The 72,089-nt window shown below is 35.4% G+C and overlaps 6 protein-coding genes and 1 pseudogene across 7 annotated transcripts in view; 3 read left to right on the forward strand and 4 right to left on the reverse strand.

Annotated features, from left to right (window-relative positions):
* LOC133701458 (uncharacterized) overlaps nt 1-2,417 on the reverse strand; it is a 9,784-nt gene extending 7,367 nt beyond the window's left edge. Inside the window, exons 1-6 of the mRNA XM_062125387.1 lie at nt 2,403-2,417; nt 2,132-2,286; nt 1,497-1,736; nt 1,092-1,238; nt 858-936; nt 396-579 (exon numbers count right to left, since the gene is read on the reverse strand). Of these exons, the coding sequence (XP_061981371.1) occupies nt 396-579; nt 858-936; nt 1,092-1,238; nt 1,497-1,736; nt 2,132-2,261 (780 nt within the window). The 5' untranslated portion in view covers nt 2,262-2,286; nt 2,403-2,417. The remainder of the gene's footprint in view (nt 1-395; nt 580-857; nt 937-1,091; nt 1,239-1,496; nt 1,737-2,131; nt 2,287-2,402) is intronic.
* A 4,684-nt stretch (nt 2,418-7,101) lies between these two features.
* On the reverse strand, nt 7,102-9,503 carry LOC133701464 (L-type lectin-domain containing receptor kinase V.9-like). The gene is given in 2 exon segments (XM_062125392.1): nt 7,102-8,367; nt 8,370-9,503. Coding segments are annotated over 2 exon segments (2,001 nt in total). The 5' UTR covers nt 9,303-9,503; the 3' UTR covers nt 7,102-7,299.
* Nucleotides 9,504-17,345: 7,842 nt separating this feature from the next.
* LOC133701449 (receptor-like protein EIX2) lies at nt 17,346-20,672 on the reverse strand. The gene has a single exon (XM_062125370.1). It carries the CDS (start codon nt 20,651-20,653, stop codon nt 17,579-17,581), a length of 3,075 nt encoding a protein of 1,024 aa, XP_061981354.1. The 5' UTR covers nt 20,654-20,672; the 3' UTR covers nt 17,346-17,578.
* A 1,430-nt stretch (nt 20,673-22,102) lies between these two features.
* Nucleotides 22,103-37,912, reverse strand: LOC133701592 (DNA-directed RNA polymerase V subunit 1-like). The gene is made up of 19 exons (XM_062125557.1): nt 37,509-37,912; nt 37,164-37,206; nt 36,391-36,499; nt 35,917-36,043; nt 35,695-35,810; nt 35,122-35,172; nt 34,245-34,412; nt 33,391-33,549; nt 31,410-33,302; nt 31,130-31,305; nt 30,755-30,827; nt 30,515-30,639; nt 29,112-29,257; nt 27,299-27,573; nt 26,141-26,314; nt 25,915-26,055; nt 24,086-25,794; nt 23,784-23,898; nt 22,103-22,532 (listed from the first exon to the last, which is right to left on the reverse strand). Exons 3-19 carry the CDS (start codon nt 36,469-36,471, stop codon nt 22,311-22,313), a joined length of 5,751 nt encoding a protein of 1,916 aa, XP_061981541.1. The 5' UTR covers nt 36,472-36,499; nt 37,164-37,206; nt 37,509-37,912; the 3' UTR covers nt 22,103-22,310.
* Nucleotides 37,913-45,036: 7,124 nt separating this feature from the next.
* LOC133701008 (ABC transporter C family member 3-like) lies at nt 45,037-55,364 on the forward strand (annotated as a pseudogene).
* A 3,080-nt stretch (nt 55,365-58,444) lies between these two features.
* Nucleotides 58,445-66,098, forward strand: LOC133701007 (ABC transporter C family member 3-like). Its single transcript, XM_062124759.1, has 10 exons — nt 58,445-60,885; nt 61,109-61,195; nt 61,285-61,935; nt 62,046-62,210; nt 64,237-64,528; nt 64,623-64,837; nt 64,911-65,216; nt 65,371-65,434; nt 65,513-65,752; nt 65,835-66,098. Exons 1-10 carry the CDS (start codon nt 58,498-58,500, stop codon nt 65,963-65,965), a joined length of 4,539 nt encoding a protein of 1,512 aa, XP_061980743.1. The 5' UTR covers nt 58,445-58,497; the 3' UTR covers nt 65,966-66,098.
* A 2,712-nt stretch (nt 66,099-68,810) lies between these two features.
* LOC133700757 (ABC transporter C family member 3-like) overlaps nt 68,811-72,089 on the forward strand; it is a 6,773-nt gene continuing 3,494 nt past the window's right edge. The window contains exons 1-3 of one of the 2 annotated variants that reach the window (XM_062124411.1): nt 68,811-71,291; nt 71,515-71,601; nt 71,692-72,089. The exon at nt 71,692-72,089 is cut by the window's right edge and continues 253 nt beyond it. In XM_062124411.1, coding sequence (XP_061980395.1) covers nt 68,889-71,291; nt 71,515-71,601; nt 71,692-72,089 — 2,888 coding nt within the window. In that variant the 5' untranslated portion in view covers nt 68,811-68,888. The remainder of the gene's footprint in view (nt 71,292-71,514; nt 71,602-71,691) is intronic. The other variant, XM_062124410.1, reaches the window with a different exon arrangement.

Consider the following 72,089-nt stretch of genomic DNA (forward strand, 5'->3'; position numbering starts at 1 on the left):
AAAAATGAACATCAAGTCCTCTTTGGGCTAAAACTTCCATCCTTATAGGTTTATGGGAAAACAGAGAGAGTCCTTTGTCACCATACAGTACTTGTTTGTTGACTGAAGTCTGTTAACTAACATGTTTTAATTATCACTAACCTTATTAATCTAGAAACAAAGAGTAGCATACCAAATAATACAACAACATGGTTAGCGAGAACTAAAAACTGAACCATAAGAGAAACCATAATATGGCACCAGAACAAGTACAGAATCACGTTCACATGACATGGCAGAACACATCCAACCTTTATATGAAGTTTACCAACCATTTCCGAACACTGTCCCTAATTATGTTCATTCGAAAACCAAACAACAGCTAACTTCAAAAACGTTGAAGAGAAAAAGAATACCTGAGCCTTGGAAAGAAGAAGCACGTCTCTGTGAATACCTGACATCCACCAATGGTCTTGATCTTCAAGGTAAGACCCATCACTCCATCTAAAGACTTGAACGGCTAAAAGATTCTTCTTGCCAGAACCACATGGATAACAGTAATCTGTAATTTCAAACTCGGCAGGTAGCCTACTATCCTGACTGAGGTGATAGAACAATAAAACATTTGTTATTGGATTTTATGTAAAAGCTTCATCAAACTGTGGAATATCCCTCATTCCTTTCTAATCTGTACAATTCATAGCATAAGTGATGTAACATGATTTGATTGAATAAATTGCCCACATAAATCGTATGTAAAACATAAAAAAGTTAATGAAACAGTTGACACTAAGAAGATAAAGTACAGGAAGCAGAGTTATGGTCACGTTGCAAATAAAGGGAAAAAAGAGAGGAATGAAGAGGTGTGCATCAGACACCTGTATCCCACAGCAACCCCATTTATCCAAGCACAGAATGCTGAATCAACAGCTTCAAAATGCAAGAAAATCCTTCGATCTGCCATACACCAATTAACAGAATGCAGACAGATAAATACATGAAATTCCAGGAATCTGATGTTATATTAATTATATATTGAAAAGGAAGCAGAAAGAAGCATTTGGAGAAACAATAATCAGCTAAAGCTGCTATTACATAACAAATTGATCTACCTTGCCACCCCCGAGGAATGTCAAAGTATGTTCGGTAGCATCCAGTAGGATTATCATCAGGAACACGAGGAGGATCTACTGGAAATGGATATAATACATTGGCATAAATAGGCCGATCGTATCCATGCAATTCCCAATTTGAAGGAACTGTTCCAGTGAGCAAAAATAAGTTAAAAGATATCAACATGGAAGGAGAATGTTCAAGTAATAGACATTTCAGATAATCCATCAGCGATAAATTAAGAAAATTATTTTATGTTGCAGTTCTTATTCATGTTTGATTAATCTACTAGGAACCTACTTCAGTGGGATCATGACAACATGGAAAGTGAAAACCACCAGAGAATAAAATCCTGAAAATTCATTTTTTTTTGTGATTTCATTTGAAAAAAGAGAGGCAATTACCAGGCAAAGTGTTCCACTCTGAGTCCTCAAATTCAGCGTCATAAAATTTCTTAGGAACACTGTCAGGGCCAGGAGCCAAGAAAAATCTCCAAAAGCCAGACAAAGATTTAACAAAAGGCAAATCCTTAACCCAAAAGGCTGCAGAATCAAGAGCCCCTTGAACAGCATCATCATTCCAAACAGCAGATTTAGATACCAAATGATCCACTTTGTTGCGTTGATACCAGTATCTAAGAGATCCTATAAACAACACAAAGCCAGATTTCCATCAAACTGATAGAATTAAACCGGATACAAGCACTTATGCAAACTCAGGTGCAAGCCATTCTACAAAAAATGAAACTCAAAATACATTTAGGGCTTCAAAAGAACATAAGATAAAGGCAATTGCTAATGCAAAGAACCAAAATTTTCGAAATTCAAATTGAAAACCAAGCAAATAATATCACAACCCAGGTCAAGTTAAACCCCATTTGATTAAATCATAGACTCAATCTCATATAAAAGGTCACAAAAAGATTCAACTGATTCATCACTCATCATATTCAAGGCAACAAGAAGAGTAATGTCTGCTGGTACTACCAAAGATTGCAAGATAAAGGGAGTCTAAAAGTCGTCATTCTCTCTCTCTTTACCTTCAACAGATTCATGGCAGTGCAAAGTGACATGAGGATCTCTCTTTCTCCACTTAATAAAAGCCTGGTCTTGCCAAACTTTATGTCCAGTTTCCACTGGAGACACCAGTTGTGCTACCAAAGAAGCCATTCTTAGAGCACACAGCAACACTACACTACAAACAGTCAACACAAATCAAACATTAATGATACCATACACAAAACATTACATTAATCGTCTAAGCTTGAGTGTAGAAGGAGAGGGAGAGGAGGGAAGCAAAGAAGAGTACACCAGGGAACTGAACTTGAACTTCAACTATGAAACTGAAACTGATAAAAATCTGCGAAACAGTTAAAATCTTGGTAAGTGTTTAGCAAACGACTTTGGACTCTCTAAGTTTTATATCGGTTTTTATTAGTCCTTCTTCTATTTATAGTTTCAATTGCACCATTGATATGTCATAATTCTAGAACAGATGACGCCACTAGAAGTCTAGACCAAGTAACGGGGTCTATTAAAAAGTGGTTGAAAATGTGTTTGACAGTAAAATTATTTTTTTTTTTAAAAATGGCTTGGATCTTATTCAAAATATTTTAATATTACTTAAAATATTTTTTTATTAAAATAATGTATTTTTATTTTTTATTATTGTTACTAAGTTAATTTGAATTAGTTTTGGCTGGATTAACGTGTAATTAAAAACATTTTCAAGTTAACTGAGTTTGGTTTTTTAATATATCTTTGAGGAGATGTTTGAAAATGTAATAATGATTATAATTTAAAATGTTTTTTATTAGAAAATATATTAAAATTATTTTTGATATTAACATATTAAAACAGTATGAAAAATATGACAAAATAATTTTAAACAAAAAAAATTATAAATTTTTTAAAAATACAGTTTTAATCGCATTCCTAAATTTTAAGTAAAACTTGATTCAAGTGAAATTTTGTGTCGTGATTTTCAATCCTATTGGATGGACTAGATTTAATAATTATAATTTTAAAAAAGTAATAAGATTTTATTTAAAATACATATTCTTTATATATTTATTAAATGATCATTTTCATATCTTTTATTCTTCACTCGTTATGGCATATCCTACTAACATAAGGGCTTCGCTTTCTTCTCCTATTTTAATACATTTTCCTCACTAAACCTGAGTTTTTTTTAATGATGAAATGCTTATGGTATAGTTATTTCCTGACCTTTCAGCGTTACAATCATGAAAAACTATATAAAAAACAAATTAAAACAAAATATAAAGTTTAATATTTAATAAAACTAATATTAAATAATAAAATTTTAATTTTTTTTAAAAAAATCCTCACAAATGTGGGGATCAAAGTAAAATAAAGGCTTGGTTTTTCACTTGAATTTTTGCTATTATTTTTTAACCGGAGTTGTTGAATATAAAAAATTATTAGTGTAGATCTTTGTAAAGTTGATCATTATTAACCAAGTTTGACTTTTCAATATTTTTTTTATATATAAATTAAAACTTGATTTGAGTTGGATTTCATACATTGACTTTTTCGTATCAATCCTATCAGATTAGATTAGATTTAATAATTATAGTTTAAACAAAATAATAAAATTTTATTTAAAATATATTTTCTTGATATATTTATTAAAATATCATTTTCTTATCTTTTCTTCTTCACTCGTAAACATGGATTAATACATTTTGGAAGGAAAAAAATGTGATACAAGAGCAAGAAATAATACTAGCTAGATAGAAAGCTATCACGGTCCCTGAAATGATATAAATAGATGGTGTAATTGAAATTTTACCTTATTAAGGACCTAACTGTAACTTTTAGTGTAGATGGAGTGCTTGGATACAGTTAGCCTCTCTTTTTTGCCCTTTTCTCTATCGTATACCAGCACGTGTCGTATTGGTTGATAGCATGAATGTGCGTGCCACGTCAGAATTACCTTTCCGGATGGGGCCCACCAGCAACAGACGGGAATTTTGCAGCCAGGGATGGGGAGTGTACAGAGGAGGGAAATAAAAGTGTTGCCAGAAATTAAAAAATAGATTTTGAATTTTCTAAAAACATTAGATACTCTTCAGTTGTGGTATATTTTTTTAATATTATTTCAATTTATTTAACTGAACCTGGGATTGTAAAATATGGAATTGTTTTTCTTATATTAGTAAATACAAAGATAGTGCTTATCTTAGCAACAAATATTATTGAAATGCATGAATTATTATTATTATTATTATTATTATTATTATTATATAGGAATACATGGGATATTCTTAGAATTGTTAGGGAAGAAATAGCTTATGTTTGGCTAGACCTTAGCCACACAATGATACTTGTATATATATTTGATGCAATAGTTTTTTAGAAAAATATATAATTTTTTTTAAAATATTTTTTTCTTTAAATTTAATAATTTTATTTTTTATTCTCATATTCATTATTCTTAATTTTTTCTAGTTTTCATATTTAGATGGAATATTTTTTTATTTTTATTTTGTCAATTAAGTATTAATAATTTTCTAATATTTCTTTGTATATAAAAAGCTGTAACAATATTTCGGCAAAAAAAGTTAGAATAAATAACAATTAAATTTTTTGGATGTCTCCTCAAAATTATGATATATATATATTTTTTTATCTTTAAGAGTTTTGACTTGCAACGAATTTCTGTTATTATTCACTTCTAACCATGTTAATTGATATTAGAACCCAATAGTTCATGATTGTTAGTTGTATGCTATTAATAAAGATTTTGGTGGTGGATGTTAGGATATTGCCATTTAGTGGCAATACCCCACCACTAAGCTTAGTAGTAGCTCCATTCATGCCACAATTGGTGGCATACTTTAAGGCTATATTGGCCCCTCCATGTTGACCATATTTGCCTATAAAAGAGAGTTGGTATAGGTGGAGCTGTCAAGCAGAAAAGCACAGAAGCTCCAAACATAGAAATCAAGGTGGAGGATTGCGAGGAGTATACCGCAACTTTCTCTTTCTATGTGATTAGTGGTAGTTATCTCTCCCATAGTGCACATGGTGGTAGAGACTTTTGGAGCCACTTTGAAGTATCTCATCTGAAGGAGGATACAACCACCGATGAAAGGTGAAGGCACCTTAGATAAGGTGTGAGGGTCGTGATAGAAGCCCCAATTCAGACCGTCGCATGACGACAAGCGGAGACACCTAAGGAGAAGGTGTGTGGGCCACGATATGAACCCAGTTCAGAACGCCTCAGAGCCAATGTAATGGCTAAATATAAAGGGACATGTGTATGGATAGCCAATGAAGTGGCTATGATGAGTATAGAGACAAATGCAAGATTGACTTTCATGGATATTGCCCCCATGCTAAAGATCAATGAGCTAGAAGACATTTGCCTTGGACAATAAGTGGGTGACTTGTGGAGCATTAAGACGCGGCTGCTATGAAGGAGCAGAGGGCATGCGCAGGTTCCGGGAACGAGTTGACTCTTGTCAAGGTGGTGAGCTCGGTAATGACATTGTAATACTCAGAGTATGAAGACAGATATGGATCAACCTTTAATAGGCTGCCCCCATGGTTAAAGGTGGAGAGCTACCTGGACTCTTACGACTAAGAGCGAGAGACTCGCGGAGAAGTAAGACGTGGTTCCTAAGGTGGAACAGAGGGCAGGCGCAACTCCTGGATGAGTAGACTCTTGGAAGAGTGGTGAGCTTGTGATCACATTGAAATACTCAATGACTGTCGCACTTGGAAATATTCGTTTGAGGGGGGGTGTTGTAAGCCTTGTAAGCCTTGGTGTAAGGCTTGAAAATCATTCCGGACCGAGCATGGTTGATATGCTCGAAGGGGAATGTTGTGTTGAAAACGCTCTCAGAATGGGAAGCTTGGAAGAGCTGCAGAATGTAAGCTTCTGCTGAAGAAAGAAGAGGACAATTGCCCACACAAATGGCAAAGGGGGTTATTGTTAGGATATTGCCATTTAGTGGCAATACCCCACCAATAAGCTTAGTAGTAGCTCCATTCATGCCACAATTGGTGGCATACTTTAAGGCTATATTGCCCCCTCCATGTTGACCATATTCGCCTATAAAAGAGACATGTTTTGTGAGAGCAAGATTGAGAGAGTGAAGAGAAGAGAAGAAGAGAGAAAAGAGGAGCTGCTGCCATATGCAGCAAAGTATGTGAGCTGGGAGTTGAGTGATCCTCCTCCTCCATGTATTTATTGTATCTTTTTCTCTATTTCTAATAAAATGGACCTCTCCCGTGGATGTAGGCGATTTGCCGAACCACGTAAAATATTGTGTCAGTGTACTTACCCTTTATATAAGCAAATATCAGTACACCACCGGTCCGCGTATGGGGCAGCTGGAATCCCCAACAGTGGAGTCCAAGATGAAGTTACTCACACAAAGATAGTAGAGATAAAAAAATTATACGTATCACGCACAAAAGGATTGTTGATTTTTTTATTGTGAAGGTTCTGTTTGAAAAACAATTTCAATTTAATGAGAAGTTCTTTCTAACATAGAAAGAATGATATAAGATATTTAAAAAAAATAAATATTTTTCTTAATTATTTGTTTTAATTTTTATTCTCCTTTACAGTATCATTTGATTTTTCTAATTTTTCTATTAGAAAGGAATAATTTTTCTATTCAGTATTGGTAGGATTTTTTTTTCTATATAAAGAATTGTAATATTATTTTAGAAAAAGAGAGTACGATAAATAAAAATTAAATATTTTAAAAATCTTTCATAGTCATAGAGTTTTAGATCTTTGAGTATTTTAATTCGGGACAAACTCTATTATCATTCCATCCTTTTACACCAATATTTAATTTTTTTTAAAAAGTTTTTGAAGAATCTTACAAAGCAATTGAGTTAATATTATTATTTTGATGATATTGAAAGTGCTTTTCTATTTATCTTTGTAAAAAGCACCTGGACACAAAAAATAAATATTAGTATTTAATGTTGGAGTAATATAAAATAATTGGAGAATTTCCTCTAATTCAATTGCGAAATAAAAATATTGTCCTCTCAGAATTATCTCTTACTAAGGGTAAAGGGAACGAGTCTAGAACTAGCTTCACTTTAACTATAAACATTTAGTTCACTAAAAAACTATATTCATTGTGTAACCTGATCTATTTAACCTGTAACTCGGACCGACTCAGACCGAGTTTAATAACACTCATAACTAGACCACTCAACGACCTGTGTACATGAGAGAATTGGTGATTGTTAGAGATGGTGTAGAGTAACACAATATGGCATGATTTTCAGACTCTCCTCTTCCTTCCTGTGCCTTGACATGAGCATTCAGATTTTCAGGGAGTAAAGCTTGACCTTTCAGGTACATCAGAACTTGAGACATTTTTGGTCTGCCCTCTGCTACACTATGTGAGCAAAGCAGTCCAAGTTTCAAAACTAGTTCAACTTCCTCAGCTTTGCATTCTTCATTGAGTTTAGGATCCGTTGCACTCAAGATCTTCCCTTCCATCCAAAAGCTGTAAACCCAATCCACCAGAATCATCTCCTTCGCTGATGTTTTTGGCTCCACCGGTCTTCTACCACAAGCAACCTCCAAGCAGAATGCCCCAAATGCATAAACATCTGTGCTTGGAGTTGGTTTGCCACTTCTAGCAAGCTCAGGTGCAATGTAGCCTAATGTGCCAGCAACATGAGTGGATTGAATATCCTGCTCGTGTTTGTTGCATCTTGCAAGTCCGAAATCACCAAGTTTAGCATTTAATTCAGCATCTAACAACACATTGCTAGCCTTGATATCTCTGTGAATGATAACTTCTGCCCATTCTTCATGCAAATATGTGAGTGCTAGTGCTACATCTTTGATTATTTTAAACCTTTGATTCCATTTAAGAATGAACTCAGTCTTGTTATAGAGGAACTTGTCAAGACTGCCATTAGGCATGTAATCATAGACCAGAATGAGCTCCTCTTTGCCTCGACAATAGCCGAGAACTCGAACCAAGTTGGGGTGTCGCAGCTGACCAATGGTGCCAATCTCTGCAACAAATTCTTTCATTCCTTGTTTGGAATTGTGAGAGATTCTCTTTACTCCAACCTGGACATTTGACCCAGGCAACACACCTCTATATACTTTTCCAAAACCTCCTTTTCCGAGAAGCTCCCTTTCGCTAAAACCTTTGGTGGCCTCAAACAAGTCCTTGTACGAGAATCTATGAGATCCATACTGCACCTCCCAATCTTCTAGTATCTCAGTGAATTGAGCCTTTTTTCTCCTCCAAAGGATATGATGCTGATGGGGATTGTAACTATGATCAACAGGACTACTCCGGTTGCGGACAAACCGACAACCAATTCCCTTTCTTTCCTCTGGGGCTGTTCTTTACCACTATAAGATGGAAGCTGTGAAAGATCAAGTTCTGGGGCTTTCCCATCAAGCCGAAAGCTCCAACCCAAAACATAATGAGATTGTACTAGTTGGCCGGTTGAGGAAGAAAACCCCACATACATTTGCTCTAAAATGATCGGTGAAATATCTATGTTCAAAGACAAAAGGGGGAGGTTTGGCTTACCTGTATGGATTGGAGCTAAAGTCACATTAAGTTGAGTTTCTGGGGCATCATATTCCACCCAAGCCTGCATTGGTTCTCCACTAGAAAGAACAAGATTCTTGAATTCCCCATTTTCATTATCGAAATAACCTGCAGGGGCAGATTTGACTGATTCTAAGCTGTTGACGTCGATGCCAACATGGTTACCATTGATGTCATTGAACTCTTCATTTTGGAACGTGTCTAGCTCAATGGCCACTACATGATTAGACGGGTCTCCATTATTTGTGGAGTTAAATAAGCCCAAATTTTGAGCTGATGAAGCTCCAGTTAGGTTCTTCGAAGGTGCGATCATAAAGGCCATCCCATGACCAGGGAGACGCCCTTGATCAACGACGAAGGCAAATACGAAAGTGGTAGAAAAGGAGACTGAGGTACCGTTCGATGAATTCTTGAAGCTCAGTGGCTGAGAAAAGAAAGCACGGCCAATACCAAATGATGAGGAGTTAGTGAGCCTGAAGAGACCCTTTTGAGAGAGCTCAGCTACACCACCTAGATCGAAATTTCCATTGAAGACAAAACCATTTTCAATCGAAGCTGCAACTTCGATCATGAGCAAAAATATTCCCACATGGCATTTGTAGAACATGGTTTCAAGGATTCGATTCATCTGAAACTGCAACCAGGTTTTGCTTCGTTTATTTTCTGTTTCCACCAACAAGTTCTCTTGTCTCACGTCTCGTTGTGCGACAGTTCAGCGAGACTAGAGATTGGATGCACAGCCGCCGCCTTGGACTTGCATTAATGAAAAGATGAGTGTCTTCCTGGATGGTGGAGTACATGCCACAGAAATAAATAAAAATTCCTTTTCCTTCCAAGAAAAAGGACAGAGTCGCGGTATTAAGTAACCTGCATCATCATGCGAGCTTCCTCACCTAACTCTCTAGACCAGGTCAACCAGGGGCCAGGATACCGCATGCCACAAAAGACCGGCAATAATTTGAAAAACAGCGTTGTATGTAGTGCATTCACATGGATGATTTCTGTAGAGGAATTGCAGTGGAATAACAAAAAAGGAGTGCAAAGTTGTCCCATCATCTTCCGCGCATAATGGAAGCACTTTGAGCCCAGATCAAGGGTTCCAATGGACTCCTATGGCAATCTGGCACCCTCAAACAATGGACCCGAATTGAGATCCACAAGAAGGGCTAAAAACGTATATGGACCATAAGATGAGACAGTAGAAAAATAATTGGGGAAAAGGATATTTCATTTTATTGGTATATTTATGGTAAATTTTGGTGTTACCAAAGAAAATCAAAGCCAAAACTTTTTCACATGCATCGAGAATATACATGTAACTAGATTTAATCATACTTTAATTACTTAATTATGAAATACAGTCATAGTTTAGAAATCTTAATTAAGTTGTTTTGAAAAATATAACATAATAATAAAGTTTTATGAATAAAAAGAAAGAATTTATTTTCAAAACGCATTGCAAGACCTAGAAAATGCGAGGTGGTTTAGTGATAGACAACATTGTTGGCTCGCATTAAGCTTCAAGACATATCAAATTATTTGAATGTAAAAATAAAATATCTAGATGTTACTAATGTTTTTTTAGTAGAAAATAAATTTTAAATGGTGTGAGATTGACTCGACGCGACCTTATTAACTTAAAAAGTAAAAAAAAAATCTAAATTATCAGTAAAATTATAGTTGACTCAAACAAAATGCAAGATGATATTTTTTTTAAAATATTGGTATGGTAACATACTAGATCGACCCAGATTAACCTACCAAATCCACAATCCAGGTCATGAAGATATAATAACCTCATATAAAGTAAATGAAACAAATTATGAAGTCTAATTTTCAATCAACCAATGTTCATATATGATAACCTCATGGAAAGTAAATTAAAATAAATTATGAAGTCAAATTCTCAATCAATCCAATGTTAAAGGATGAAATTAGAAAAAAATCAATTAAAAAAATGACACAAAAGGCGACTCGAGTCAACTTGGGTTAACTCTCCAAACCCATAACCTGAGTTATGAGATTAAGATAACCTTATAGAAAGTAAACCAAAAAAATAATATGGATCAACCCGACTTAATCTTTCAAACTCACGAATCAGTTCATAAGACTGAGATAACCCAATTGAAAGAAAATTTAAACAAATTATAAAGCTCAATCCTCAATTAATCCATTGTTAAAATATGAAATTATAAAAAAAATCTATCTAAATAAAAAACTCAGTAAAACGATCTGAGTATACCCAAGTTAACCAACAAAACTTGTGCCTCGGGTCTTGAGACCGAGATAACCTCATAGAAAATAAACCAAAATAAATCATGAGATGTAATTCCTAATAAACTCAATATTGAACAATAAAACTAGAAAAAATACCTATTAAGAAAAAGGAAAAAAAACTCGAGTCAACCGGGTTAATTCGACAAACCCGTGAAACGGGTCATGAAACTAAGATAACTGCATAAAAGCAAATCACAACAAATCATAAAAATCAATCTTCAATAAACCAAATGTAAAATGATAAAATTAGGAAAAGAAAACATTAAAAAAACAAATGAAAAAAAACCTTATTATAAAGCCCAATTCTCAATTAACTCATTATTGAAGGATGAAATTAGTGAAAAAAAACAATCTAAATAAAAAAAACTATAAAACAACTCGAGTCTACCCAAGTTAACTCGCAAAACTCGTGATCCAAGTCATGAGATCGAAATAACTTCATAGAAAGTAAGCCCAAATAAATCATGAAGTCTAATTTCTAATAAGCCTAATGTTAAATGATGAAATTGGAATAAATACCTATTAAAAAAAAGAAAAAAATTGAGTCAAACATGTTAATTCGCCAAACCTGCGACATGAATAATAAAAAACAAATCATAATAAATTATGAAATACAATATCTAATAAACCAAATATGAAATGATGAAATTAAAAAAAAATATAAATTAAAAAAACCTAGAGCAAAAAAGAATATTATCACAATAAATAGTATTTTGTGAGGTTGCTCACAATAAAAACACCAACTCTTTTAATTTTTTTATTAATTAATAAGTTACATGATAACCTCAAGAAATTGGTATGACATTTATGGATCTATACTCTCTCTCTCTTTTTTTTTTAATTTTTTATGGTTAAATCCTGAGATCAATATCTAAAAAAAATTATTAATTTTTTTAAAATATAATTTAAAGGATGCGTCTTTAAAATCACATGAAAATAAGATTTTGTATCGATTAGTGCGTAAAAAATGTTTTAATTTTCTAGGTTTAAATCTTGAGATCAACACCTAGAAAAATTTATTCAATTTCTCTAATTATGTCTTTAAAGGCGCTTAAAAATAAGATTTAGTATCAATTAATGTTTAAATAGGCAAAAGATTATATCTTGTAAAAAAGGAAAAAGGAAAAAGGAAAAGGAAAGGTGCATCATGCTGAACTCCTAGCTTTATGAAAAATGGCCACATTAGAAATGATCCACGACAGTGTCCTGGCCATCTTAGCCTCGCCAGCTGAGCAGCAAAAAAATGGGTAAAGAACTGACGATGCTGCCATTCTGCTATACCGTGGTATTTAGCTTCTAAGCCAAGACAACGCCGCCTTTAGAGATGGGCCAAGTCCAGTCTCATGCAATTCTACTGTCGCCGCAGTCAGTCGTCACATTTGCAACGTTTATCACCCATTATATGTCACCACCTATGCAAGCCCCCTTCAGACCAGACAATGTGTCATTTCTGAGTTACATAGGTCACCTTGTATGTAAGATTTCGCTCTCTTTTTCCTTTCTGTAGACATCTCAGTCAAGGAATTGGCCGCTATTTTTTAACAGAGGAGTTTTGGATTCTATACTTTGACTCGCTCCTTCCTCTGAATAGAGTATTGGATGGCTATATAAACTGAAGAAATCACGTTGCTCTTGCACACATACACACCACCCACATCTTCAGCTACCTTAACCACTTACTCCCAAGCCATTCTCAGGCAAGCTTTATTTCCTGTCTTTCCCACCCTTTTCTTTTCTTTTCATTTTGCAGAGCATAGCTTGTGCTTTTCTTGATTTGTTCAGGATTCTCTCGCCCTTGAATTTTCATGTATCATGATGTATTTGATTGATAATGTGAACTGAGCTTTGCAACTTATTCATGCAACCAAAACCATATGCTTACACCCTCTTTAATTCTGTTGATCTAGTGTCAAATGTTTTTCCTTCGTGTTCCAGGGACGAGATTAGCCCCTTAACCTTGTTGATTTAACATGCTAATATTGCATATTGCAAATTGATTCAAGGGCTAGCTAACAGTACTACATATCTATTTGACTTTCGGTAATTAGTTACCAGTCTCCTTAATCTTCTTGATTAATTTATTGTGGAGCAGATCATAATTATTTAAATGAGCTCCTTTCAAAAGAGGGAAAGGACTGCCTTGGGTGGGCAGCAAGAGATGCCTCTGGAATTCTGTCACCTTACCATTTTAAGCGAAGATAACGAATATCCACCCATGATAACTGGAACTAACTCATTTCTTGAACTTGTACTCTGAACGGCTGGTGTAAAGAATTAATTTTAAGGAAATTTATGCAGGGCAATCGGTGCTGATGACATTTCAGTGAACATTACATACTGTGGAATATGTTATGGTGACGTAATTTATACCAGGAACAAACAGAAAGACTCAAAATATCCTGTAGTTCCAGGGTATGCATTTCACTATAAATTTTAGTTCTCACCTACCGGTTTAAGATTTTATGTTGATATTGTTCTTTGACAAAATATTAAAGGTTTAATAACCAAACAGTCACTCTGTTTTTTTCAGCATTGTTTATTTCTTCATGGGTTTTTGCATCTTACAGGCATGAGATTGCTGGAATCGTGCAAGAAGTAGGCCCCAATGTCCAGCGGTTCTAAATTGGTGACCCTGTTGGAGTGGAAACATATATTAATTCACGCAGAAATTGTGATGAATGTAATGAAGGACTAGAAGTGCGGTGCCCAAATGGAATGGTTCCCACATTAAGTTGTGGATGTAGATGGTACATGTTAGGTTTGTTGTTATTAATGTGCAGCAACTATTAATTAATGGACTGCACCGTCTATTGACAATAAAGCATTTGCAGCCTATTGCCTGATGAGAAGGCATCTAAAGATCATCATAGTGGTCAATAGAGATGAAGAAGAAGAATAAGTCGCACATGTTTACTCAATTACATGTGCTGAATTGTTAAGTGGGGAATTTTTAATTGCTTTGAGGGAAGATAAAATTAATATTAGGATACTCTGGACACCTGATCATGTGGACGATTAGAGGTGTAGAGTGGAAATTGATGAAGGCTAATCTTGATGAATCTAAGCACTGGTAGTCTCGCTAGATGTTGAAAAATCATATATAAAATCAGGATATTCCAGATCACTTATAAAGAAAAGCCACAACAAAGCTAGCAAATAGTCGTATATATGGAAAGACAGTACGATGGATAGATATGGCCTAAGAAGTTTTGGCTAGGAGATTGAGTTTTAAGCGGGACCGGTGTGACCCCTCCAATCTTTCCTGAAAACTTGCTTAGTTGCAGGATTATTCATACGGTACTATTTTGTATATATAACAGTTTGTAATGAAACAGTTGAAGATTAACAAGATGATGGGATAAAGAAACGGTTGGGTTCCGTATGTTCAAGGATCTGATGGAGTGGTGATTTCTCTAAAGAAGGTAGATTCGGTGACTGTGATTTCTCGAGAGTAGAATTGACAAAGACCTTGATAATTGAAGAGAAACACAACAAGGGGATAAAGATTGGCACCCTATTTTGACTTAGATAGGTATTGTGACAGGATAAACTGCTGTCAAACATAAAAGCAAAGAATAGGGAGAAATCTAGAGAACAGAAATTGCACGAGGGCATACGAAGATTGTGTAGGAGTACCCGTAGGATCCAACGAGGTACTGTAATGAAACAACAGGTGCAAGGAGAAGAAGAGTTCCCAGATGAAGCTCAAAACAGAGATTGTGTAGAGGTTGTACAACATGAAGTCTCTTGTGCTCTTGATGAAGACAACAGGCGAGGACCTTTCCAATGCATGGATGGATGGAAAGATGAGCTGTTGTAGAGGCACCTGATTAAGGGGGTGCGGCTACCTATAAAAGGCGAAGCCACCAAAAAAAGAGTTGGTGTAGATGGAGTTGTCAAGCGCGGTGGAGAAAGATATAGATGCTCTAAACATAGAAATTGAGATGAAGAATTGCAAAGAGTGCACCACAACATTCTCTTTCTATATGACTAGTGACAGTAATCTCTCTCATGGTCTATGTCATAACCCAATTCTAGGTTATTCCTTAAAAATCACTTTTTTTTAAATAATAATAAAAAATAAAATAAAAAAATAAAATAAAGGCTGGCAACGTGGAGAAAGCAGGCTGGGGAATTAAGCAGCAATTTTAGAGGAAATTTTAAAGCCTAATTGTACCCCATTATGCCCAAAAAATGGAGGAAAAAAACAAATTTAAGGTCAAATTAAATGATTATTGGATGAATTTGCATAAAAATTAAGTCCAAGGACATAATTAAATTTTTAATAGGCCAATTTGATTTAATCATGGGCCAAATTGAATTTTAATTATGTTTAAGAATTAATTTGGGTTCAATTGAAGGATTTAATTAAGTGCAAGGACTTAATTATACTTAAATGAGTCAAATATATTTTATTTGGGGCTTAATGGGTGAACAATTAAGTTTGGGAGCCTAATTTGGGTTTAATTGAGAAGATTAAAATTTTAAGAGATCAAATTTAATTGTTACCAAGTTAATTGATTTAAATCAGGGGCTAAATTGCAAGAAAATTGAAGTTTTGTTGTCAACTAGGGGTTAAATTGATAAAATTCACATCCAAGGACCAATTTGCAAAAAGCGCCAAACTATAGGGGCTTAATTGATGAAATTCGGGGGTGAAATTGAAGAAAATAAAAGTTTAATGATCAATTAGGGATTAAATTGCATAAATCCGAGACTAAACACCAAATCGCAATAGGCGCGTAACTTCAGGGTTCCAATTGAAGTTCATCAGGGGCTTAATCGCATTAAATCAAAAGTTTAAGGTCAATTAGGGACATGATTGCACAAAAGTGTAAGCAGGAGGACTAAATTGAAGATCGGCAAAAGATCCCTAATTTAGCCGAAAATGGTGCCGTTTTGAATTTTTTTAAAAAGAGAGGACCAGACGACACATCGTCTGGTCACTGTTCATTGTCTTCCCCGATTTTGCCTGAAAATGACAGGTCAAGGAACTACTTTTAAGGTGCATTTAATGCCTCATACTTTTAAGGTGCATGCACAGGTTCCGAGAACAAGTTGACTCTTATCAAGGTAGTGAGCTCGGTGATGACATTGTAATACTCAGAGTATAAAGACAAATATGGATCAACCTTTAATAGGCTACCCCCTTGGTTAAAGGTTGAGAGCTACTTGGACTCTTAGGACTAAGAGCGAGAGACTCACGAAGAAGTAAGACGTGGTTTCTAGGGTGGAACAGAGGGCAAACGCAACTCTTAGATGAGTAGACTCTTGAAAGAGCAGTGAGCTCGTGATCACATTAAAATACTCAGATAATTATTGTCGCATTTAAAAATAGATTTTTCATTTGAGGGGGTTTTGTAAGCTTTGGTGTAAGGCTTGAAAAATCATTTCGGACCGAGCATGGTTGATACACTCGAAGGGAATGTTGTGTGTTCCAGAGACAAGTATTAACACTCTTCAGATGTGATGTGGGAGACCATCTGGTTGTAGTGATCATTTGGTGTGAGCAAAGATGTGCTTTGGTGACTTCGGTGATTGAAAGGTTTGGCAAGTACCTGTAAACTTGGCCAAAGACGCTTTCAGAATGGTAGGATTAGAAGAGCTGCAAGATGCTAGCTTGTTGCAACAACCATTAATGAAGCATCTGCAGCCTATTGCCATTGTCAAATGCTACAATGGTGGGTTGTTGGTGGCAGCTGGATATTGTCAAAAGAAGTTATACCAACCATTGACAAATGTTAGATGGCCACCATTATTGACAAGTGCAGGAGAAGCTGCCATTGAAGCTTATAAATAGAGGCATTAGTTAGAGAACAAAATGAGTGGTAGAGAGCAAGAACAAAAAAGAGAAGAAGAGAGAAAAGGAGAAGGGTTGCCAATGGCAGCAGCCCTGCTGCCTCGAGCAGCAGTTGCAAGTGCAGCATTGAGAGATGTGAGTTGAGTTGAGTGGATGTTATCCTCCTCCATATATTGTGTTGTAACTTTTCTTTATCTCTAATAATATAGACTACTCCCATAAATGTAGATAATTTGCTGAACCACGTTAAATATTATGTACTAGTGTGCTAAGCTTCCAATGAGCAATTATCATGAACACCACTGGTTTGAGAGAAAATCCCCTACAGTACAATCACAAAAGAAAGATACTCTAGTTTCATTATTGTTCATGAAAGGTTATGAGCTTGTAAAAAATACTATTACTTTTTTTTCTCTGTCAACCTTACGATGCTTCAGATTACATATACTCTAAATAATTAATCCAACCCTATTTCTTCAAATTAATTTTTTTTTATCATAATTTGCTTATTTTCAAGAAATGATGTTCAACTACACAATTTACTGAATTTTCAAGCTAGCTAGAATAATCAAATCAACCATCAACAAATACTAATAGCAAAATAAAAACATCATTTTTTAATCTATTCTTTTACGTGGAAAACCCTCTAATTAATATAGAGGTAAAAAAACCACGTTCGACTTAAACTTTTATGATGTAAAATAAAAGCTTACAAAATTACAAAAGATTTATGATCTAGATAATACATGAAATAGTAAAACACACACATACTTAGTCTACACTACAAACACTTGTTGATACATACATATATACGTATATGATATTTATTACATGAAACGCCACCAAATTTGGTCTCTCAATCTGTCCAAGAAATGATAATATACGTATCTCCACCGTCTATTAAACATTAAAGGACCGACTACACCCCAGAACCCCACAATGAAACCCAGTACCATGCTCACATAGAACCACCTACCCTTGAGTCCATTGTCATCCTCTTCCCTTTCATGCTCAACATGAAAGTTGTTATCCACGCTGCAATTCTTGGAGAGTGGAGGTCCACAGAGCTCGTTGCCACTGAAACTAGATGGACCAAAGCTTTGTAATTGAGTCCCTGAAGGAATTCTTCCCCGTAGTCTATTGTCGGATAAGTTCAAATGGCTTAGAAACGTCAGATCTGACATGCTTCGAGGGATTTCGCCAGAAAGTTGGTTTACAGAAAAATCCATGGATTCCAAATATCGAAGGGAACCTATGCCTTCAGGAATTCTTCCTGTCAAGGAATTTTGGGATAGATTCAAAGATTGTAATTCACTGAGACGTGTAACTTCCTCAGGAATCTCCCCACATAAAGCATTGCTGGAAAGGTCGATGCTCCTTACGAATTTAAGAATAGTACTGTACTCGACAACTTTTCCTTTCATCACAAGAAGCACATTGTCAAAGGTAGACGATCCACTGTCCAAATAAATCTTTCCAAGAGAATCGTTTCTTGTAGCCATGGCACTGAGTTTATTGAAACAAGTTGGTATACTCCACGAGAGGCGATTATGAGCAAGGTCCAGGATTTGTAAAGAAGCTAGATTGCATAGCTCTCTCGGTATGCGGCCATGAAACTTGTTTGCTCGCATGTTGAGGACAACCATGCTTGAGAACCTCTTTCCAATCCATGCTGGCATGCTTCCGACTAATTCATTTTCAGCAACATCAAGTGTGATCAACTTCGTACAATTTTTCAACGAAATTGGTAGTTTACCTGATAGGCTGCTGTTGCGAATGTGCAATGACTCAAGCAAGCTCAAAGCTCCAATGGAATCAGGAATGTTGCCACTGAGTTTGTTGTTGCTCAATTTTATCGCCACCAAATATTGCCAGCTCGACCAACAATCTGGTATCACTCCAGATAAAAGATTCTCTCCGAGGTTAAGAACTTGCATATTCTTCAACTCATCTATCTTATGGCATAAGAAGTTGAGCATGGAACCTGAAAATGAATTGTTGGAGAGATCTAATGCACCCACATTAGAGAATATACTTGGTAATGGACCCTTGAATTGATTCGAGCTCAAGTCGACTAAAGGGTAGGAAGCAGTAAAATCAAGCTTGAGTTTACTGGGAATCACCCCTTGGATTTGATTGTGGGAGAGATTTAAATACTCCATTCGAAATGACATGGTCCAGAACCAAATAGGAATAGTACTCGAAATACTCGAGTTAGAGATATCCAAATATGACAAATGCTCAAGTGGACGAACCCACTTGGGGAATCGAGGCCCAACATTCCAAGATCTCAAATCAATGAACACAAGTTGAGGAGGAATCCAATCAGGACTTACTATCAAATTCAGCTGGTTTCCGGCAGCAGAAAAGTTTCTCAAATTTTTGAGGTTTGCAAAGTGAACTTCAGAAACTTCACCCTGAAATAAATTGTGAGAAATATCCATCTCTTCCAACTTCGTAAGCTCCCCAAAAGATTTTGGAAGAGTTCCATTCAACTTATTATCAGAGAGGTCAAGAATTCTTAAGGACACTAATTCTCCTAAAGCCATTGGAATTGGACCTGAAATAGAATTAGACCTTAGACCAAGGTAAGCTAGATTCCTAAATTTCCCAAGATGGTTGGTCAACTGACCAAATAATAGACAACCAGCCAAGTCTAACGACTCAACCTCTTCCGAAACACATCCTAACAGAACTTCAAGGACCTCAGCCATATCTTGGTTCAGTTTAACGTTTGACAAGGACAGTGCCCTCAAATTGCAAAGTTTTTTGAATGATCCCGGAATTCCTCCTTCGAATTTGAGCTCATGATTTAATGACAAGTCAAGGCTAATCAAGGAGGTCATGTTTCCGATGGAACTTGATAGAACACCTTGCAAGTTGTTGGATCGAAGATTGATGAGCTTAAGATGTTCGAAACCATACAACCATTCGGGTATAGAAGAACTGAAGTGATTGATAGATAAATCAAGTGCCTTAAGCAATGTCAAGTTTTGAAGACCATTCGGGATTGGACCTTGAAAATTATTATTTGCCAGGTTAAGAGAAAGAAGAGTTTTAAGATGAGAAACCCATCTAGGAAAGTTTAGCATGGAAATTGCAGATTCATCAACATAGTTGGATGACAAATCAAGAATAGAAAGGGATGAAAAGTTAACGTAGAGAATTGGAGGAGCAGGAGGAAGTTGGCAATATGACAAGTGTAATTCTACCAAAGAAGGGAGTGTGTTTATCACCTCTAACCAATTAAAAACGTTACCAAGATGCACAAGACTTAAATCAAGAAATTCTAGTGAAGAAAGTTGAGAGAGCCAATTTAAATTCTCAACGTTGAACTGGGAAGAATAATCATGGAGATTAAGGTAGTGAAGATCTGAGAGATTTCCTAGTCCGTGAGGAATCGTACCTGCAAACCCAGCATCTGAAAGGTCAAGGTGTTTCAAGCTCCCTATCAAGCCAATGAATTTGGGAATTTGAACTCCTCCAAAGTCATTGTTTCGTAGGTCTAAGTACCTCAAATGCTTCAAGCTGACCAATGAAGGATTGATCCTACCACTCAAGATTAACTTCAGATAATCTTCATATTGAGGGGAAGCACCACTAGAAGCAAGATAGTCTTCGAAAGAAATACTTCTTAGACGGAGCTCAATGACATGGCCAGTTACATTGTCACAAATGACTCCACGCCAAGTGCAACAATGCCCTCCAAAACCAGCCCAAGAAGCAAGACGGTTTGAAGGGTCTTTGAGATCATGCTTGAACTTTAAAAGGGCATCTCTCTCAATCCGGCTGCAACCTTGAGTAAAGCTTCCATAGCTGAAGCAAAGACTAACACTTACTACAAGGAGCAAGGAAAGGAGAAGAATGTTAACAGGAATTGAACTCATTGAACCCCGTAGCATATACCTTGTTAAAGCTAAAGTATGGTGTGGTGTGCTTGAGAACTCTTCCAATCAGGTGAGATATATATATATACACACATTTGTGTTTTACTGTAGCTCAACGTACACATTACTTTGGATTGCGACATCAAAACTACTTTTTTGTTCTTGAGTGGAGAAAATTTATGGTTTTGAGCTTGAGTTTTGTGTCTTTTTCTCTGACCAAGTAACGTTTGAAAACAATGTGCATAACTATTAAAGATTTTTGTTTTAGACTCTTAACTCTCTTTTTTTTCTTGTATTGACGGGGAAATTTTAGATTTTCCAATCTAGAACAGTCATGTCATAGAAAAAAAAGTCTGTCTGTATCTTTCTTTCAAATTTTCTAAGGGCAAGCCATGGAGTCCATGCTCGACCACCGGTCAAAAAATGCAAAGTGGACAGTCGAAATCCAGAAAAAATCTTTCTTTCTTGTGCTCATGAACGCCAACAGAATGCATTATGGGAAAGATATTTTTTCAACAAATATTAAACTCAATCCCATCTAGTGAGCTCATTTGAAAGACCTGAATTTGAAATCTAATTTATTAGTAACTGGGTTTACTTGTTCATACTTTATTTAAATTCAAACAAGTTAAAGCATAATTTTTTTTTAAAAAAAAAACAAAACTATATTATTTTAATAAAAATAATTAATTTTATAGCTCATAATTTCACTCGATTACTTAACGACTTAAATTCTTTTTTGAGTTTATCTTTTTTTATTATTAAAAAAAAACTAGTTATTTATCTATCGTTTCTTCATGTACATGAATATATTGATTTTATTATTATAAATATTGATTAAAACTATTTTAATGATACATCAAATTAGATTTGAGAGAACAATATTAAGAAAACGTTAATAAAAGAACTGCCTTGTAATAAGAGTTTTCAAGTCATAAGATTTCTTGATACTGAAAATCACAAGAAAAGATAAATCAGAATACTTTTCTTAACATAATCAAAATATTTAGGTTATCAAATCACCCTGCGGATTAGCAACTATTTTTATTAAAACATCATTTCATTTTATTTTCCTTTCGAATTTTTTTTTCCTTGTATTAATTCAAACTAAAACTATACTAAAAATACTTATAAATCAATATAATATATTTTCACATAAAAAAAATACTATACTCTTAAAACACTCCCGTATCAACCCATACCCTCCAGGTCAAACCAGATTTAACAACCAATAATATTAGTATTTTTTAGTTTACTTTATAAAGTGTTTATGGAAATCGAACGTTTGAAAATCCTTGGTGCCTAAACTGTTTTCTTCACACAAAAAATGGTGGCATTTTCAGAAATATATGTGATCTTAAGAGTTCCACTTTCATATTTAATTCTAAGATATGATTTAACCTGACACAGTCTCTTGAATTTCTAAATTGTTTTTAGCTCGAAATATACCTTTTTTTTCTCAACTTTGTTGCAAATTTTGAAAACATTGCTATTCATATCACTATCTTACTTACAAGAACTGCCTGTAAGAGAAAAAAGGGGCAGTTCACAAGAAAGCATGCCTTTAACTACAATTTGCTTCAAGGAAAGTATACCAGAAAGACTTGCTTTATATATACAAATCAAAGGAGCTGATAACTCGATATGTTTATAAAACCCTCATAATCAGACATCACAAGGCCTGTTTCTCCTCCTCGGTTCCCTCGGGAGCTGGGGTGCGCTGCCGATTGCCTCTTCTTGCAAAATACTTTGCAATGAATTCATCAGCCAAGTCTGGATATTTTCCCTTGATAAAATTCTCCAGACATTTGCGGTATGAAAAATCTTGTTTGCAGCCATCAGTTGAGACAATGTAGAAGCACCTGCTCTCCTGGAAATTGCTGTGCCTGCTAACCTGTTAGATTTTAAAAAAAAATATCGTAATCATATAATGCACATAAAATGCAGATTATGCACAGATGTAAAAGGATGCATCTTGCTGTATGCACTGTGCATTTTCAATTTTTTTGTTAAAGCAACAAATGCAAGTGGAGAGGATTTTGCTCCGAAGAAATAAAAGAGTGAAGAGGAAGGTTGGTCCACAGAAAATGACAACCAAGTGGCTTGTGAAGAACCAGATGGTATATCATTCACAAGTGTTGGCTCAAACACCACCAAACATCTGACCATCTCTTGCCCCTCAACCGCAAATTGATGTAGAAAACTGATCCGGATTTCAATACATCCTTGCAAACTATTCAAGTCAAACTAGAATACAAGTTCAAGCAGGAAAAATCCCAACACACTGAATGACAGGTCATTTACAAACACGTACAAGAAAATTCACTTAGTTCAGCTGGTCAAATTAATCATCCATTCTAGAATATAGCCATGTCTCTTGACATCAGAGGAAATCTGATAGAGAACTGACTTCCTACCTAAAAGCCTTATCATGTGCCCTGCTAATAGAAAGCCACATTCTGTACTGGCACGTAGAATTACAGTTATTCATAAGGACAATGAAATGTTGTAATTATGAAAGCAGTTAACACCATTACAATTCATCAAATGGCAAAGAACTTGTAGTGCGGGCAAGCAAGTAATAAAATTGGATTTATTTATTTATTTTATTTTATTTTGAAAATGAAAGAGATTGGACTTTAATAGACCTTGCAACCATTTTATTCAGCAACGCTAAATAATGAGAGTGGTAGTGATGTAAGAGTGAAGACAAATAATTCATAAATAGATAAATAGAGACATGTAACCAAATCAGTAACCTCTAATCAAGTTTTCTTTGGTCCTCTGATTATGTCCTGGATGCAATCAATGTTGTGAAGGAAGAAAGCATACCCATAATTGATGCACAGAAAAATAAATTGAAAAAAGAACTAACTTGAGCTCATTCTATCAATTCAGTCGAGGAACTTTCTTTGCAAAGCTCTAACAGATTGAAGTTCTACTTGAGATAACAGATAATATGAGCCTCAAAAGATAAATCCCTTGGCATCAACTACATTGTTATTGTTTTTAGATGACAAAATAACCACATATTTATCCAAAAGACATAGGGCTACAGAATCCTAAACTTAGTGTAGCATGAGGATAGAGAACAACTGAACTCAAGCAAAATCTAACAAGGGAATAGGTCACCCAGAATACATACCGTGACATGATCAATTCCAGCACCCATCTTCACTGCTTTGTCTGGATGATAATGAAAGACATTATCAAGCACATAAGACTGATCATCGGCAGATAATGGATCCCCATCATTGTACCTTCAAAAGAAATTCCATAATAAGAAAATTTACAAAATGGTAGCATGCAGAAAATGGTATAAATGCTGCAAATCTATGAAGAATCAAAAGGGACTAGTCAATAAAAATACGCTGTGCTATGATGCGCTAGGTAATTACTAACTCTTATTTTTGGAGAATTTATGAGCAAATAGCATAGAAAACATACCCAGTTTGATGCATTATCCTTCTAATAGAAAGCATCAATGGCTCAATATCAGAGAGGATATCCTGCTCTTGAGAAGTGAATACATCTAACCGCTGCCTGGTTGTGGTAAATATTCCACTGGCATTTAAATCCTCATGCGGTTTAGAAGGGCGGTTCCTCTTATTTTTCCAATCTCCATTATTCGATCCCCAACCTCGAGAACCTTCAAAGCGGTCTTTCTTGAACTCTCTACTCTGCTGACCCCATTGCTGATCCCTTCCACCTCCATTGCCACCTCCAGAATTTGGCACCCCCCATCCATGAACTGCCTTAACTGGCTCTCTGGGTGAGCCCCAGCCTTCTGAAAGTGCTGGTGACTTTGGTTTCCCCCAACCAGAGGCCGTGCCTTCCTGATTTGAAGATGCCTTGTTATCCCAACCTGACTCTTTCCCTTGCTCCACCAGAGATTGGTTTTCATTATTGTTATTTGTTTCACTTCCGTTGCCACCTGCAGAATTTGGAACCCCCCATCCATGAACTTCCTTACCAGACTCTTTGGACAAGCCCCAGCCTTGTGAATTTTCTGATGACTTTGGTTTCCCCCAACCACTGGCCGTGTCTGCCTGATTCGAAGTCACCTTGTTACCCCAACCACCTGACTCTTTCCCTTGGCCAGCCAGAGATTGGTTTTCAGTCTTTTTATCCCTGCCACCTCCAGAACTCGACATCCCCCATCCACGATCTGACTTAACTGACTCTTTGGGCGAGCCCCAGCCTAGTGAAATTTCTGGTGACTTAGGTTTCCCCCAACCAGAGGCTGTGTCTGCCTGATTAGAAGACACCTCTTTACCCCAAAGTTTATCACCATCAGTATTTTCTGCCCCCCAAGTGGATGCTGCCTTCCAACCACATGCTGCATCTCCCGGATTTGAATTGCCCTTGCTATCCCAACCGAGGGATTCAGTGGTAGCCTCCTGGGTAGTTTTAGAAGCCCAACCAGATATTGACTGGTCCTGAGACATCTTATCGTCCCAACCATGTGTCCCTACATCTTGGTCTTCTGGACGTTTGTTTTTGCTTTTGTTTTGTCCAGATTCATCACCATCTGTTACCTTCCCCCACCAAGACTTTGATGCATTTGTCTCAGCAAACTTGTTGTCTCTGTCCTTTCTCCCCCAGGCAGCACCAGCATCCCAATCATTGGACGTGGTAGGTTCTTCTTGAACTTTTGTTGCAAAGCCATTGTGGGGTTCAGGTTTTTTTGTTGCCCAACCAGAAAAGGAATTGGACTGAGCTACATTATTCTCTGAATTCCAGGAGTTATTTGTCGTCCTGGCAGCTGCTGTGTCCCAGCCACTGGAAGCAACATCATTTGCCTCGGCTGTATTCATTCCCAAACTCCAAGGTTTTTCCTTAACAGCTCCATCATTTTTATCAACATCCCAATTTCCAGAGCTTCTAGACCGATCCTTTAAAGATGAAATCTTTTCCCAGTTCGATTCAGCAGGTTGATTGCCTAAAAAGTCTTGAAATTCAGCACTGTCTTCAAAGGTAGGCTTATCAGAACTAGAGTTATGCTCAGGTGACAGGTTCCAGTCTTCATCTTCCAGCATAAGATCATCAACTTCAGCACCTAAACAAGCAGTAACTGACTCTTCTCCACCTGCAGTACTTCTCACCATATTTAGAAAACTGTATACATCCATGCTGCCCTCTGGATTCAAGCATGCCTGAAAAAGAGAATGATATAATTGGAAAAATGGGCAGAAAATCTGAGCAGAACACAGGGACTAGTGATCTAGCTCTAAAAGCTTCTCGAAAGCAACTTTCCAATTGAAGAGAAACAGTACCTCTTTTGTGTCCCACAGGACATCAAAGTGTGAACCTGTTCCAACAGTAACATGCTTGCCCCATGCACAAGAAGCAACTATACTTGATAAAGAATCAGTGTGGCACTTCTCTGCAGCCTTTTCAAAACATTTTCTCGGTGTCTGTGTAACATATATAGAGATGGCTCATTTAATAGAGTGACACTGATTATGTGTTAGAGGATTGAAACACACTGAAAAGACTTACAAAGAGTGTGGCCTCAGTAAATGGCACTTGGATATCCAATGATCGAGACAATGTTTTATAACCTCCAGTGTAGAAGCCAATCAAGCTTCCAGCACATGTCATACTGTTCCCGAGTAAAATGAGATGCTCTTTCAGAACACCCTTTGCCACCATGGTCACTGATTTTGAGAGGCGCTGCAAAATCAACTAGTTAAGCCTTTCCATAATGCTAGCAAACACTGGAAACTATGCATAAATTAACTCAGCCTAATGGATCACATGTGAAACAGAACACTATATACTGAACAGATAAGTGTCCACCATCACACCTCAAGGTGTATTGCCATAAATGAGTATCGTAATCTCTCTTTATCCATTAATGATATGTTATCTTGGCAATCTTTTAGAAAAGAGGGAGATTTTAGAAAACAAAAGAGAGGGGGTGGTTTGCTGGGCAGGGAAAGTTCAGCACAAAAACATAATTTCATTAACGTGTGCATAAAAGTTTGCACTGCATCATTGCATGAAAAATGATTAATTAGAGCCACAGAGAAAACAGCACTATTTACAGAATAGAGTAGTCAAGAAGGTAGAATTTAAGATCAAATTAATTTCAAAGATGTAGATGCATCAGAGATACATATTGTTCAGCATTTGGGGATTGAAATAATGAGGCAATTTTCCATTATCAAGTAGCAGTTTTGTGCAAATAATATCAATGACCAGTTTAGTGATGGGAGGAGAAATTATGCAAAAGTTGCCAAGACAGCCACACCTCTCAAATATAAAGAGGACATTCAAATCCCCCTCGATTCTCGAACATATTAAATGATCAAAAACAGAACATGTGAACTAACTAGACGGCAGTTAGAAGACTCCTAAAGGAATAACTCATAAAAGATGCCAAAAAAATTTCAGGCAAAAATGGATTTTCATTTACTGATAGATTAACAAAATTAGTTATGTCCCTGTATAAAAAGGGATCGGATGGATGATTTTATACTGCATATCACAGAATCGTAAGCTAGTTGAAGATGCATCCACATAACATGTGGCGAGGATAGCATTCATAAGAGCCAAATTGAAAAATAGAGGAATGTAGAGAAGGAAAGAAGCCATGCACATCAAACGGTTAAGAATAGACTGCTTCAAAGCAGATGGGAACAATTTGCGTGTTACCTGAACTGCTGTGTCAAATGCACAGGAAACTCCCAACAATTCCTGAACTTGTTTAATCGCATAAGGAATTGAACGTGTGGTGTTGATTAAATGAAGAACTGGAAGACATGAGTCCAAGACTATTCTCCAAGCATCACCACTTTTCTTAACAACAGATTTCTCCAGAACAATATCCAAAGCCAACTCCCCCTTTTGAGTCCTGGATGGGTTTCTTATCCAAGTTGTTGTCTCTGGAGTTGCCCAAATTATATTTGCACAGGAAATTCGATGGTCACCTGCATATTGCAGAGATAGAGCAGATCTCACAGTAAATAATGAATTCTAGCCATGTTGAAATTCGACGTTACATTTATAGATCCAATATATAATTATTTATTTGTGTTCATCATAGAAAGAGAGGAAGAAGGAGATATTCTCTGACAACTAAGGAAGCGAATCATGTTTCAACGGCAACTCAAAAAAATCTAGACATGGAAAATGGTTACATATCCATGTGTTGATAAGACTCGCCATGTCTAACCTGTAAATCAACTATTTAAATATCCATGAACATTAAAACTAATAATTATGTTTAAATTCTTCACGACACTGAATGGCACCTTGAAAATTCATAAAACAAAACCACTACTGATGTGAATGAAGGTGAATCCTCTTATAACAGAAGCCAACACAAGCATGACAATGTCAAGCATTAAAGGCCTTAGCATGAATCATAGATAATCAAATAGATCAAATTAAAATTGAAACAATAATTCTGCAGAAACTTTTGCAAAAAGTTAAAAGTTATAAACACAGTCCATCAGCAAAATTCTGCTTTATATCACACTTATATAAGAAGCATTGCCTTCTAAGCATATCTCAATGAAATGGAGGACTCAAAATATCATGTTTAACATGAAGTTCATGAAACCAGTCAAATAAAATCTATAACCATGTGCAATTTGTGGTATATGAAGAAAGGACATGTTCAGAACTGAATGAATAGAAGGAAACACTTCATTGAATCATAAAGCTTCAAGAAGAGAGTAGTGTACGACCAAATAATCGATGAGTAGTATGCTTTATATTGCCAAAAGACTGTCAGGCACACGAGTGCCAGTATGCAGCAATTTCTTGCAGTATTGCAACCTTACAGTCTATTTTTAGGACAAAACAAAACTCTGAAACAAGAGCAATTGCTATAGTGGTTTGTGAGTAGGAAGACGGTGAAATGAAATTATTTCTCACTTATCATTGTCATTGTTTAGAAAGTTGGTCGGTGATTTCTTTCCTTGCAATTGAATGGATATGGCTTGCCCCGATCTCAAGCTTCCAGAGATATGGACAAGGTATATGAAAGGCATATGTGTTATAGCTTTCAGAGAAATTACTCCTTTTCAAGTGGGTTATTTGTTTGAATAAAGAAATTTATAACAATTTCTTTGGAAAATAACTACACTGCAACTTGGAGGGAAAAGAAACATAAAACGAATATCATGACATGCCAAACAACAATGATCTGATTCTATTCATCAACTTTCAACACCAAGTCAATATTGTTAAATTTTCTCTCTTTGGACAGAAGGGCAACAGGCATGCAATGGCCTAAGAACCACAAGCATTGATACTGCTGCACCATGTTCTCTTGGAGCCTCTCTGTACAGCATGCCTTATGCTAATTGTCAAACCAATATAAACTGAACAAAGACAGATAGGAGAAGAAATTAACAATTCCATACTTCTGAGCACAATTATCAAAAATATCTGATCCACACGGCCCATAGTAACATAAGCAAACATTCTTCATGACATATAAAACAAAATTATCACAAACCTTTGATGATTGTTTCCAGCAGAACTGGGCAAATCATGTCAGCAAGAATGTTTGAAGTCCTCTCCAAATGAACATCATCGGCACCTTGCCAGAAGAACATCAAGCATGGTGATTCATCTATACATTGCTGGAAAGAGCAACTTTCACTGCCAAGGAGCACAAAATCAAAGAGAGAAGTAAGTAGCCATTTCAAGCACATAACAACTTTGCTGCCAAGTAAGAAGCAGAAAATAAAAGATATAAGTAAACTGGTGTTTCGAGCCATTTAAGTAACAATGTTTCTAGTACTATTATATGCAAGATAACAATCAAGTACAACCGTGAAAAGGGAGCAGCTATAGGTAAGCATTCCAAGAAGTAGGCTAATATACATCTAGTGGCCATGTAGTAGCACCTAGCCTATCAAGTGCCAGCACGCTTTGAACTTTTTCAGTGCATCAGCACCTAAGCTACATTTTGAGTCATTAATTTTGGCAATCTGGCTCATGCAATGCTGTGATCCCAAATGGACCTGTCTCTGGATGCATGAGTTCAAATTACACTCATACCTCTAAGCTATTATCTTCTTCACCTCATTAAGCATTAACCTCTTCCACGCCTTCTTTAATGATGTAAAATACCTAAGCTACAGATTGGGTCTTTAACAGTGTATCACTCCAGAGAGACCATAAAAAACATTTTTTGGGCTGCCCAGTTATGATCAAGAGATGCAAAAGCAGCCAATTCAAGCTACACACCCTAGATAGCCGTTCCATGTCGTATAGAAACTCTGGTAACTATGAACTTCAAGTGAAATTAGATGAAGTAAACCAATCTCATGCCAAGGTGGTAAATTTATAGGTAATAGTAAATCAGAAAATAAGAAGGGATGACAAAAATAACAGAAAAGAAAACAAACTACCTCACCAATTCAATTTTATGACTTATGTCTTGAGACAAAAACAAATTCATGCAAAGCCTTCGCATTTTTCATGTGTGTTTGTGTTTGTGTGTGTGTGTGTGTGTGTGAGTCTCAAGGTAATACTTTTCATTGTATTGGGAAAACTTCAGCATCTCACTTCTAACACAGCCATAAATTTTTGATGATGAATGTAGCTGTGTCTCTCCACGTGATCTCTCCAACTGTTATAATTTTCATATTTATCATCTCCCTTCATAGGTGAACCATATATTTTATTTGACAGTTTTATCAATCAATCACCATTCATCAAGTAAATGCGAGACTGCTAAAAACCAAATCTTCACAAAAAGAAAACACAGTCCAATTAACCAAATTTTTGAAGACTCGCTCTTCTTTCAGGCAGCATGTCATCTCATTTCAGAAAATTAATTGTAAATGATGGGGACTTTCAAGACCACAATTATTGACTTCATGCAAATTTAGATTGAATTGAGAAACTAACCTGACCAACAAAATTGTCTTCTTAAAAAGATTGCCAACTTTTTTCTTCTTTCGAAATGTGTTGACAGTCTCTTGGCACTTCTCAAGAATCACCTGAGCAGTAATGTTCAAATCTTGCAACTTCCTCTGTATAAAATAAAGCTTCAAATTACTAACAAAAGAAATAAGTTTAACAAGAAAACCCAAGTACTTCATAGATAAAATATGCCACCTAAAATGCTTCAGAAACAAGAGTAGTAACCTTATCAAGATGAACATGACCAACAAGGCCTGCATCACTTCCAAAACTTTCTGGTATCTGTTGACTCTTGTATCTGCTTGTAAGAAGCCATCAGAACTCTTAATCTTATATCAAGCATATTGTTACGGATAAATATCTCACTGTTGGAGTAAAATAGAATAAATGATATAAAAAGCAAAAACAAGGGCAAAAAATATAAACAGGGGAATAAATAGAAAATTGATTGACGCACAGTTTGAGAACTGGGCATCCAAAGGATGTGGCACAATATCAATGAAGGAAAAAGAATAGAGCATATGGGACAGCACACATCCTTTCATTTGATTCTAAACAAGAAAGCAAAAAAGACATAAAAAATGCAAGGGCAGAACTCACTCAATCATAAAACACTTGGCAATATCTTTAAGACTGACTTTTTCCAAGTGATTCTTGACCAAATATGCTGCTCTTTCTTGGCAATAATTTCTACCACAGCCACAGTCATTCAGGTATAAAATCACACGTCGATCAGCTAGGTCATTCTTGAAACCAACTTTGCAAAGAAGTATTTCCTGAAAAGAAATGAAATGTTAAGAAAGATCTGTAGCATTACACTGCAGAATATGGCAAAATAAACTTCTATGAGGATGAATAATTTGCATAAGGCAATGGCTACCTTCATCATATCCCAAGAGCAATTGCTACTTGGAGTAGAATCAAGAACAGCCTTATATGCAGGATTGGACATTGCAGTGGCAGCTAAGACGCCAACAGGTTCACCAGCTGGGAATAAACTTTGGGACTCAGTTCCCACCTTCACACCATACTCGAATTGGATGATTGAGTTGCTGCTGACATTTCTTACAGTGCCATCATAGCAAATTACCACATCCCGGAGGATGGCCATTAGGTTTTTGAACAATGTTCCTGGCTCAGACAATCCTCTAGATGAGCGCACAATGACTTCTCTCGTAGAAATGGAATGAGCCATCTCCTCATATGCATCCAACCCATGAAAAAAACTGTTTTGAATCAAGCCATACTGGGCAGAAGGATAATCAAACAAATTGGCAGGATATTTGCTCAGAAAATGGGTGGCCAAATCTTCAACAAGAGTTTTCGAGTAAAGTTTTCCCCTATCAGAAACTTGCAAGCCCAAGAAGCCAATTTGCTGAACAACCTTAGTAACAGCTGCATCGCTCTTAGAGTCAATCAAATAACCCAAGGCAGAGGAAGTTAAAATGAATTCTCTAACTGGCTGTTTCATCTCCCGGATGTGATTCTCCACTTGCAACTCAACCAGCTCATTGAAGGTGGATCTTAAATTACAAAGCAAGGGAGAAATGGCCTTGAAACTTTCTGGGATCCTTTGTTTGACTGCCCGAGAGATGGAGAAATCTTCCAAACTAACACTGAAGCCTTCAGAGAACAAATTTTCCATCAGCATGGGCTGCAAGGAGTTAAAGAACTTGAGCACTGCACCAGAACCCTTCTCAAAGAACATTGAGATCAGAATTTCATTAATTACTGATGCCACAACATCCCTGTTGAAATCAACCTTCAAAAAATTACTGTTGATGATCAAGAATCTCTCTCCAGAGCAGTTGAAGCATGCTGGTAAAGCCATCTGGAGAATCTGATGTGCAGTCCAGTGTGGGAAAAAACAGTTGACCTTCAACAAAGCTGGTTGTGGCAAATAAGGTGATATAAACATTGCTAGTTGCTGAGCAGCTGATTTGCCCAAAAAGCAGGCCTTGAACATCATCTTCAATGACAAAAGTGAATCTGTTGTCAGCTGTAAATTCAGATTGCCACTATGGGAGCTAAGCAATTGTTTCTCCACTGAGAAAAGCTCCAAGACTTCAGCTTTCGCAGCAAGGGACTGAGGATAGAATAGGTGAACACAATCACCATCAAAATCAGCACTTAAAGGCCCACATATCAGAGGATTAATCTTAACTGCATGATCATCATGAACATACACTGAAAGTGCTTGCAATGAATGTTTGTGAGTTGTCGGTGGTCTATTAATAAAGACAATGTCTCCATCCATAATCCGCCTATGAACAACTTGCCCAGGTCGAAGAAAAGTATGACCCTTGGAACCTTCCCTTAGAGAGTAGGTGGAAGAACCATCCTTGTATGTCAGGCACAATTTGTTATCCACAAGCTCTTGTAGATATCTCATGTTATGCACACTGACCCTCTCCTCGAATGTAATTCTTTGAGCAATCTCATAGGGGATCCCAACTTGGTTCACTAGTGTGTACGCATCTCCAGTTATGACACTGCGAGAAGAGAATCCAGAGCCTTTTCTTATAAACAGAGTCCTCATCTTTTCAAGCCATGCTTTGGTTGTGGATTCGCTGGATTCCTTTTTTACCCCATAACGAGTATCTACATCACGGGATGTCTTCGTTGTGCCCCTAACTTGAAGATACTGATCGACCATTGATTGCAAGGAAGTAGCTTCATCTTTGTGTGCATCAAAATTTGGTGCACCTGACCGTGAGCTTCTGATCACTTCAGCTTGCTTAAGAACTTTCTTAAGCATGGATATAGAGAGATCCTGAAAACAACATGAAAGCAATAAGTCAATGATGAAAACAAACATAGCAGCAAGGTAGAGAACCCAATTTAGTATGTAAATAGCTTACTGAAGACATGACAGTAATTCCATCTGAAACAACTGGAACTGATAGACAGTTCGGAGGGACAGGTAACTGTTGTAGGATATAACCATCCTGGGGGAAATATCCTTTTCCACTTAGCTTTTTTCTAGTCTCCGCAGGAATTCTCTTCAGAATTTGCATGACCTGTTGTGTATTGCAGCCAACCCCACACAAACCAGATAGAATGATGATGGTGGAGAGACAGAGAGAAAGGGAAAGAGAAATTTATATCAAAAACCAACTTCATGTCTTCTGTAAATCTCTATGATAAGATCTCAGAATCTACTGAAACAAGTAAACAACAGAGTAAATGCTAAAAAAGTGAATGATTTGGTGCATACGAATGCTGTTTTAAAATCTGATGCAAACTACTTAACAAGAGAACATCAGAGTGTATGCTGAAAAGGTGAATGATTTGACACATACAGGTACTGTTCTAATCTGAATCCTGTATAGGTAACTCACTGAGGCAATGAGGTAACTCTTTTCCAGCCATGTGAGTAAGAAAGAAGACCAAACAAAAACTGTTTGGACAGGCAAGCATTGGCACACATGCATATATGAAGCACCAAACAAATCTGGATGCACACCACCTTGCTGTAAGCATGTACATGTATGAATACATTTCAAAAGTGATGAAAACTGAACACAGACATCAGGGGGTCAGGACTATACAACTCAGCAACAAAAAATATCTCCTCCATCAATAAAACAAACTAGATTGGAGACTAGAGACCCTGCGAGTTCAAGCCATCTGTATTCTCATAAAACAACTAATGACCCCAATTCCAAACAGCTTCATCTATCACGCTTAAAACAAGTGTGTACTAGAAACAAACCTCACAGGGGAGCAATGGTCGTGTAAAGTCATCACCATAGCGAAAACCATATCTTTCTAGGAAATTCCAGAAACCATCCCTTAGTCTGGACCTAGAAGGCAGCTTTAGTTCTAAGAAACAAGCGCCATCTGTATTCTTAACCTCTCTAATAGAAATTTGTGCACACTCCTGTGACAAAAAGAAATAGGTAAAATCAGATATAAGCAAAGATTTTTTATCATGTATTATGTAACTTGAGGATCTTGTGTGCCAAATCACAAATGAAACCGATTCCCAAAAGGTAAAAAAAAAAATAATCTCGGCACTCTATTAAACAGGGAAAAAAATAAAAATCGGTAGGGAGAAAGGAGAAACCAAAGAAAGGGGGGAGGAAATACAAGTTAAGTTCTAAAAGTTATGTTATCAGGGAATCCAGGAAAAAAGATCCAGCTACATTCACAACCTGGAACGACCATAAATCCAACTGCATCACCAAAAGGTACACAAATAATAAGAGACACAAGGATAAAAAATAACCAATGACTCCCCTTTCCTCTACAAAAATGCACCATCCCTCTTTGGGAGCAAAATTTCTCATATACCGATGCTCTCTCCTTCCATATATAAGGAACCATTATTTGTATGATTGATCTAACACGCAATCAAGGTAAACTTTGGGGACTTAAAATTGTAGGAACACATTGGGGCCCTAGCAGAAATTGAACAAAACAGTCTGCGAGAGAGGAGAGCAATTTAAAGCAAGCATGTTTATAAATAAATAATATTGATGCGGTAACTTAATGTGCAACGCCTGTTCAGAATTAGTAAGCAGAACATGCGATAGTGCATATTTCTTTCTACAAATAGAATGAAGAGTAAATGGCACTTTTATACTCACCTCACAGCATGAAAGCAACCGTTCAGCCACACCATTACTCTTGATTTGAATCTGTTAATTATAAAGTCAGTGTGGAAAATAGGAAGAAACATATTAGCAAATTGTATTAAGAATAAGGTGCACAATGACCCCATTTTAACTGATTGTAAGTCAGAAAAACAGAGGTGTGTTTCCTTAAAGTTCTCTTCATCCTTTCCTTCATGGTAAGTCAGGTTTTACACTTCTTTATACTGCAATGATTAAAGGAAAAATTATCTTGTAATCCAATAATAATAACTGATTGGGTTCTATATGCCCATGCTATTCACAACCATCATTTTTCCTTTCCCTTCTTTTTGTCGTCTTTACAACAGTATCAAGGAACAAAAGGAATGTACTTAACATATATATATCAAGTAAATATGCGACACGCAAACCTTTATCCTTGCTCCCTATTATGTTTATGCCTATTGAACTCCATCAACATGGACACCAAGAGAAAGACTACGCATCATGACTCACATGTAGATTCAATGTGTTTCATTAAAAATTTGAAAATTGATGAAACAGAAGAAATGCTCAATTTGGGAATACCTTGTTCCTTTTTAACTTTAAGCACTTCAAACATATCAAGCTCAGCATTCGCTTCAACTCACTAATATGGCTAGGATGATATATAGGAATTGGCAAGTGGATGAATCCAAAATGACCTGGAAGTGGAAAAAAGAGCAAATTCAAATTTTTTTTCAAGAAAAATCATTTTAAACAGTGAAAAATCATACACGCACACACATGTGATCAAGGAAAGATATTGACCTTCACATTTTCCTGGTTCAGAAGTGCCACAAGATTCACATTTGCCAAATTCAAGTGGCAAACCAAGGAAGGGATTAGTCAGCTGACTGGAATGGCTGATAGGGCAATCACTGATGGATGCTGTACACTGTCAACAAAATTTGCACGAGCATCAATTTATAACAATTAGAGGATTTGAAGCTAGAAATACAGTGAATGCCAGTTAGAAATAAATTGTAATCCTGGCAAACATGCTGAAAAGTGAAAACTTATTAATCAAAAGTGAATTTTACATTAATAACATCATAACTGGTGCCTTGAAATAAATTTTTAATAGACTCTAGAGGTACTCTTTTAGCAACAAAAGGTACCTCTACGTTCAAATGTTGCACATCAATCCGAAGAAACAACAAATGATTCAAGAAAACCATTACACCAATTGAAATGCTTTAAATAACATGAGCAAGCAAACAACCAAGACAGAATTCTACTTACAATTTCCTTCTGAGTTGCCAAACCAAATCTGATTCCAGTTATCTCCCCATCAAAAATGCTTGATTGAGAATTTTCATCCATATTTCTTTAACTGTTACCTCAACCTATGCTGTAAACATAATTGCCAAAAAGAAGTCAGATACCACAGAAAGACAGGAGCGCTTTAAAATACCCAAATAAACATTTCAACTTCTAGTTGACAAATGGATAAATAAATTAGAAGATTTCACTGATTAAAATAGAACCATAGGCACTATCATGCATAGCAATCTGAAAAAATAATGTATAACCAAAACCAAAACTTAAACAAGGAATAGAAATGTTGCAAGCAAAAGGGACTCGTTAAGGAGGACTCAGCTCATTGGCCCAAAAACACATGCAAATATACAAAACACAGAGATAGTTTATAAAAATCCCAGCACTGGACGTGCTCATTTCACTTTTATTGTTAAATTCACGGACTAGGAGTGAAAAGCATTAAAAAAACTACGTACAAAGAAAAGGTGTTGTATATTTGTCAATTGAAACAAACTTATATGGAAAAACATAGCACAGAGAAGTAAGGATCATAAAAAAAAGAAGCTAAAATAGAACAAAATGATAATTTCTTTTTTCTTTCTGAGTTACAACTAACTCAAAACCAAAGAGGAATAAAACATATTAATTTCGGTCCTCTCTTTGTCATTTCCTCAGCTTTCTCGGGAACCAAACACAGTGAGAGTCATGCAATAACAAATAAAAATTAGAAAAGTTAAAAATAATGGCCCAAATACCTGATAAATTCCAAAGTTTTGCCTTTACCTCGCCTCTCTGCTTCTGTCAGAGAAAAAATAAACCCCAAAAAATCAGAGCCTGAGAACACAAAATAAACCACAAATGCATTTACCATACACTTAGAGAGAGATGAAGCAGGAAATTAAATAAAAAATGAAAGAATAACCCAAAAAATCTCACGTTTTATTCTTCTGTTTAATACCCAAAAACAAAAATCATACAAGCCAAAAAACAAAAACCCAGAAAAAATTTCCAGACTTTCGTGCATATTCCCTCTCTTTCTCAGCAACCAAACACCTCAAAACAAAACACAAACAGTAAAAAAGTTCAAAACTTTCACTCACTTTCCCTCTCCTTCTCAGCTCCCAAGCCTAAAATGCATTAACATAATAAGACCCACAAGAAAATCTTGTCTCCCTCGCTCCACTTTCGACTTCAAAATTGTGACCCGGAACCTAAAATTTAAACTCTTTAAAATGTAAAGAAAACAAATAGGCCAAATGGGTTTTGTACCATGAAGGTCCTGAGAAAAAGAGAAACTTTAAAACGTACTTAAAAAGAGGAAACACGAAAATGGGTCTCTCTCTCTCTCTACCCCGCTCTCCCTGCCTTTGCTGTACTCTCTCTAAGTGTGAATTGTTTTGACTTGTTTTTGCGCTCTCCCTGCCTTTGCTGTACTCTCTCTAAGTGTGAATTGTTTTGACTTGTTTTTGTTTGGACTCTGCAGAGAGAGAAGAGAGAGTTGCATGCAGAGGAATTACTTTGACATAAATACAAATTATTGGGTTTATTTTCTTTATTATGTGAAATAAAATAAAATTTGATTTTGGATTTAGCTTTAACTATTTCAAATTTTGTTAACCTTTTGGGACTTGATAAAATCTCAAATCTCAATCATTCATTAGTGTTAAAGTTAAGGATGCTGATTAGATTTTAACATCCTTTGAGGAACCGACCAAAATTTTTTAACAGCAAAAAAAAAAAATTATATATATATAATGACATTAAACTGGATAAGAAGAATAATCTTGAAATTTTTTTATTATATTTTTTTCAGTATAAATTTTTAATTAAATCATATGAATTAATTTTATATAAATCTTATATGAATTAATTTTATATAAATCACTTTATTTTATAGGTTAAAAGATCACCATATAACCTGTAAAAACATCACCATTTATAAAAAAACATAAAGATAAAAGCTTTTTTTAAGTGATGAAAGTTTTTTTTTAAGTTTTGAAATAATGGTGTATGAGATGACACTGTTTACCGGGTTTAATAATTTTATTTTTTAAAAAAAAATTAATTAATTATATGATAAAAAATAGATATTCATTATCTCATATGTCGATTTTAAAATAAATGTTTATTCGAGACCGTGATAATTTAAAAAAAAACATAAAAAAAATACTTATAAAATTTATGTTTTAACCCATCCAACGTTGAATGATAAAATAAAAAAATATAATTTTAAAAAAATTATTATCAATGTTAATGTTAATTAGAAAGCCAAATTGCCCTTAAAATCACAACTAAGCTCTAAAATCAAGCTTTAACGTGAAATTAAAAATAAAAAAAATAGGCAAAGGTTAAGTGTTGTTTTGATTCCAAACGTATCGAAGTGGTTTAACTTTAAAAAAAAACAAGTAAAAAGATTATAATAACTTCTATCATTTAAAAAATGTGTATTATGCTATATCTATCGGTTTTTATAGTAAAATAAAGATAAAGTGTTAAGGAGTATTTGATAATAATTGTTTTTAAAATCATTACACCAAATCAATAAAAAAAACATAAAATTTTATTTTTTAAAAAAAATCAAATTTTTTAAAACTCCGGTTAAATAGGGATCAATGTTGCTTATTGGTGTTTTTTTAAAAGTAATTATAAATAATCAAATTGATAGTTTTTATTATAACTTAAATATTAATGTTCCTCTTTCTTCGAAATATCTCCTAACATATCCTTTTACATTTGAAAAACACGAGAGAGAAAATAAAGACAGTGGAGCTCAGCACTCACCCAACTCTAGTTGAAGTTTAATTATGGTTAGAAATTTGATATTCCAGAGTCCTTTTCCGTTACTTTCAGAAAAAACAACACACTAAGATTATTTATTTCAGTTAGAAGTACCCTGCCAAGTGTATGAACCACGTGGATACAGGGTGGATTAATCTAGTCAGGTAATTAAGTCGAAAATTGGCAGGTTTAAGTGTGCGCTTGCTTATTTGTTAATTAAATCAAATTAAATTAAAAAAAATTAAAGGAGCTAGCGATTTTATTTTAACCCAGTAGAGAGATCAATTGTAATAGTGTTCTGCAGTGATCTCTCTCTCTCTCTCTCTCTCTTGTTGTTTCAGTTTTTTTTTTTCTTTTTGGACACTCAGATTTATTTATGACATGGGCTTTTAACACTGCGTTTTGCATATCTACGCATGAGAATTTTGATATGTTGAGGAAATATTACATTGTTTGGTTAATGCTTGATCTTATCTAAAATTTAAATTTATTAATTTAAAATAATTAAAGTTTTAGAGACGAAATTTAAAGCATAGAAAAATATTCAATCGCTTAAGTTTTTTTACCATTAGGGATTGGATTGTATGAGCAAAGAAAATGTCTATTTTTTTTATTTACCAACTTTTTTTATATCTAATTTTTTTACATTGAATTTATTTAAGATTAGACTTAATAATTTATTTCGGTTGCTTAGATATGAGATTCTCGTAACATCAAGGAAAAATTATAGAGCTCGGTTGTAATAGTCCGGCTCAACCTATCGTATATTGTCCGTTTTAGGCTTTACCGTCCTCACAAATTTATTCTTGATAACCACATTTGACCTCAAAACACGTCTGACAAGTTAGCAACCAGCATTACTAATAAGGTCATCTGCCTAATTTTCACCCGTCGATGTAAGATATTACAATTCACTCCCTTTAATGAGCCTGACGACCCTGTCGGCACAACCAGACAGCTAGTGAGGTCGGCTTCCCAAAACGCGTCTGACAAGTCAGCAACCAGCACCACTAATAAGGCTAGCTATCTAATCCTCACCTGCCGATGTGAGCTATTACATCGATTAATGTTTAATTTGACAAAATAAAAATAAATAGAGATTGGAGAGTAAAAGATTGAGCGGCATGGGCAACCCACCTACGCTCCAGTGTATAAATTTGAGCCTGTTTGAGATTGTTGTAATGATTGCGGTTCAAAGTGTTTTTTACTTAGAAATACATTAAAATAATATTTTTTTATTTTTTAAAAATTATTTTTGAGATCAACATACTAAAATGATATATATATATATATATATATATATATTAATAAAAAAAAATTTTAAAAAACACCATTTGAATAAATTCCGAAACAAATTCAAAATAAACTGTTGTGGTTTGGTTGAGCATACAACTTCCTTATATGTTAGAATACCGCCATTGTTGGTGGCATTGAAAGTGGCTCGGTGAGGGCTTTCATGGGAGGCGGCATGTGACAATGTAGCTCAGGTGACTCTCTTTTTTTTTCCTTTCCTTTCTTTTGTCTCTTTTCTCTTTTATTTTCACTGTAATTCTCTCCAAAGCCTGTTATTTTGTTTTTAAAATTTCTGAGCAGCCAAACACGTCAAAACAAAACACAAACAGTAAAAATTTTCAAAACTTTCACTCACTTTCCCTCTCTTTCCCAGAACCTAAAATTTCTGAGCAGCCAAACACGTCAAAACAAAACACAAACTGTAATTCTCTCCAAAGCCTGTTATTTTGTTTTTGACTTGAGAATTGTGACCCAGAACCTAAAATTTAAACCCTTTAAAATGCAAACAAACACAAATAGGCCGAATGGGTTTTGTGCCGTGAAGGTCCTGGATAAAAGAGAGAGCTTTAAAACGTACCTACAAAGAGAAAACACGAAAATGGGCCTCTCTCTCTCTCTCTCTCTCTCTCTCTCTCTCTCTCTCTCTCTCTCTCTCTCTCTCTCTCTCTCTCTCTGTCTCTCTCTCTGCCCTTGCTGTACTCTCTCTAAGTGTGAATTGTTTTGACTTGTGTTTGTTTGGAGACTGCAGATCAAAGAGTGGGGGAGAGAGTCGCATACAGAGAAATTACTTCGACATAAATACAAATTATTGGGTTTGTTTTCTTTGTAAATAAAATAAATTTTGATTTTGGATTTAGCTTTATGGATTTCAAATTTTGTTAACCTTCTGGGGCTTGGGTAAATTTCAATGATGCATTTTGACTTGTAGAATTTACAGTAATTTTTTTTTCATGGCAAGAAATCCAGGCCTGTACGTGAAACTTCAACAATGTATTATAGATTCATTTACGGATATTAATTAAATTTTAATAAATATAGAATCGATCATCCATCATCTAACACGTCAAACACCAAGGCTGGAGCTTTAGGCTATTGTGTTTGTTAATTAGGAGTTTTGGTGGAGTTTGACTAAAGTATCCTTATTGTATTGTTGTTCATATCTTTATTGCTAGGAAAAATTATGTAGTATTAAGCTATATTTATAATATGAGAAATATAGATATTATGGGATGAAGAAAAAAATATTTATGAATTAATTAGAAGGGATAAGAATTTTTTTTATTTAAAAAATACTTTTTAAATTTTATAACATAGAAAGGAACGAAGAATGAAAGAGTTTGTTACCTCTCAGAATATTCAAATAACAAAAAAACACCATAAATACAAGGATATAATTAAAATATTTAATTTTTATTTATTTATATCTACACTTCCCAAGAATTATTACAACTTTTTCTATATAAAAAACTAGAAAACTCTGAAAATGTTGATTAAGAAAAAAAATAAACTAGAAAAAATAATCCATTTAAATATAAAAAAACTAGAAAAACATTACAATAAAAAATAAAAAAATAAAAAAGAAAAATATATATTTTCCTAAAAAAGCTACTACATCATTTCTCTTTTCTTTTGTAAATATTGATAATTACCCTAAGCATTATTTTTTGGTCCTAGAAGTAAGTAGAATTTTAGGATTTGATTCTTTAAATATTGGATTTAAAATTTTATAGTATATTTTTACTTAAAAATATATTAAAATATTTTTTTATATTAAAAAAATTAAAAGACACTAAAACATATTAATTTAAAACTAAAAATATTTAATAATTTTTAAAAGCACGGGTAAATTACCAAGTCAAACGATTTCTTAATGCTTGGTCTAGGTACAACATTCTCAAAGGTATAGTTCAAAATTAACCATAGTTGAAAACACTGTAATAAATGTTGCTCTTTGATTTTTTCTAACAGAAATTATAAATAATCAAATTGATAATTTTTATAACTTAATAATGGAATAACAAATCGTAACTTAACTGATATTTATGTAACATTTATATTCCTCTTTTTGCCTGTCCTTATATTTTTAAAACAGGAGAAAAATAATAATAATGATATTATACTAATGCGGTGTAATGTTTTTTAATAAAACAATATATTTTTATCGAAACATTAAAATCATAAAAAATACCTAAAATAACACTAATTTAAATTTTTTTAAATAAAAAATAATTTAAAAAACAACAATAACTTTTTTATGCACGAAAGATAAACAAAATTCAAATGGCATGATGCAAGTTATTTGCTGGAGTGCTCCAGTGATCGATCTGTTGATGGTTAAAAGATTCGTTGTTCCTCCTGACTTCGATGTTTACAGGCTACATTTTGAGCTACATAAATGTCTACGTGATCATGCCTTGTTGGAAGGTTCTACATGCTTTGCTGATGAGCTTGATGGAAGCAAGGATTTGGGGAATCTTCAGCCCTGGGTGATAGAAACATTGAGAGGTTTGATCTAGGTGATTGTAAGAGCAATTTCCCCCACTACTTTTGTTGGGTAGTCCTTGATGGTGGCATGTGAGTTCAGTAAGGTGCTTTAGTCTTGGAAATCAACATTATCTACCGGTACTCAGTTTTTGATTCGAGACTTACAGGTGTTCAAGAGAGTGGGGTGGCATACTTCGACATGTGAATAGTTCATAAATCAGGAAGCAAAATATTACTGCTTTGCTATTAGTTCCATGTTGAACATGGAGAAATGCTGGAAAATGGTGTCGAAGTCGATGGCTTCTCCACCGTTTGCTGTACCTTCTACAGCCTCAGATACAGGAGCATTATGCACAAGAAGCATGGCATGTGTATATCGCTGGCTCCCGGATAACCCTTCTTTAGTCTGTTCTTCTCACGGCTGGTTTGCCTTGGCTGATAGAGATCATGTTTGTCTCCCTTTCCTCTCCAATGCTACCATGCTAAATATTTTCATGCTTGAGGTATTCTTGAAAGCCTTCCGGTGATACAGAAGGCCTTGTCCAGTAAGGTACTTGACAAGGCAATCCTCTTCTTATTATGTTACAGCCATCATGGATTCAGCTGGGGAAGTTTCCTTTCATAAATCTTGGTCGACCTAGTGACCCTGAACCTGGTTCGTACGAATCAACCTGTGACCCGGGCCTTCAACTCCTGGGTTGGGTGAACACCCAAAATTTTATGCTTCTACTAATAGAAGCCTTAGATAAATGAGAACATCTTTCTGCCCAGAAAAGCCACATGGAAGTTATTTTTGAGAAGAAACCCTTCTTTGTACAGGATAAAAGTTACCCAGTGGAGTGTTCATGGGATCTTTTGCTGGTGTTGATAACGTTCTTTGCTCCTCATGTTGCTCAAGATGGCATGCTTCTACAGCCGGATGAAGATCGGTTGAATGCCCTTCCTTACAGCAATGTTGACTTCGATGTCTCCAAGTTGAATTTTGAGCAACAAACATGGGAACCTGTCAAATGTTAGGTTACCATGCAAAGTTTTTGGCTCTTAATGATTCCTTTTCTTTGTTCACTTCTGGCTTCCAGTATCTGAACAGGAATGCTATACACTTTGCTGATGACAATGCGTCAAACTTTGATTGGAAAAACAAATCTGGTGAAGGCAAGGATCTCGGTGTTTTCAACTTAGATGATCACAGCATTGAAACGTTCGATCTTGATTGATGATTGCAAGGGGAAGTTTTCCTTTCCATCTTCTCGAATAAACTATGATGCTACCACACATAGTTGATGCTTCACTCGTGATGAAAATGAGCTTTCCAAGTTTTTGATTCATATAGATTTGTTAGCTAAACACACACACACACACACACACACACATATAGACACTCACACATCAAGCATCTATAAAAAAAACTTTTTTTCTCTTTTAAGAGAGAAGAATCAAGGTCGGCCATTACATAATCATCCATTCAGGCAGTCCAAACTCAAAAGTTAATTTATTGAAAATGTGGACATGAATCACATGACTATTGTAATAATAGTTATTAAAATCGCCTCGGTCTGACTAGTGGACTTGGTAACCTATTAACTTAAAATCTAATTTTGATCAAGATTCATTTCAGATCATTTGGAAATTGATTAGAAAAAATCCATTAAAAATAGGACCGAGTCAATCCCATGAATTTCTTTTAACAATTTGTTTTAAGAGACTTTTTGAGTCAACAGAGCAAAGTGTAGCAGCCATTGTTTCAAGCTCATCTTCCATCATGCATGCACCAGGTTCGAATATTGATTTTCTTCTTAAATCCATTTTCATACGGGGGTTCTGTGGATCATTGCACTTGGTTTTGTTACTTGCTTTATGTGTCTCGTTTTTGTGTAAGAAACTCAGCAGGTGGGGTGATTGGGGGGGTTCTTCAGAGATGTTAATGATGAAGAGGAGGTTTTTGTGGTACAAACAGACCGTGGTCTGTTGTTTGGGGGTCTCAGTTTTTAATTTCATCTTGTGTTTGTTGAGCTACTTTTATTTGTATGGAAATGTTTTGTCTGATGGTGAAATAATAACCCTTTTGGATTTAGGGCTTAGAACAGTCTCTTGGGGTGCACTTGTTGTTTATTTGCATACCCAATTCTTTAACTCAGGTGAAAAAATGTTCCCTTTGTTTTTGAGAGTTTGGTGGGGTTTCTATTTGGCTATTTCTTGTTATTGCTTTTTTGTAGATGTGTTCCTTCATCACAAACACGTGTCTTTGGAGATAGAGTGGTATTTGGTGATGCGGTCTCTGTGTTTACTGGATTGTTTCTTTGTTATGTTGGGTTTTTGAGAAGTGATATTCAAGATGTACTTGAAGAACCCCTTTTGAATGGTGATTCTAGTTCGATTAATAATTTGGAGACAAGTAATTCTAGGGGGGGAGATACGGTGACTCCTTTTGGAAGTGCTGGTCTTTTCAGTATTCTCACCTTCTCTTGGATGAATTCTTTGATTGCTGCTGGCAATAAGAAAACTTTAGACCTTGAAGATGTGCCTCAACTTCACGGTGTTGATAGTGTGGTTGGAGCTTTTCCAGTTTTTCAAAATAAGCTTGAGTCGGATTGTGGTAGAGTTAACAGGTTCAAGCTCGCGAAAGCACTGTTCCTGTTAGTTTGGAAAGAAATTTTAAAGACAGCTTTATTGGAGTTGATATGCACGTTATGTTCTTATGTTGGTCCCTACCTTATCGACGCTTTTGTTCAATGCCTTGAAGGGCGAGGAGAATTCAAGAATCAAGGTTACATTTTGGCTTCCGCCTTTGTGGCTGCACAGCTTGCTGAGTGCCTCGCACACAACCATTTATCTTTTAGGTTGCAACAAATTGGAACAAGGACCCGTGCAGTAACAGCCACGATGATTTACAACAAGAGCTTGACCATTTCCTGTCAGTCAAAGCAGGGGCATTCAAGTGGAGGAATGATCAATATTATGACAATTGATGCTGGTAGACTTGGCAACTTTAGTTCGTCCATACACGATCCATGGTTGGTCATCTTGCAAGTTTGTTTGGCCTTGCTGATACTGTACAAAAATTTGGGACTGAGGTCAGTTGCTGGCTTTGTTGCGGCAGTAATTGTCATGTGTTTAAACTATCCTTTCGGGAGATTGGAGGAGAAGTTTCAAGACAAGTTAATGGAATCAAAAGATAAACGAATGAAGGCAACCACGGAGATTTTGAGAAATATAAAAATTCTCAAGCTTCAGGGATGGGAAATGAAGTTTTTGTCTAAGATTCTTGAACTCAGGGAAGTAGAGACACGGTGGCTGAAGAAATACTTCTATAATTCAGTAGTGATCACTGTTGTCGCTTGGGCTACTCCCACTGTTGTGGCTGTGGCCACCTTTGGTACCTGCATGCTAATGGGAATCCCGCTTGAATCAGGGAAGGTCTTATCTGCACTCGCAACATTCGAGATTCTTCAATCCCCAATCTATAACCTTCCCGATACAGTTTCTATGCTAATTCAGACAAAGGTTTCTCTTGACAGAATTGCATCTTTTCTTTGTCTTGATGACTTGCAGCCTGATGCTATAGAGAAGCTTCCAGGAGGCAGTTCTGATACAGCAATTGAGATTGTTGATGGAAATTTCTCTTGGGATTTGTCTTCACCCAGCGCAACATTGAAAGATATAAACTTCAAAGTGCTCAATGGTATGAAGGTAGCTGTTTGTGGTACTGTTGGTTCAGGCAAGTCGAGCTTGCTTTCCTCCATTTTGGGAGAGTTACCCAAGATCTCAGGGACACTCAAGTTGTGTGGGACAAAGGCTTATGTTGCTCAGTCACCTTGGATACAGAGTGGTACGATAGAAGAGAACATATTGTTTGGTAAGGTGATGGACAGAGAAAGGTACGATAAGGTACTTGAAGCATGTTCCCTGAAGAAGGACCTGGAAATCCTCTCATTCGGTGATCAAACAGGTATTAGTGAGAGGGGTATCAACTTGAGTGGTGGACAGAAGCAAAGGATACAGATAGCACGTGCTCTCTACCAAGATGCCCAAATCTATCTATTTGATGACCCTTTCAGTGCCGTGGATGCTCATACTGGATCTCATTTGTTTAAAGTAAACAATCCCATCTTCCTTGAAACCATTGCTTGCAGTGGACGCTAACTTTTGCTTTCGATTTCTGTAGAAAAAATTACTAGTCCAGATAAAAACACCACCCTTTGTTTTAATTTTCCTTTTAGTTGCTTCCTCTTTTATTCTTCTTTTCATGCCTAATTAAAAAAAAAAAAAACAATAGGCATTTCTCTTACAATATACTTGTTCGATTTTGCATGACAGGAAGTTTTGCTTGGTCTTTTAAGTTCAAAAACTGTTATTTATGTTACTCATCAGGTTGAGTTCTTATCCGCTGCTGATCTAATCTTGGTGAGTAATATGCATTTGTTTTCTTCAGTGCCTGTGGGATTATCATGTCTCCTATTGTTTCATTTGTTTCAACTGTACCCTCTGGTTAGGTCATGAAAGATGGAAGGATCGCGCAGGCTGGGAAGTATGACGAAATTCTCAATTCAGGATCTGATTTTAAGGTACTTGTAGGTGCACACAAGGCAGCTTTATCAGTTCTTGATTCCAGACAGGCAGGAGCAGTTTCCGAAAATGAAAATGTCAGAGACAACTATGGAGGCGAGAACAGTACCGATGGGATTGTACATAACGAAGGAAATAAAGATTCACAAATTGGTAAAGCAGATGAGGTAGCCGAGCCACAAGCACAACTCAATCAAGAAGAAGAGAGAGAGAAAGGTAGTGTTGGGTTTCAAATCTATTGGAAATACATCACAACAGCATACGGAGGAGCTCTGGTGCCCTTTATATTAGTGGCCCAACTTCTCTTTCAGATCCTTCAAATTGGTAGCACTTATTGGATGGCATGGGCAACTCCTGTGTCAAAGGGTGTGAAACCTGCTGTTAGTGGATCTAGACTGCTAATCGTCTATGTATCTCTGGTTATTGGAAGTTCTTTTTGCATGCTCGCTCAAGCCATGCTTCTTGTAAGAGCAGGGTACAAAACTGCAACTCTACTATTCAACAAATTGCATCAGTGCATTTTTCGTGCTCCCATGTCCTTTTTTGACGCAACCCCTAGCGGACGAATCATGAACAGAGTATGCAATTTCAATATGTTTTAGGTTCTGTATATAAGTGATTAGAATTAATTAGGGGAGAGTACCATGTTCGATACTTTTACTTCATTGATCTATTTCCTCTCATGTAGGCATCTAAAGATCAAAGTGCATTAGATATGGAAATTCCACATACAGTTGGGGGCCTTGCCTTCGAAGCAATCATGCTTCTGGGAATCATAGCAGTGATGTCTCAAGTGGCATGGCAAGTTTATATAGTTTCCATCCCTGTCATTGCTGCCTGTATCTGGTATCAGGTACTCCTTGAGTTTCTTTAAACACTCATTTAGTTTTCCGAGCTCTACTTCAGTGCCCAAAATCTAATAATATCATTAGATCTCCTGATGTCTCTTCATTTGTGTTTCTTTTTCCCATGTTTTCTGAAACTTGCATGAAAATTTAAAAGTGCTGAAGGCATTCACTGAGATGTAGCCGCTGTTTCATCATGACAAGTAATATATCTTGTTTGCTATTTGACCCGCACCCGCCGTGGGCCAATACTTTTTTTCCTACTAATGTTTTTGTATACATTGACTTTTTTAACATATTTTTACACATAAAAAAAATTTATGTAAATCGAAAATCTCATGTATATATATAATTAAATAAATCAATAATTATATGTGTTAATAAATAATAAAAAAAATTATGAAGGATAACTAAAAATAAAATTGAAAAAATCAAGAAACATTAATAAATCAATATACTTAATATTGTAAGAGGGGATATTTATCTAATTGTAATTGTTGAATTTGTTTATTAAATTTAATTTTTTATTCCGTCAAAAGTTAATAGAAACAAACACACATGAAATTAAATAAATAAATAAAAGAAAATACAGCTGCACATATTAAAAATATTATCAAATGATAAATATTTTTTTTTATTTTTAAAAATAAATTTAATCTATATAAAAGATAAAAAAAATTAGATATGGATGATAATAATATTTTCAAAAACTAAATATAGATAACACTGTCATAACCCAATTTTAGCCCTTTGGCTTTTAATTTAATTTTTACAGGGTTTAAAATGAAAAAATTAAAAGATCAGAGATTTATTTCGATGAAAAATGTGATTTGTCAAACTTCCGTGAAAATTAAGGACTACAATGTGCTTTTGTCATTCTATCTTTATATTCAAGATGATCCTTATCTTCAAGATAATCTTTATCTTCGAGATAATCCTTGTCTTTAAGATAATGATAGTTATCCGATTTCAAATTTGATTCTTAATCAAATTCAAACTTCAAAGAAGAGAAGGAGTTTGATTGAAACTTGGTTTCTCACACGTGAAAGGACTCTGACACTATAAATACAGATCTCAGGGTATGAAAAAAAAGGGGAAGGAGACCCCAGAGGAGGCCATTATCAGAAACCCTAAAAGAGAGAAACATAAAAAAAAGAAGGGGGCGGCGAACCCTATACTAGCCGCCGCCCCCATCAACTGTTTTTTTTGCCCAGTCTCCCTCGATTTCACCTCCAGCAGCCGCATGTCTAGGTAAGTTTCCTTCCTTGCTTGCTAAAATAATTAACTGGTTACTGTTGCATGCATGCGTGAACCTTTCACGCATGGCTAGATCCGGCCCATAAGTGTGTTTGCTAAGGGTGTGTTTGGCAAAACACACCCTTATGCCTTGGCTATAATTTTTATGCCCATTCTAGTTTGACGTTTGGCCAAACAAGCCCCTTTTCAATATTAGAAAATTCCAAAAATATTTAGGGGTCTTCGTTGATTTATTTGTGGGCCCCTCAAACTTTATTTGATTCTTTTTCTTTGTGCTTGTATTTTTTATAGATGTGCTCAATCTGTGAATTATTACTGTTAAATGTAAATATGTCGTGCAATGTTTTTTTTACTTCTATAAAAAAAAAAGATGTGTGTCTGTATAAATAAAAAAATAAATATGAATTTATTGTTTTTATTCATTGACGCCAGAGTCAGAATAAAAATATTGATTCAAATTTATTTCATTGTATTTTATTTAAATTACATAAAAATAAAAAATATGCATGTAAAAAATAAAATAAAATAAAGTAAATTTATTGGTTTATTCACTGACGCCAGAGTCAGGAATAAAGATACTGATGTAAATTTATTTTATTTTATTGTATTTTACTTTTATTTAGTTACATAAAAAAATGTGTATGCGTCAAAAATAAATTTATTTGATTTGTTTATTCACTGACACCAGAGTTAGGAATAAAAAATAATGATTTAGATTTATTTTGTTTTTATAACTACGTAATATTTACCAACACCAGAGTTAGAAATATTTGTAGTTAAATATTCACTGACGCCAGAGTCAGGAATATTACACGCAAAACCACCGTAGCATAAACCAACAAAACATTAGCAATTTATGACAAAAGTTAGCAATGCAGTCTGCCTTAGGCAAGACGCTCAAGGGGTGATAATATCTTCCCTTTTGCGTAACCAGTCTCGTACCATAGAATCTCTGTTAACCAGTTAGGGTTCCCAGTAACCATAATACTAGGTGTCGACTCTTTAAATAATATAATTCCCCATTAAAGAACAGGATGCCAGAAATCCATTCTTTTCCATGAAAATTTTTTAAGGCCGCCACGATGTCGAGTGTGACAAACACTATTAAAGCAAAGTTTCTGTTCAAAAAAAGTTAAATAAGAAGAAAAAAATCATAAAGAAAGGATATTAATTGAAATATAAATTTAAAAATTATTTAAGAAAAAAGACATTAAAAAAGATATCATTTTAAAAAATCAATATTAGAAAAAAATTGTCTGGATGTGGTGGCTTAACTCATGAAACCTATACTCCAGGTCATGAACTCAATAAGGTTCAATAATTTTTTTTAATTTATATTTAACTTAAAAAAAGGGTAAAAAAATAGTTCAGGCTCTCGTGTCCACGACCAAGTGCGTCTAGGCCAGTGCAGGGAAGAACCTAGGCACGTGTGTAAGCCTTTAAGCCCAATCTCACACGCTTGGGTTTTTTTTTAATATATATATTGTGAGCCCGTATTTTGGCTGATTAGTACTTAAAAGTGCATTTTTATCAAGGTTTTATATCATCATTTTTGCACTTGAAGTATCAATAACTCCTTAACTAAAGCGTGTTTTATAATAATATATCTAATTATATAAGATAACTTTAATTTATGGTAAATGATCATCTTAAATGCAGGCCTATCACATAAATGAAAGAATTGATTGATGAGTTGAAGTACTGAAATTGAAAGGACAAAGAGATGACCAAACTTAGAAAAGAGATGCTGGTGCAGTCTAAACTGGAACACTGTTCGGTAATTGGGTCATATCTGGAGCTGCAGATCTTGGATTTAGGTCCATTTTATATGGATGGAAAGATAAGACATTGGCCTACAACTTTCATGTGGAGCCCAAGATTTAAAAAGGCTGTTTTCAAGTCCAAATTGTAGCAACAACAAAGAAGTCCGAATCTGTCCTGCAGCCCAGACACTGTTCAGTGTTCAGCCCATATATCAAGTTTTAGAAGTCCAAATGATCTCAAATTTTTACCCTGGAAAGATGAGACAATTTCCTAAAACTTTCATGATTTAAGTTTGTTCAAATTATGATGTCATCAATGATGTTTTTGGCAGACAAGAAGATAAGAATTGTCACCAAGTCAAGATGTGGTCACCCACTCATCAATTAGTCAACAAATCAATAGTTCTGAATTTTGGCCTATAAAAGGAGGCATTTGCCATGTATTTAGACATCTTTGTGTTCATATCAAGATCATGCTCTTGCTTTCTCTCTTTATATTTTTAATATTTAAGTTTTGCTTTCATTAATATCTAGTTTATGCCTTTCATTTCCTTTTCTTTACTTAGTTAACTTCTTTCTCATTTATGTTTTTATCTTGTTTATTTATGTTTCTTTCTTTCATTATGTCTAGCTAAGTTAATTATGTCAAGGTGAAAAGGTTACACTAATGGTGTAAGGATAAGTATAATATAAACTCAACATGGACTTTAATGTTGGATACTAACATGCTTTATATTTGTTATCTTGTTCACTTTTAATACATTGCTTGTTAAATGGTTAATCTAGATTTATGTTGTATAACACTTGGTACAACAAATACTTGGCACTTTCATAGCTCATACTATATGGTATAACCGACACCTGAGCTATGAAAGGAACTTGATTTGTTGTTAACATAAGTTATAATCATAAATGACTGACAACATTTACAAGTATTAGCATTATTCGAATAAGATAACTAATGTAATCATATTAACAATTTATAATCTGATTGGAACCTCCTTTGTGTATGGTTTCCAATTGAATAAAAAGAGTTTATACTATACTTGTTTGAAATACTATTAGTGAATCCTCTAACCTTGACATTTGTTGTTATCATTGTTTAATCCTTACGTTAATCTTCCATCTCAAAGTTCTCATCAACTTCTTCCTCTTCTTCTTCACTATTATTATTATTGTTGTTATTGTTGTTGTTGTATTATTGTTATCTATAATTTATACAATTAACCTTCCTGTGGTTCGACCCTGGTCTTACCGGGTTATTTATTACTTCGACACTCCTGCACTTGGGAGAAGACATCAATCTTTTGGTCGTGTCATTGGCCACTATGTAATAGCTGGAAAATCAGGGCAACATTTCTTTTATAAAAAAAACTGAAAATTTAAGTTATTTTAACCCTAAAACACCTCATCAATATCCTTAAACACGAATCCATTAACTCAAAATATCCAAAAAAATATAAAAACATAAAATCAAGCCATGTTAGATTTATCTTCCTCAACTTAAATCTATTTTTTCAGGCAACATTGAGATTCTAAACAATCACCATTAAGCTTCTCGTATCTCATGGAACCTGTGGAGATCAAAAACATCCATTTTGGAGGTCGTAAATGACTTAAATAATGACCCTCTCATCACTAGAATCTGGTGACCATTCTCTCTCTAATATAGGACTGAAAAGTACTATAAATAAATTTTTATACCAAAACTGATTTTTTTTTTAAAGTTTGAGAATTTAAGTGTATTTTTTAAAAACTTTCTAGAACGCCACCCATGTTTGATGCTCTTTTCATTTAAGTCCATTTTCTTTTAGTTTCATTATTGCCTAAGAAACTAGAAGTAATTGGTGTTCAATTATGATTAAATTGCTCAAAATAAAACTTCAAGGCCCAAAATAAATGATTGAAAAATGCAAAGTATGTCTACAATTTTGTATGTGTGAATAGTGCGACTGAATAGGGAAAGAACCACGCGTTTTAGAGCTTCTTAATTATAATTATATTATATAATGATTTAGCATTTAGAAAGAGTTCAGAGTTTCTTATTATAATGATTTAGCATTTAGAAAGAGAGGCGTTCAAACACATTTCTTGATGCATGCAGCAATATTACATTCCCTCAGCAAGAGATCTTTCACGGTTGATTGGAGTATGCAACGCTCCAGTTATCCAAAATTTTGCAGAAATAATTTCAGGAGCAACAACGATCAGGAGCTTTGATCAAGAATCAAGATTCCAAGAAATAAATATGAAACTAACAGATGCATATTCTCGGCCCAAATTTCATAATTCTGCTGCAATGCAATGGCTTTGCTTCCGCATGGATATGTTCAGTTCTATTACGTTTGCTTTCTGTCTGTTTCTTTTAGTCTCTTTTCCAGAAAGAACTAATCCAGGTAGGCAGTTCTTGTCTTGCACTTGTTCTCTATTTCCCTTCCTATTGTCAACCAATGAGTTAACCTGAAATACACGTTTTTTCTTTTCTTTTCCATAGCCATTGCAGGCTTAGCTGTTATGTATGCGCTTGACCTACACATGGCACAATTTGGGTTAATATGGAATTTCTGTATTTGTGAGAACAAACTCATATCAGTAGAGAGAATTCTTCAATACATGTCTATTCCTGCTGAGCCTCCTCTTGTAATTGAATCAAATAGGCCAGACCATTCTTGGCCATCACATGGTGAAGTTGACATCGATAATCTACAGGTAATTTTGTTATGTTTATTGCTTCAATTGGCAGGCATTATTTTTATGTTTCTAATGGCCGGATACGATGCAGGTCCGATATGCCCTACACATGCCACTTGTGCTGCGTGGTCTCTCATGCACTTTCCCAGGAGGGAAGAAAACTGGTATTGTTGGGAGAACAGGCATCGGTAAATCTACTCTCATACAAGCTCTTTTCCGAACTGTTGAACCTGCAACTGGCCAGATTATGATTGACAGCATTGATATCTCATTGATTGGCCTGCATGATTTAAGGTCAAGACTGAGTATTATTCCCCAGGATCCAACCATGTTCGAAAGGACTGTTAGAAGTAATCTGGACCCACTTGAAGAGTACACAGATGAACAGATCTGGGAGGTGTGTTGTTTCTATTATGTTAGCTCAATGAGGGGTGTGTTGATGTTGTTATACACGTGCCTGCGTGTTTCTTCTTAGAATTGATGTTCAGTGTTTCAAGGATTGGTGATTGAAACATAGCACAAATGCTAACTTAAATTTGTTATGATCCCAGGTTCTGGACAAGTGCCAACTTGGAGATGAAGTTAGGAAAAAGGAAAGGAAGCTAGATTCCACAGGTTTGTCTTTCTCACCAATCACCGCTACCCTATTTTTGTGCACATCTTTTTAAATGGTCATCCTGGATGGCGGTGCAGTTATCGAGAATAGGGAGAACTGGAGTATGGGCCAGAGGCAGCTAGTCTGTCTTGGGCGTGTGCTTCTCAAGAAAAGTAAGGTGTTGGTCCTTGATGAAGCTACTGCCTCAGTTGACACAGCCACTGATAATCTTATTCAGCAAACGCTCAGGCAGCACTTCTCTGACTGTACAGTGATAACCATTGCACATAGAATAACCTCTGTTCTTGACAGTGACATGGTTTTGCTTCTAAGTCATGGTGAGTATGGAAACTTGATGTAGCATTGCCTGTAAATGATATGCATCCTCGATTTTCTCAATTATTTGCAATCATGTCTCAGGTCTCATTGAGGAGTATGATTCTCCAACAAGGTTGTTAGAAAACAAGTCATCGTCATTCTCACAACTTGTAGCAGAGTACACAGTGAGGTCGAATACCAGTTTCGAGAAATCAACTGGATTAAATTTATAGGTATGTTGATGATTATATGTAATTGTATTCTGCAAAATTATATGTAAACTATTATATCAGCAGAGGGTACAATAAGCTGAAATGTTTACTGTCTTTAAGTCAATTGCATTAAGGTTTGGTTGATGTGAAAGAATGTCGTATGTTGATGATTGCGAGATTGTCCAATGAATTGAGCAAATAAGTAAAAACCATGAAGCTAGCTTATCAAAGAATGTCTTGTGATGTTAGCTTATTCTCATACCCAATTCTTTATTTCAGGTGAAATCTTTTTATGAGCTCTTCTCCTCCCTCCCTCTTATTTCTTATTGTTTTTCATTGTTCTTGTTTTATATACATTGATCGTTGCTGGATTAGTTAAGAATCCAATTCAAATGATGTATCTAGTCCCCAATAACAAAGGGCAGTAGACGTTTCTCGAACAAATACTGGGATGGAATGTGGTTTGAAAATCCCGGATAATTTTAAATAATTTAGCCTACCTGAAAATGAAACTTCATAATGATATAAATGAGAGTGGAGCAGAAAAGGCTCTGAAATTATCTCAGTATTTTTTCTTTTTTGTTCCATTGCTTTAAGATGGTGTCGAAGTCGATGGTTGCTCCACTATTTGTTATACCTTCTACAACCTTAAATACAGCAGCATTATGCACATGAAGCCTGATATGCAGCGTTGGCTTCCGGAGAACCCTTCTTTAGTCTGTTCTTCTCACGGCTGGTTTGCCTTCGCTGACAGGGATCATGTTTTTCTCCCTTTCCTCCGATGCTACCATGGTAAATATTTTCATGCTTGGGGCATTCTTGAAAGCCTTCCGAAGATACAGAAGATGCCTTTTCCTCATCCCCACACGTGACAAGGCAATCTTCTTCTTCGTATTATGCGACAACCATCATTGATTCAGCCGGGGAAGTTTCCTTTCATAAATTTTGGTCAACCAAGTGATCCTGAGCTTGGTCTGGGTTAGGTTTTACTTCAAACTGTTGCACTTTTTTTTTTTTTTATCAAAACAAAGTTGTTTAATAGGTTTTAAAAAATCACAGCTTGGAAGCTGACAACCGACCTGTGACCCGGGCTTTCAATCCCTGGGTTGGGTGAACACCTAAGATTTTATGCTTCTATCTAGATAAATGAAACCATATTTCTGCCTCCAAAATGCCGGAAAAGCCACATGAGAGTTATTTTTGAGTAAGAAACCCTTTTTTGTACAGGATAAAAGTTACTTTGTGGAGTGATCATGTGATCTTTGGCTGGAGTTTGTAACGTTGTTGCTCCTCGTCTTGCTCAAGATGGCATGTTTTTACAGCTGGATGGAGATCGGTTGAATTCTCTGATAGTTTAATATACTCGGATGCTTATATGTTTTATTACTGTACTTATATAAATATCTATTTATTATTAATAAAATTTTAATTTATATTTATATTTAATATTAATATAATATTAGAATAATAAATCTACAGTAAATATAAAGTTTAAGGAATAAAAATGCTTTGTAAGAAAAATTATAAAGTTGTTATAATTATGAGATTTTTATTATATCAAAGCATTATTCCTAAAATATTGATAATCGATGTTCTTTTAAATACTGAATATTCGCTAGAATCGTAAAGACCAATATATTATGCATTTTTTTTATGAAAAAAATTATTATTCTTATAAATTGAAGCATAAAGAATACTTACAACTAATATGTAAGTATTTGTCATAAGACATGTATACTGAATTGACCCCCAAGAGCATTCTATATAGAGAGATCACTTATATATATGTAAAGATCCATATGACGGTTGTATAAGGGATCACTAAGCTATTTTATACAGAGATTATTATGTTTTGATCTTCTTATATATTATCTTAAGCGAGATAACAAGAAGACAGAGATTGAATATAATATAAATTATATGAAAGTACTTATTCATCACCTGAGGTGAATTAGGAAAAATATTAATACAATTATTATATTTTAGAAATTAAATATTAAAATATAATTAATACAATGATTATATTTGTAGACCTAGAAAATCATGTAAGAATTTAATTGAGTTAATTTATAAAATTATTCTGAATTAATATATAAATATTATTCAGTAAAAAAATTGATATTTTATCAATTTATAGGGTTTTTTATATTTCTCTATAAAAAGTAAATTATACCTCTTATTTAGAGGTTGTTGTCTCTTATATAGTAAACTATGTAAGTCATAGAATAAAAGGTTATCACTTTAAATATAACAATTCATCTATTCTAAATAGGGATTTAAAAGATTTTTCAATGTTGGTTTGTGTGGATTATGGTTGGACGCTGTACAATTAGATGATTTATGATTTGCGACAACTTAACCTTTGAAGAATTATTTTAAGTCAAAGAACATCACATATTCAAGTAATAAATCCCTAAATAATTCTAGATCTATCTAACGAGATCTTATCAATTCTCAGACAAAATTGTTTTATTGTTTCTGCTATATGTATACTATTCGGGAAACCCAATAATAAAAGATTTTGAATTTTTTTAAATTAATATATTTTTTAATGTTTTTAGATTGTTTTGTGATAATTGAATTATTCTGACCCATCATTAGAGTTCTTTTTTACTTTGTACTGTAATTTTATTAGTCTACTCTTTCTTATTTAATATAATTTTTCTTCGGTCTTTAATCCTGTATTTATGTTTTAAGCTGTTAGCTTTCCAAATTTCTGATTCATATGAATTTGGTAGCTATAATCAATGGCATATATATATATATATATATATATATATATATATATATCAAGCATTTGTATAAGGTTACATAATAAACCATTGACGCGGTGGATATCAATTTCTTCATAATAATAGTTATTAAATCCGCCATGATATTACAATTCGACTTGATGACCTACAATTTAAAACTGATTGAGATTAATTTTAAATTATTTTGGACATTGACTAGGTCAAATCCAATTAAAAAATATATTGGATCAATTTCATGAATTTATTTTGAAACTTTGTTTTTCTTAATTTTTATGAATGAAAAGAAGATTTTAAGGCAAGGGATAATTGGGTAATAAATGTTCAAGTTATAGGGACCCAATAGAGAAATAGTTTTGTTTGGGTATCCAATTGACAAATATGTGATAATCGAGGGATACATATGTTTTTTGATTAACTTTTCACAGCCGCCCATTGTAACTGACCCCTGTCTTGGCGGGACCTTTTCTTTCTTTCTTTTTTATTTCCCTCCGTCTGTGGATTTGTAATCCCTGCAAAGACTCACAGATTACGGAAATGTTTTTTGAGTCAACAGAGCAAGGTGTCCCAGCCATTGTCTCAAGCTCATCTTCCATAATGCATGCACCAGGTTCGAATATTGATTTTCTTCTTGAATCCATTTTCATTAGTGGGTTCTGTGGATCGTTGCACTTGGTTTTGTTACTTGCTTTATGTGTCTCGTTTTTGTGTAAGAAACTCAGCAGGTGGGGTGATGGAGAGGGTTCTTCAGAGATGTTAATGATGAAGAGGAGGTTTTCGTGGTATAAACTGACCTTGGTCTGTTGTTTGGGTGTCACGGTTTTTAATTTCATCTCGTGTTTGTTGAGCTACTTTTATTTGTATGGAAATGTTTTGTCTGATGGTGAAATAATGACCCTTTTGGATTTAGGGCTTAGAACACTCTCTTGGGGTGCCCTTGTTGTTTATTTGCGTACCCAATTCTTTAACTCAGGTGAAAACATGTTCCCTTTGTTTTTGAGAGTTTGGTGGGGTTTCTATTTGGCTATTTCTTGTTACTGCTTTCTTGTAGATGTTTTCATTCATCACAAACACGGGTCTTTGGAAATAGAGTGGTATTTGGTGTCTGATGCGGTCTCTGTGCTTACTGGATTGTTTCTTTGTTATGTTGGGTTTTTGAGAAGTGATATTCAAGATGTACTTGAAGAACCCCTTTTGAATGATGATTCTAGCTCGATTAATAATTTGGAGAACAGAGGGGCAGATACGGTGACTCCTTTTGGAAATGCTGGTCTTTTCAGTATTCTCACCTTCTCTTGGATGAATTCTTTAATTGCTGCTGGCAATAGGAAAATTTTAGACCTTGAAGATGTTCCTCAACTTCACGGTGTTGACAGTGTGGTTGGAGCTTTTCCAGTTTTTAAAAATGAGCTTGAGTCAGATTGTGGTAGAGCTACCAGGTTCAAGCTCGCGAAAGCACTGTTTCTGTTAGTTTGGAAAGAAATTTTAAAGACAGCTTTATTGGCGTTGATACACACGTTATGTTCTTATGCTGGTCCCTACCTTATCGACGCTTTTGTTCAATGCCTTGAAGGGCGAGGAGAATTCAAGAATCAAGGTTATATTTTGGCTTCCACGTTTGTGGCCGCAAAGCTTGCTGAGTGCCTCGCACACAGGCATTTATCTTTTAGGTTGCAACAAATTGGAACAAGGTTCCGTGCAGTCACAGCCACGATGATTTACAACAAGAGCTTGACCATTTCCTGTCAGTCAAAGCAGGGGCATTCAAGTGGAGAAATGATCAATATTATGACAATTGATGCTGATAGACTTGGCATCTTTAGTTGGTACATACACGATCCATGGTTGGTCATCTTGCAAGTTTGTTTGGCCTTGCTGATACTGTACAGAAATTTGGGACTGGGGTCAGTTGCTGGCTTTGTTGCGACAGTAATTGTCATGTCCTTAAACTATCCTTTTGGACGATTGGAGGAGAAGTTTCAAGGCAAGTTAATGGAATCAAAAGATAAACGAATGAAGGCAACCACGGAGATTTTGAGAAATATGAAAATTCTCAAGCTTCAGGGATGGGAAATGAAGTTTTTGTCTAAGATTCTTGAACTCAGGGAAGTAGAGACACGGTGGCTGAAGAAATACTTCTATACTTCAGTAGTGATCACTGTTGTCTGCTGGGCTACTCCCACTGTTGTGGCTGTGGCCACCTTTGGTACTTGCATGCTAATGGGAATCCCTCTTGAATCAGGGAAGGTCTTATCTGCACTCGCAACATTCGAGATTCTTCAATCCCCAATCTATAACCTTCCCGATACAGTTTCTATGCTAATTCAGACAAAGGTTTCTCTTGACAGAATTGCATCTTTTCTTTGTCTTGATGACTTGCAGCCTGATGCTATAGAGAAGCTTCCAGGAGGCAGTTCTGATACAGCAATTGAGATTGTTGATGGAAATTTCTCTTGGGATTTGTCTTCACCCAACGCAACATTGAAAGATATAAACTTCAAAGTGCTCAATGGTATGAAGGTAGCTGTTTGTGGTACTGTTGGTTCAGGCAAGTCGAGCTTGCTTTCCTCCATTTTGGGAGAGTTACCCAAGATCTCAGGGACACTCAAGTTGTGTGGGACAAAGGCTTATGTTGCTCAGTCACCTTGGATACAGAGTGGTACGATAGAAGAGAACATATTGTTTGGTAAGGTGATGGACAAAGAAAGGTACGATAAGGTACTTGAAGCATGTTCCCTGAAGAAGGACCTGGAAATCCTCTCATTCGGGGATCAAACAGTTATTGGTGAGAGGGGTATCAACTTGAGTGGTGGACAGAAGCAAAGAATACAGATAGCACGTGCTCTCTACCAAGATGCCCAAATCTATCTATTTGATGACCCTTTCAGTGCCGTGGATGCTCATACTGGATCTCATTTGTTTAAAGTAAACAATCCCATCTTCCTTGAAACCATTGCTTTCGGTGGATCGCTAACTTTTGCTTTCGATTTCTGTAGAAAAAATTACTAGTCCAGATAAAAACACCACCCTTTGTTTTAATTTTCCTTTTAGTTGCTTCCTCTTTTATTGTTCTTTTCATGCCTAATTAAAAAAAAAATAAACAATAGGCATTTCTCTTACAATATACTTGTTCGATTTTGCATGACAGGAAGTTTTGCTTGGTCTTTTAAGTTCAAAAACTGTTATTTATGTTACTCATCAGGTTGAGTTCTTATCCGCTGCTGATGTAATCTTGGTGAGTAATATGCTTTTGTTTTCTTCATTGCTTGTGGGATTATCATGTCTCCTATAGTTTCATTTGTTTCAACTGTACCTTCTGGTTAGGTCATGAAAGATGGAAGGATCGCGCTGGCCGGGAAGTATGACGAAATTCTCAATTCAGGATCTGATTTTAAGGTACTTGTAGGTGCACATAAGGCAGCTTTATCAGTTCTGGATTCCGGACAGGCAGGAGCAGTTTCCGAAAATGAAAGTGTCAGAGACAACAATGGAGGCGAGAACAGTGCTGATAGGATTGTACATAATGAAGAAAATAAAGATTCACAAATTGGTAAAGCAGATGAGGTAGCCGAGCCACAAGCACAACTCATTCAAGAAGAAGAGAGAGAGAAAGGTAGTGTTGGGTTTCAAATCTATTGGAAATATATCACAACAGCATACGGAGGAGCTCTGGTGCCCTTTATATTACTGGCACAACTTCTCTTTCAGATCCTTCAAATTGGTAGCACTTATTGGATGGCATGGGCAACTCCTGCGACAAAGGATGTGAAACCTGCTGTTAGTGGATCTAGACTGTTAATCGTCTATGTATCTCTGGTTATTGGAAGTTCTTTTTGCATGCTCGCTCAAGCCATGCTTCTTGTAAGAGCAGGGTACAAAACTGCAACTCTACTATTCAACAAATTGCATCAGTGCATTTTTCGTGCTCCCATGTCCTTTTTTGACGCAACCCCTAGCGGACGAATCATGAACAGAGTATGCAATTTCAATATGTTTTAGGTTCTGTATATAAGTGATTAGAATTAATTAGGGGAGAGTACCATGTTCGATACTTTTACTTCATTGATCTATTTCCTCTCATGTAGGCATCTAAAGATCAAAGTGCATTAGATATGGAAATTCCACATACAGTTGGGGGCCTTGCCTTCGAAGCAATCATGCTTCTGGGAATCATAGCAGTGATGTCTCAAGTGGCATGGCAAGGTTTTATAGTTTCCATCCCCGTAATTGCTGCCTGTATCTGGTATCAGGTACTCCTTGAGTTTCTTTAAACACTCATTTAGTTTTCCGAGCTCTACTTCAGTGCCCAAAATCTAATAATATCATTAGACCTCCTGATGTTTCTTCATTTGTGTTTCTTTTTCCCAAGTTTTCTGAAACTTGCATGAAAATTTAAAAGTGTCGAAGGCATTCAGTGAGATGTACCCCGCCATGGGCCAATTACTTTTTTTCTTACAAATGTTTTTGTATATATTAATTTTTTCAACATGTGTGTGTATATATATATATATAAAATTAAATAAATCAATAATTATACGTGTTAATAAATGATGAAAAAAATCATTAACGATAACTCAAAACAAAATTAAAAAAATCAAAAGACATGTATAAATTAAAATATTTAATTTTACAAGTCAAGATATTTATGTAATTGTGATTGCTGAATTTGTTTATTAAATTTAATTTTTTATTCAGTCAAAAGATAATAGAAACAAACACACATTAAATTAATTAATAAAATAAAAGAAAAGAAAAAAGTACAACGGTATATATTAGAAATATTATCAAATGATTAATATTTTTTTATTTTTAAAAATAAATTTAATCTATATAAAAGACAAAAAATTTGATATGGATGATAATAATATTTTTAAAAACTAAATATAGACAACATTATTAAATCAAAGTTTTTGTTAAAAAAATGTTAAATAATAAAAATAAATTAGGAGGTGGGATATTATTCGAAAAATAAACTTTAAAATTATTTAAGAGAAAAATGTTAAATAAAAAAGATCATTTTAAAAAATCAATATTACACAAAAATAGCATGGATGTTGTGACTTAACTTGTGAAACCTATACTCCAGGTCATGAACTCAATAAATTTCAATAATTTTCTTAAAATTTATATTTAACATTAAAAAAAGAGCCAACAAATAGTTCAGGCTCTCGTGTCCATGGCCAAGCGTGCTCGGGCTAGTGTAGGGAAGAATCCAGGCATGTGCGCAAGCCTTAAGCCCAAGCGCAAGCCCCCACGCTTGGGTTTGTTTGTTTGTTTGTTTGTTTATATATATATATATATATATATATATATATATATATATATATATAAAAATAATTTGTGAGCCTATATTGTAGCCACCAAGTATTGTTTGGAAAATCAGGACAATATTTTTTTTATAAAAAAAACTCAAATTTTAAGTTATTTTAACCTTGAAACACCTCATCATATCCTTGAAACTTGAAACATGAATTCATTAATCCATTAACTCAATATATCCAAAAAAGATCCAAAAACATAAAATCAAGCCATGATAGATTTATTTTTCTTGATTTAGATCTATGTTTTCAGGCAACATTGAGGTACTAAACAATCACCATTAAGCCACTCTTATCTCATGGAGTAGTACCAAGCACCATTAAGCCCCTCTTATCTCATGGAACTCGTGGAGACCAAAAACATCCATTTTGGTGGTCGTAAATGACTTAAACGATGACCCTCTTATCACTAGAATTTGGTGATCATTCTCTTTCTAATCTGGGACTGAAAAGTACTATAAATAAACTTTTATATTAAAACCGATTTGTTTTTTAAAGTTTGAGAATTTAAATGTATTTCTATAAATATTTCTGGCACGCCACCCATGTTTGATGCCCCTTTTATTTTAGTTTCATTATTGCCTAAGAAACTAGAAGTAATTGGTGTTCAATTATGATTAAATTGCTCAAAATAAAACTTCAAGCACCAAAATAAATTATTGAAAAATGCAAAGTATGTCTACAGTTTTGTATTTGTGTGAATAGTGCTATTGAATAGTGAAAGAACCACGTGTAAAATAAAATTTCGAGGACCAAAATAAATTATTGAAAAATGCAAAGTATGTCTACAGTTTTGTATTTGTGTGAATAGTGCGATTGAATAGTGAAAGAATCACGTGCTTTAGAGTTTCTTATATTATATAATGATTTAGCATTTAGAAAGAGTTGAGAGTTTCTTATTATAATGATTTAGCATTTAGAAAGAGAGGAGTTCTAACATATTTATTGATGCCTGCAGCAATATTACATTCCCTCAGCAAGAGAGCTTTCACGGTTGATTGGAGTATGCAACGCTCCAGTTATCCAAAATTTTGCAGAAACAATTTCAGGAGCAACAACGATCAGGAGCTTTGATCAAGAATCAAGATTCAAAGAAATAAATATGAAACTAACAGATGCATATTCTCGGCCCAAATTTCATAATTCTGCTGCAATGCAATGGCTTTGCTTCCGAATGGATATGTTCAGTTCTATTACGTTTGCTTTCTGTCTGTTTCTTTTAGTCTCTTTTCCAGAAAGAATTAATCCAGGTTGGCAGTTCTTGTCTTGCACATGTTCTCTATTTCCCTTCTTATTGTCAACCAATGAGTGAACCTGAAATACACGTTTTTTTCTTTTCCATAGCCATTGCAGGCTTAGCTGTTACGTATGCGCTTGGCCTACACACGACACAATCTGGGTTGATATGGTGTTTCTGCGATTGCGAGAACGAACTCATATCAGTAGAGAGAATTCTTCAGTACATTTCTATCCCTGCCGAGCCTCCTCTTGTAATTGAAGCGAACAGGCCTGACCATTCTTGGCCATCACATGGTGAAGTTGATATCGATAATCTGCAGGTAATTTTGTTCTGTTTATTACTCCTACTGACATGTATTATTTTTATGTTACTAATGGATGGATACGATGCAGGTCCGATATGCCCCACACATGCCACTTGTGCTGCGTGGTCTCTCATGCACTTTCCCAGGAGGGAAGAAAACTGGTATTGTTGGGAGAACGGGCAGCGGTAAATCTACTCTCATACAGGCTCTTTTCCGAACTGTTGAACCTACAACTGGTCAGATTATGATTGACAGCATTGATATCTCATTGATTGGCCTGCATGATTTAAGGTCAAGACTGAGCATTATTCCTCAGGATCCAACCATGTTCGAAGGGACTGTTAGAAGTAATCTGGACCCACTTGAAGAGTACACAGATGAACAAATGTGGGAGGTGTGTTGTTTCTATTATGTTAGCTCAATGAGGGGTGTGTTGATGCTGTTATACACGTGCCTGCGTGTTTCTTTTTAGAATTGATGTTCAGTGTTTCAAGGATTGGTGATTGAATCATAGCACAAATGCTAACTTAAATTTGTTATGATCCCAGGTTCTGGACAAGTGCCAACTTGGAGATGAAGTTAGGAAAAAGGAAAGGAAGCTAGATTCCACAGGTTTGTCTTTCTCACCAATCACCGCTACCCTATTTTTGTGCACATCTTTTTAAATGGTCATCCTGGATGGCGGTGCAGTTATCGAGAATGGGGAGAACTGGAGTATGGGCCAGAGGCAGCTAGTCTGTCTTGGGCGTGTGCTCCTCAAGAAAAGTAAGGTGTTGGTCCTTGATGAAGCTACTGCCTCAGTTGACACAGCCACTGATAATCTTATTCAGCAAACGCTCAGGCAGCACTTCTCTGACTGTACAGTGATAACCATTGCACATAGAATAACCTCTGTTCTTGACAGCGACATGGTTTTGCTTCTAAGTCATGGTGAGTATGGAAACTTGATGTAGCATTGCCTGTAAATGATATGCATCCTCGATTTTCTCAAGTATTTGCAATCATGTGTCAGGTCTCATTGAGGAGTATGATTCTCCAACAAGGTTGTTAGAAAACAAGTCATCGTCATTCTCACAACTTGTAGCAGAGTACACAGTGAGGTCAAATACCAGTTTCGAGAAATCAACTGGATTAAATTTATAGGTATGTTGATGATTATATGTAATTGTATTCTGCAAAATTATATGTAAACTATTATATCAGCAGAGGGTACAATAAGCTGAAATGCTTACTGTTTTTAAGTCAATTGCATTAAGGTTTGGTTGATGTGAAAGAATGGCTCATGTTGATGATTGCGAGATTGAGCAAATAAGTAAAACCATGAAGCTAGCTGGTGCAATCCTTGAATCAACCTCACGTTAAAGCCAAGGACAGGGCAAGACACAAAATCTCTCTGTGTTTGTTGGAATCACTCCAATGAAAACTTTATTCAAAGTCGTTATATGGCCAAAAATCAATTGTCCTCTGTTCTTTTCATTCAGCCTTTAAATATTAATCTAAACATACTATTTCCGACTTCAACTAGGAAACTAGGAAAGCAACAACAGAATAAATCTCTAACTCTAACTAGGAAAATAATAAACTAGGAAAATACTATCAGGAAAGAAATAGAATTGCAGCAGCTCCTAATGTTTGTGGAGGCCTTGGTCACGACACTATAGGGGTCCCTTGTCCAGATTTGCATCACTAGCTTATCAAAGAATGTCTTATGGTGTTAGCTTATTCTCATACCCAATTCTTTATTTCAGGTGAAATCTTTTTATGAGCTCTTCTCCTCCCTCCCTCTTATTTCTTATTGTTTTTCTTTGTTCTTGTTTTATATACATTGATCTTTGCTGGATTAGTTAAGAATCTAATTCAAATGATGTATCTAGTCCTCAGTAACAAAGGCCAGTAGATGTTTCTCGAACAAATACTGGGATGGAATGTGGTTTGAAAATCTCGGATAATTTTAAATAATTTAGCCTACCTGAAAATGAAACTTCATAATGATATAAATGAGAGTGGAGCAGAAAAGGCTCTCAAATTATCTCATTATTTTTTCTTTTTTGTTCCATTGCTTTAAAATGGTGTCGAAGTCGATGGTTGCTCCACTGTTCGTTATACCTTCTACAACCTTAAATACAGAAGCATTATGCACATGAAGCGTGATATTCATCGTTGGCTTCCGGATAACCCTTTTTTAGTCTGTTCTTCTCACGGCTGGTTGGCCTTTGCTGATAGAGATCATGTTTGTCTCCCTTTCCTCCGATGCTACCATGCTAAATATTTTCATGCTTGGGGCATTCCTGAAAGCCTTCCGGTGATAGAGGATGACTTTTCCTCATCCCCACACGTGACAAGGCAATCTTCTTCTTCGTATTATGCGACAACCATCATTGATTCAGCCGGGGAAGTTTCCTTTCATAAATTTTGGTCAACCAAGTGATCCTGAGCTTTGTCTGGGTTAGGTTTTACTTGAAATTGTTGTATTTTTTTTTTATTAAAACAAAATTGTTTAATGGGTTTTAAAAAATCACAGTTTGGATTGACCACCGACCTGTGACCCGGGCTTTCAAACCCTGGATTGGGTGAACACGTAAAATTTTATGCTTCTATTTAGATAAATGAAACCATATTTTTGCCTCCAAAATGCCGGAAAAGCCACAAGAAAATTTTTTTTGAGAAAGAAACCCTTCTTTGTATAGGATTAAAGTTACTTTGTGGAGTGATCATGTGATCTTTTGCTGGAGTTGAGTTTATAACGTTGTTGCTCCTTGTGTTGCTCAAGATGGCATGTTTCTACACCCGGATGGAGATCGGTTGAATTCTCTTAAATACTGAATATTTACTAGGATTGTAAAGACCAATATACTATGCACTTTTCTTTAGGAAAGAAACAATTGTTCTTATAAATTGAAGTATAAAGAATACTTATAAATAATAAGTAGGTATTTGTTATAAAACATGTATATTAAATTAATTCGCAAGAGAATTCTATATAGAGAAATCACTTATGTTTATGTAAAGATTCATATGATGATTGTGTACGTGATCATTAAGTTATTTTATATAGAGTTTGTTATGCTTTGATCTTCTTACATATTATCTTAATCGAGATAATAAAAGGGCAGAAATTGAATATAACATGAATTATATAAAAGTACTTGATTCATCATTTTAGATAAATTAAAAAAAATATTAATACAATTATTATATTTTAAAAATTAAAGATTAACATATAATTAATACAAAAATTATAATTCTAAACGTAGAAAAATCAAGTTAACGTTCAACTCTAAAAGTTGAAATTTGAGCAACAAACATGGCAACCTGTCAAATGTTTAGGTGAATATGCAATGTTTTTGTCCCTTAACGACTCATTTTCTTCGTTCCAGTATCTGAACAAGAATGATATATACTTTGGTGATGACAATGCATCAAACTTTGATTGGAAAAATAAACAAATCTGGTGAAGGCAAGCAGCTAACTGGTGTATTCAACTTAGATGATCACGACATTGAAAGGCTCGATCTTGATTGATGATTGCAAGGGGAAGTTTTCCTCTCCATCTTCTCGAATAAACTATGATGCTCCCACACCTAGTTGATGCTTCCCTCTTGATGAATAATAGTTATTAAATCGGGCGTGATGCTACAAATTGACTTAATAATCTACAATTTTAAAATTTAATTAAGATTCATTTTAAATTATTTTGGACATTGATTAGGCCAATCCAATGAAAAAATATCGGATCAATTCCATGATTTTCTTTTGAAACTTTGTTTTAAGAAATTTGTTTTAAGAAATTTGTTTTCTTAATTTTTATGAATGAAAAGAAGATTTTAAGGCAAGGGATGATTGGGTGATAAATGTTCAATTTATAGAGACTCAATAGAGAAATAGTTTTGTTTGGGTATCCAATTGACAAATATGTGATAATCGAGGGATAGATATGTTTTTTGATCAACTTTTCACGGCCGCTAAATCTAATTGTAACTGACCCCCGTTTTAGCGGGACCTTTTTTATTTATTTATTTATTTCCCTCCGTCTTTGGATTTGTAATCCCTGCAAAGACTACAGATCATGGAATTTTTTTTTGAGGCAAAAGAGAAAGGTGTCGCAGCCATTGTTTCAAGCTCATCTTCCATAATGCATGCTCCAGGTTCAAATATTGATTTTCTTCTTCAATCCAATTTCATTAGTGGGTTCTGTGGATCGTTGCACTTGGTTTTGTTACTTGCTTTATGTGTCTCGTTTTTGTGTAAGAAACTCAGCAGGTGGGGTGATGGAGAGGGTTCTTCAGAGATGTTAATGATGAAGAGGAGGTTTTCGTGGTATAAACTGACCTTGGTCTGTTGTTTGGGTGTCTCGGTTTTTAATTTCATCTCGTGTTTGTTGAGCTACTTTTATTTGTATGGAAATGTTTTGTCTGATGGTGAAATAATGACCCTTTTGGATTTAGGGCTTAGAACACTCTCTTGGGGTGCACTTGTTGTTTATTTGCGTACCCAGTTCTTTAACTCAGGTGAAAACATGTTCCCTTTGTTTTTGAGAGTTTGGTGGGGTTTCTATTTGGCTATTTCTTGTTACTGCTTTCTTGTAGATGTTTTCATTCATCACAAACACGGGTCTTTGGACATAGAGTGGTATTTGGTGTCTGATGCGGTCTCTGTGCTTACTGGATTATTTCTTTGTTATGTTGGGTTTTTGAGAAGTGATATTCAAGATGTACTTGGAGAACCCCTTTTGAATGGTGATTCTAGTTCGATTAATAATTTGGAGACAAGTAATTCTAGGGGGGGAGATACGGTGACTCCTTTTGGAAATGCTGGTCTTTTCAGTATTCTCACCTTCTCTTGGATGAATTCTTTAATTGCTGCTGGCAATAGGAAAATTTTAGACCTTGAAGATGTTCCTCAACTTCACGGTGTTGACAGTGTGGTTGGAGCTTTTCCAGTTTTTAAAAATAAGCTTGAGTCAGATTGTGGAAGAGCTACCAGGTTCAAGCTCGCGAAAGCACTGTTTCTGTTAGTTTGGAAAGAAATTTTAAAGACAGCTTTATTGGCGTTGATACACACGTTATGTTCTTATGCTGGTCCCTACCTTATCGACGCTTTTGTTCAATGCCTTGAAGGGCGAGGAGAATTCAAGAATCAAGGTTATATTTTGGCTTCCACCTTTGTGGCCGCAAAGCTTGCTGAGTGCCTCGCACACAGGCATTTATCTTTTAGGTTGCAACAAATTGGAACAAGGCTCCGTGCAGTAACAGCCACGATGATTTACAACAAGAGCTTGACCATTTCCTGTCAGTCAAAGCAGGGGCATTCAAGTGGAGAAATGATCAATATTATGACAATTGATGCTGATAGACTTGGCATCTTTAGTTGGTACATACACGATCCATGGTTGGTCATCTTGCAAGTTTGTTTGGCCTTGCTGATACTGTACAGAAATTTGGGACTGGGGTCGGTTGCTGGCTTTGTTGCGACAGTAATTGTCATGTCGTTAAACTATCCTTTCGGAAGATTAGAGGAGAAGTTTCAAGACAAGTTAATGGAATCAAAAGATAAACGAATGAAGGCAACCGTGGAGATTTTGAGAAATATGAGAATTCTCAAGCTTCAGGGATGGGAAATGAAGTTTTTCTCTAAGATTCTTGAACTCAGGGAAGAAGAGACACGGTGGCTGAAGAAATACTTCTATAATTCAGTAGTGATCAATGTTGTCTCTTGGGCTACTCCCACTGTTGTGGCTGTGGCCACCTTTGGTACTTGCATGCTAATGGGAATCCCTCTTGAATCAGGGAAGGTCTTATCTGCACTCGCAACATTTGGGATTCTTCAATCCCCAATCTATAACCTTCCCGATACAGTTTCTATGCTAGTTCAGACAAAGGTTTCTCTTGACAGAATTGCATCTTTTCTTTGTCTTGATGACTTGCAGCCTGATGCTATAGAGAAGCTTCCAGGAGGCAGTTCTGATACAGCAATTGAGATTGTTGATGGAAATTTCTCTTGGGATTTGTCTTCACCCAGGGCAACATTGAAAGATATAAACTTCAAAGTGCTCAATGGTATGAAGATAGCTGTTTGTGGTACTGTTGGTTCAGGCAAGTCGAGCTTGCTTTCCTCCATTTTGGGAGAGTTACCCAAGATCTCAGGGACACTCAAGTTGTGTGGGACAAAGGCGTATGTTGCTCAGTCACCTTGGATACAGAGTGGTAAGATAGAAGAGAACATATTGTTTGGTAAGGAGATGGACAAAGAAAGGTACGATAAGGTACTTGAAGCATGTTCCCTGAAGAAGGACCTGGAAATCCTCTCATTCGGGGATCAAACAGTTATTGGTGAGAGGGGTATCAACTTGAGTGGTGGACAGAAGCAAAGAATACAGATAGCACGTGCTCTCTACCAAGATGCCCAAATCTATCTATTTGATGACCCTTTCAGTGCCGTGGATGCTCATACTGGATCTCATTTGTTTAAAGTAAACAATCCCATCTTCCTTGAAACCATTGCTTGCAGTGGACGCTAACTTTTGCTTTCGATTTCTGTAGAAAAAATTACTAGTCCAGATAAAAGCACCACCCTTTGTTTTAATTTTCCTTTTAGTTGCTTCCTCTTTTATTCTTCTTTTCGTGCCTAATTAAAAAAAAAAGAAAACAATTGGCATTTCTCTTACAATATACTTGTTCGATTTTGCATGACAGGAAGTTTTGCTTGGTCTTTTAAGTTCAAAAACTGTTATTTATGTTACTCATCAGGTTGAGTTCTTATCCGCTGCTGATGTAATCTTGGTGAGTAATATGCATTTGTTTTGCTTCATTGCTTGTGGGATTATCATGTCTCCTATAGTTTCATTTGTTTCAACTGTACCTTCTGGTTAGGTCATGAAAGATGGAAGGATCGTGCTGGCCGGGAAGTATGACGAAATTCTCAATTCAGGATCTGATTTTAAGGTACTTGTAGGTGCACATAAGGCAGCTTTATCAGTTCTGGATTCCAGACAGGCAGGAGCAGTTTCCGAAAATGAAAGTGTCAGAGACAACAATGGAGGCGAGAACAGTACTGATAGGATTGTACATAACGAAGGAAATAAAGATTCACAAATTGGTAAAGCAGATGAGGTAGCCGAGCCACAAGCACAACTCATTCAAGAAGAAGAGAGAGAGAAAGGTAGTGTTGGGTTTCAAATCTATTGGAAATATATCACAACAGCATACGGAGGAGCTCTGGTGCCCTTTATATTACTGGCACAACTTCTCTTTCAGATCCTTCAAATTGG

The sequence above is a fragment of the Populus nigra genome, chromosome 8 (assembly GCF_951802175.1).
Source record: "Populus nigra chromosome 8, ddPopNigr1.1, whole genome shotgun sequence".
NCBI lineage: Eukaryota > Viridiplantae > Streptophyta > Magnoliopsida > Malpighiales > Salicaceae > Populus > Populus nigra.

What these genes read in the sequence shown, in the direction of transcription:
- LOC133701449 (XM_062125370.1), bottom strand. Translation starts at nt 20,653, where the DNA reads ATGCTACGGGGTTCAATGAGTTCAATTCCTGTTAACATTCTTCTCCTT.
- LOC133701592 (XM_062125557.1), bottom strand. Translation starts at nt 36,471, where the DNA reads ATGGATGAAAATTCTCAATCAAGCATTTTTGATGGGGAGATAACTGGA. An exon ending in GACCATTGCTCCCCTGTGAG is followed by an intron (nt 33,550 to 34,244) that starts GTTTGTTTCTAG and finishes AATACACAACAG; the next exon opens with GTCATGCAAATTCTGAAGAG. An exon ending in TTACTGAGGCCACACTCTTT is followed by an intron (nt 26,056 to 26,140) that starts GTAAGTCTTTTC and finishes TATGTTACACAG; the next exon opens with ACACCGAGAAAATGTTTTGA.
- LOC133701007 (XM_062124759.1), top strand. Translation starts at nt 58,498, where the DNA reads ATGTTTTTTGAGTCAACAGAGCAAGGTGTCCCAGCCATTGTCTCAAGC. An exon ending in CTGCCTGTATCTGGTATCAG is followed by an intron (nt 62,211 to 64,236) that starts GTACTCCTTGAG and finishes TGATGCCTGCAG; the next exon opens with CAATATTACATTCCCTCAGC. An exon ending in TCCAGAAAGAATTAATCCAG is followed by an intron (nt 64,529 to 64,622) that starts GTTGGCAGTTCT and finishes TCTTTTCCATAG; the next exon opens with CCATTGCAGGCTTAGCTGTT.